The sequence below is a fragment of the Argopecten irradians genome, chromosome 2, assembly GCF_041381155.1.
Source record: "Argopecten irradians isolate NY chromosome 2, Ai_NY, whole genome shotgun sequence".
In the NCBI taxonomy this organism is placed as follows: Eukaryota; Metazoa; Mollusca; class Bivalvia; order Pectinida; family Pectinidae; genus Argopecten; species Argopecten irradians.
In genome coordinates this window covers 68,112,050-68,169,301 of record NC_091135.1, presented here as the reverse complement: position 1 = coordinate 68,169,301, position 57,252 = coordinate 68,112,050, and the positions used below count along the sequence as shown (strand labels likewise).

The 57,252-nt window shown below is 34.8% G+C and overlaps 3 protein-coding genes across 7 annotated transcripts; all 3 read left to right on the top strand.

The window, feature by feature from the left end:
- Positions 1-515: 515 nt before the first annotated feature.
- Positions 516-3,064, top strand: LOC138316308 (uncharacterized). Of its 2 annotated transcripts, none has more exons than XM_069257959.1 (2): positions 516-616; positions 1,595-3,064. In XM_069257959.1, the coding sequence occupies exon 2, from the start codon at positions 1,608-1,610 to the stop codon at positions 2,496-2,498; it is 891 nt and encodes a 296-aa protein (XP_069114060.1). In that variant the 5' UTR covers positions 516-616; positions 1,595-1,607; the 3' UTR covers positions 2,499-3,064. The 2 variants fall into 2 exon arrangements, with proteins under 2 accessions (XP_069114060.1, XP_069114059.1); XM_069257958.1 differs by having other exon boundaries at positions 517-625.
- An 8,388-nt stretch (positions 3,065-11,452) lies between these two features.
- LOC138316305 (alpha-protein kinase vwkA-like) lies at positions 11,453-13,324 on the top strand. The gene is made up of 2 exons (XM_069257951.1): positions 11,453-11,732; positions 11,951-13,324. Exon 2 carries the CDS (start codon positions 11,968-11,970, stop codon positions 12,847-12,849), a length of 882 nt encoding a protein of 293 aa, XP_069114052.1. The 5' UTR covers positions 11,453-11,732; positions 11,951-11,967; the 3' UTR covers positions 12,850-13,324.
- A 21-nt stretch (positions 13,325-13,345) lies between these two features.
- On the top strand, positions 13,346-38,783 carry LOC138316304 (alpha-protein kinase vwkA-like). Of its 4 annotated transcripts, none has more exons than XM_069257950.1 (3): positions 13,346-13,958; positions 33,893-34,206; positions 36,619-38,783. In XM_069257950.1, the coding sequence occupies exon 3, from the start codon at positions 36,642-36,644 to the stop codon at positions 37,629-37,631; it is 990 nt and encodes a 329-aa protein (XP_069114051.1). In that variant the 5' UTR covers positions 13,346-13,958; positions 33,893-34,206; positions 36,619-36,641; the 3' UTR covers positions 37,632-38,783. The 4 variants fall into 4 exon arrangements, with proteins under 4 accessions (XP_069114051.1, XP_069114048.1, XP_069114049.1 ...); XM_069257947.1 differs by lacking the exon at positions 13,346-13,958 and adding an exon at positions 20,085-20,283; XM_069257948.1 differs by lacking the exon at positions 13,346-13,958 and adding an exon at positions 29,104-29,305.
- The last annotated feature ends 18,469 nt before the right edge of the window (positions 38,784-57,252 follow it).

The window sequence follows — 57,252 nt, the reverse complement described above, 5'->3', positions numbered from 1 at the left end:
AGCATAAACCTACGTAAACTTACTCTCTTAGAATGTAAATCTATGTTTTGTTGATATTTTATCTTTGTTTAATGGAATCTTACTTTCGAGCATTGCATTAAAATTAAAGATATGTACTGGTAATGAAAACCAAAAAAAAAACTTTGACAAAGAAGTGTCACGTATAGATCAATGGTTAAGTGTGTGGTAGTGTATATGTGTTTATTAATACAAACACATCAGTCACAAAGAAAACGAAAGTAAACCACCACACTTTTATATCATACCGGGTATTACTGAGAAGTTATTTATATGATCACGAAGTTAAATTGATTACCAACACTTCCTAGTGAATAAAAAACCTTGTGACAATAACACTTACAAGTAAGAGAAATCTAAATATAGAATATAGCTCAGACCAGCATCTTTATTACGTTATCGTAATTTTATTCATAATTTCACGGCTACCAAAATAACGCGGGGATTTGTAGTCTAAGATTTTTAACAGATTTGAACTCATTTGTCTGTATATAAATATTACTTGTTACGTAAACATTCATTGTTGTCCTCCTGTCCTGAGACGCTGCCACGTAAGTTTGGTAAGAATTGTTGTCCTCCTGTCCTGAGACGCTGCCACGTAAGTTTGGTAAGAATTATGGATGTGTATAGTAGTTACACTTATGTTTTAAGCAATACTATAATATATATTTCTATTATGAATAATTCTTGACATTTCATATATTTGGAAGTTCGGTCATAATTAATCATGGATATTCTTTTAGCGAAGCATAGAATTCGTTTTTTAATTTCGATTGTATATTTTGCTAGAATCAATGCAGATTTGTTGCAATTTTCATTCATCCGTCAAATAAAAAAGAAGATTAATTTAATGCTGATGATATTATTTAAGAATTCGTTTGAAATAAAATATATATGCAATGTTCTAATCAAAAAATAAATAAGACATTTAATTCCTAATTTCATTTCTTAATTGTGACGTCATATTTTCGCGTCATTTACATTTTTTCGACAGGATATGAGAATCAGTTTCTTCTTTAGTTTTTGTACTTCATTATATGAATTCTTCATCTTGTATATATAATAGAATATAGTCCCTACAACTTTATCATTTCGATAACTAAAACCAGGATTTAAGTGCATGCAAAGATATTTCAGTTGTTAGAAAGATAATCTTCTAGAGATATAGAATGACTAGTTACTTGACGTCTGCTATGACAAGCAGCTATCTGATTCGTTATTATATATAGGTGAGATGTGCGATCACCGATTACCATAAAACTTATACCGATATATCAGCATATTGCGGGTTTAATTTGTAAAAACTAAGATAAACGCCATATGGTTGAACCCGTTATAAATAATCATTTCGCACAATTTTATTTAGGGAGGAAATATACATACATGTATTCATACGTCTTTTGTACTTTCCACGAACAGTTGGACGTAGCAGCTCCTGGATAGCAGTTTAACCACTTAATAGATAAGCCATAAATGTTACTCCAACACAAACACATATTTGATAATCTGAATGCCATAATTTGTCTCTGTAATTTCATTTTATTTAAGAGTAAAGCAAGTTTGTTATTTTTTTCAGATATTGGATCACTATGGGAAGTCGAATAATAGCGATACTTTTTCAAAACGAAACATTAAATTCGGAATCCGGATCTTGGGCAGTCTTTGACTTCAGACCTACTGCATCTGGCAAGCGACTGGTAGCTTTTCGGGGCATTGCACCGGAACATCGGGCTGGTGATCAGTTGATCAAGGCATTTAGACAGACAACAGAGAATGACCGGAAATCAGCCCGTCTCCGAAGTTTATGCTACATTGAGAACACAAACGTAGCAGAGAAATACTTGAAGAAATACGGAGGGAAGGCAATAACTTTCATAGAAATTCGTTCAGCTGAAATGGACCGGGTTGCAAAATGTTCGAGTAAAATACGTTCGAGCGACGGACGTTATAAGCGCCATCTCAGTAAAGATGATGTTGTAGTTTTTGAACGGGATCTCGGAGAAAATTTCCAAACCTTTATTGAGCGTGACGGTACCGTCAATAGCAACTGTTGTGGTAAACTACAAGAATTTGTTCATTTCGTTTACAACGAATCTAAAGGACATGAAATTGTGACGGGGTTAAAGGGTGTAGTGACGAAACAGGGTCAAAAGTTCAAACTCACGTCACCATCAATGAACTCGATTGTCAAGAAATATGGACCAGACGACATTGGCGAAAAAGCAATTCTTAACTTTTTCTCTTCACACGTGTGCACGCCCGTTTGTTCGCAATGGCCGAAACCTGTTCTGATGAACCCGTTCAACCGTTTAGAAACAGACAATAAACCCCAGAACTCAAAGACATCTACAGATACGATACGGTGCCAAGATGGCATTCGACCACCTGCCTACGATTCAAAATGGCGCGTTGATTTTGAAAAATTGGGGACATTACCTCTTTTACCAACAGCTCCACCACCGTACGATCAAATCACATGAACTGTAGCACACTCTCTCTCCAACATACAGTGAGCCGCGTGTAATGAGCAGCCTCGCTTTAAATCGTTCTCGGAAAGATGACATCACGTAAACTACTCAGAAGACTTATCTAACCGACTGTTACAGCGTGTAACCTGTGTCATTACATCCAGTGATACCATGTTAAGTTCTGACAGACTGTTGGGTATGAGGACACCTACCCTAGTGGATGCAACTTCTAAAGGAAAGTCGGGAAATGCACTTTCATATATTTTTGGTATAACTTGATTTATTCTAAATATATTACAATACAATTCCTGATTGCATTTACATCAGATGAAACTTATGGAATACAAATATCTATTTTTAGACGCCATCGACTTTATAATAACAATAAAACACCGTGTGTTATATATTTAAAGATTTGACAACTTTCGTTTTCGAATATTAGATTCACTTTGTCAACAGAATAAGCTTTAGCTCGGCCATACTTGAACGTATACACACTGCCTGCGATACAATGAGCTTCAATCCAGTGATACCTGCATGTCGATTGTTATAGACGAAATAAAAAGGCAAAAGTTTGATCAATGTGTTTGTTGTTATTTTACTAATCACACGCACACAGTTACTTTCGATGAAAATGTTAAGTCTCATATAGTAAGAAATGTGTGGCGCGGTAGGCGTGTGGTTCCCGATATATCACAACAAGCCCTCCACATCTGGGTTGCGAGTTTGAATCCCATGTGGGGCAGTTGCCAGATACTGAACGCTGATCTGTGGTTTTCACCGGGTGCTGCGGATTTCCTCCACCAACCTGATACGCCCTTACCTGACCATGAATAAACTGATAGAGAGCCGACGTGAAATAGTCATTTATCTAACATTTATTTACTTTAAAAATATATGAACATTACATATAGATGGAATTTAAATGATAACTGGTTTGTCTGTCTCGCACAATTTGTATTTTTAGGTCACCTGAGACGAAGTCTCAAGTGACCTATTCTAATCGCCTTTTGTCCGTCGTCGTCCGTCGTCTGTCGTCCGTCGTGCGTCGTATGTCCGTAAACAATTTACATTTTCGACTTCTTCTCCAAAACTGCTGAAACAATTTCAATGAAATTTTGCACAAACCTTCTAAGGCATAAGGCCAATCAAAATTGTGAATTATGGGGTACCCACCACCCAGGGGGCTGTGGGAGGGGCCAAAAGGGGGTAAAATTTAGTAAAATTTCAAAAATCTTCTTCTCTACTCACAGATGTGGTAGAATCAAATACTCTTCATAGATAGAAAGGTCTCAAGGCCCTCTACAAAAATTGTGAATTTTATGACCCTGGGGTCTCAGGTTTCCCCCTGGGGAGGGGTTAAAATTACTATAGTGTATATTGGGAAAACACATTTTTGAGCATTATTTGGTCATTTGTAATAGGAAATGAGTCAAATGTTGTCAGAATTATCAGTATGAGATGGCCATTTAATCCTATTAACAAATTTTCTATGACTGACCCCTAGGGGCCTTAGGGGCGGGGTCAAATAGGCTAAAATCTTCTTCTGAAATTCTGGAAATGGTAGAATAAAATACTTTTCATAAATAGAAATGTCTTAAGGTCCTTTACAAAAATTGTGAATAATATGACCCTGGGGTCTCAAGTTTCCCCCTGGGGAGGGGGTCAAGTTTACTATAGTTTAGTAGGGAAACACATTTATGAGCATTTTTTGCTCAATTTTCATTGGAAACGAGACAAACTTGGTTAGAATTATTGGCCTGAGATAGCATTTTAACATCATATCTATATTGGTCCAGGCCGACCCCCTGGGGGCAGAGGGGCGGGACCAAAAATGTCAAATAGGCTACATTTTATAGATGAAAAGGTCTTAAAGTTTGTTTTATAAAAATTGTAAATTAGATGACCCTGGGGTCTCATATTTCCCCTTGGGGGGGTGGGGGGGGGGGGTCAAGTTTACTATAGTTTATATAGGAAAAACACATTAATGAGTATTTGTTGTTAGTGACGTAGAGGGCACCTTCCTTTCCCGGGCACATTGAACGCTGTTTTACAGCTTAGGCCAAGTATATATATTTCTGATGTATATTCTTTTTAATCATCCTTGAAAAATATATTGTGATGTATGCAACCAAAGTTTATGCACAGAATAAAAGTATTTTTGTATTGGATAACTATATTGATGATATGTTTGATAGTTCCATGTAAAATTGCCCCCAATTTGAAAAGTAAAGGATCTTATTGTGATCTACTTGACAATGACACTAGTTATTCCCCCTTGTTTAGCACCAAGATCGTTTTATTTAATATCACATAGACCTGCTGAAGAATAAAGCATCTTTTAACACAGAAAACAAAAGGTTTGAAAACATTCCCAGGTTTAACTTCGGTTATAAAACAAAAGTTATTGACGTCTTTCTATAATATATATTATTATACCTCAAGTGAGAATCCTGCATTCTTATTGGTCGAGAGATATTTGGTATTTTACACTATCACACGGCAGATAACATTAGAACAATAGGAAACAATAGACACGTTCGTAGCAACCCCCTAGCAACGGGCGATAGTGTATTTTTGACAGTGTAAAATATTAACCGCCCGGAAAAGATGCGCACTCGTTTCTTTTTTCGACGCCATCTTTGTTTTTTTACTATTTAGTAATAGTTTTGCATAACTAGTCTGTTTATTGATTTTTTTTTCAAATTAAGGACGGAGCTTTCCGTTTACGCCTTTTCGCTTACCGTCCAAGCGCTATATGTTGGATTTTATGAACCCGTCGGTGATTATTTGAACGGAAGACATGCGATTTTAAGCGTCTTCTTGACGTTGCTAATGTTGTAAATAGACGACGGGACGAAACCAAAATCCATTGAGATTCAATTAAACGTTAAGATTATAACAAACACAGGAGACATGACCACAAGAATTTTCACTACATGCTTATTGTGAGTATTCTTTTTCATAATGCAGTGATAGTTAGTGCTACTGAGTAGAAGCTGGTATGCTATTCTACTGCCGACGGTGACTGTTCGACTTTTGATAAAATCAGTAAAAATGTTTCAATAGATTGCAAACACTTGAAAACTAGTTTTGTTTCTAGACTTTCGGTATAATAAAATAAATACTACCTGCATTAGAGGGTGACAGTGCCTAGTGTCACCCTCTAATACAGGTAGTATTTATATAATATTAAATAAACGTCCCTTACACTGTACCTTTTTTTCTAATCAAACTGGCCAATTTGTTTTCTGTCGATTTGATCCTCACAGACCCAAATCGGCCCCGCTTTGTCTTTCAGTACCTTGAAATGATTATATAAGCCCTGTATTTAGGAAAAAGACAATGGAAAATTGATCTTCCCTAAATTAGCCAACATAATATATCAGCTATTATCTTTGGTTCACATTACACAATAGCTTCGTCAGATTTGATATGGGGTGTGCAATGAATACGTAATGCTGTAGACCCCTGCCAATGTTATACCGTAGGATATATTTGGAATAATGCCTTAGAAAAAAGCTCGAGAGATTCTTCACTGACTCTGTCATTTTTATTTTTTAACTGAAAATCTTATGACTTAACAGTTGTATATCTTTTAACATCAACTAATTATTTTATTCGTTAAATAACGTCATACATATATAAACTTTTCTTCATATCTCCCCCTTTTGAGGCCCTATTATTTGATCAGTATCACGATAACAACACATGGTGTAGGGCGTTAGTTACACACCGGCATCATACCACTGGTAAGCGGTGAACAGGCCAGTAAAGATGGAAAACATTCCACGTAAGTTGATATCTATGAATCAATAAAGGACCTTAAATGAGTGTTCATTTCACATAAACTTTTACAAAACGAGTCTTAAAAAGTTTCTATTTTTGCGAGCCATGGGGAGCAACAGTATAAACTTCCAGACGAATTTAATAAAATATCATCTGAAATGAGCACAATTTTAAGATAGTTTTATTAAATAACTACAACAACCTACATTTCAAAGAATTTCACGCCAAAATGGTCTGAACAATCTAGTGGTGGCGATCATTTTGTCAGTTATATTACACTAGTAACTTATGCAAAATATCAAACTGACAACATCACTGGATATCGGGCGAATTATGTGATAAAAATATGTTCTTATTTTTAATTTAATTCATTTTTAAATAAGTGTATAAAATTACCGACACATTGGTTAGGTATCAAGCATTAAGTATCAGGCATGTAAATTAGACACATATTGATCAAACATTGATAACGTTTAAGCGAAATTAAAGAAATGGTAAGAAACAAAATAAATTTGCATAAACGTCTCTTGTTGGTACAGTGTGTATGTATGTCTGAAGACACGGAGAATCTGGCTAAATTCATTTGAATTTGAAAGGCACATGTCCATTAAAACAATACTTATCAACTTTATTTTTTTAAAACAAATCTGTGTTGTGAAGAAATGTCACTTAAGTCGAATTTTTAACTATATTTTGTTTGATCATGCTGGCTTGATCGATTTGTAAAACATGAACTACTTAATCATGATCACGACATACGGCCAAACTTGTTCATGACTGTTTAACAAGCATTTCAGTTATATTTTCCATTTCTTTTTTGATAGTGTGGCTTTTGTTCATATATAGTGAATGTCTTATATTGAACGATCAGAAAACTTGATCAGAGAACAGTGAATAGTCGGGCAAGGATGGCTAAAGTCGGTAAAAATGGTGTGAATGTATCCAGTATAATTTCTTATGAAATGGAAAAATAAAATCTCTCGTCAAAATCTGTCTGCGTACGAAGAAATTAATTTAAAGTATGAAATTCTAAAACGTCCTCCCGGCATTTCCACGCAGCCTCGCTTTCAATGCTTTCAACTTTTCTTTACTTTAATGGTCAGAACTGGGAAACTAAGCAGAACTTGACCGTCGTATTAATATGTGAGAACTTTTGGAAGGCCAATGAACGCATTTAGACTGGTTTTCTTTGCCCGACTATTCACTTTAAGCCAGAGTAGCACCTGTTTGTACTATTGCTATGGCGCGTTTGACAATTTCACGTTTTACTGTTATCTGTTGTTTTAATGTTTTGAATAATTAAGATCGCATGTACACAACCTTTCGCTGACATAACCTCATCCTCGATATTCCAGGGGTTCCGATCACTTACGATCTCTACACCCCTGGACTATCTCATAGTGAAATTGAAGGCAGTTCAGCGGAAAACATTTGACCAATCACAGGCCAGCAAAGATTTCCTTTGAAGACTACGGAGAGAGCGACGCCTAACATCAAAGTCACAAAGTCGACCACAGTGTACCGTTATACGGCTCTTTTGATGTACATCAAATGACTGAATTATCTGTTCTGTTCTGTTGCCCCCAGTTTTACTATGAGATAGTCCAGGGGTGTAGAGATCGTAAGTGATCGGAAGCCCTGGAATATCGAGGATGACATAACCTTTGCAGTCAACGTTGCAAGTACATTTGAACCAGAAATTAAATATACGAACTGTATATAGAGGTAAAGTGTTCTAATTACTGGTTTAAGTTAATTTGTTATTGATCAGGCCTGAACTTGACATATTTGATATGAACACAGATGAATATTTTGATTGTTATCAATGTTAATTGCACATTGTTACAAAACTAGTGTAACACCGACGTAACAAGTTAAATGTTTTGTTAAAGATTTTATTATATTAGGATACATGCCAATTAATCAGAAATTATTAAAATTTATTCATTGGAAATCAAACAAAAGATTGATTGTAACTGTGAAAAAAAAAATCGTGTCACCTCATTGTATCATTGTACCAACTAATTCGGTTACTAAAATGAGTTTTTTTTTGGGGATTGATTATGTCATTATATCCGTTCTTTATAGTCGTCTAACGAAAATAAACAATAGCAGTTTGAAAATCTGATATTAAATTTTATTTTTGCTTAGTAATTTGGATAGAGATAATACACTATTGAATTTGCTTTTTCCAGTTGGCATTTATTATTTAAATAGTTGAATGAACCCAAAACAAAGATCAAATTATGATTATTATCATCAAAACATTTTTGTTACGTGAACAAATGCATCTAGTATTAATATAATATTCATTACTATGTAATCACACACTTTTGGGGTGTTAACATAATCTTCGTTACCATGTAATCACACACTTTTGGGGTGTTAACATAACGTTCATGACCATGTAATCACACCCTTTTGGGGAGAAATTAATCAATTTCACAGGATTTATTTATTCATGAGGTAATGCGCCCCCTTTCTCTTGGTGAAGATCACAATTTTTTACCAAAATAATGAAAATTTACATCAATTCTCTACCTTGAAACAGTCGCCTTTGTCACTGACCTTATTTCGAAGGTTAATTTAATACCTTCATATATTCATATTAACTATAATTAATAACAAAAGCACTTGTGCATTAATAAATATTTAATTCCAGATTCCCTAATCTGATTTCAAGAGGAATTCAAGAGACGAACAAGGAATCGAGAGTTCTACCCTTTTTATACCTTGGTTGCTATTTTCTACATTATCTACTTCCCCTTTAACACATTTCCTACTGAATCTGCTGTACCTGCAGTATTTTTCAAGGCGTTTCCAATTTGAAGTCTCGCTTACTTCACTTGGCAAAATATCCACGAGGCTGAAAAATATACCACGATTTCAACTCACCTCCGTTCAAAATTTGTGACACTGGGGTTGATAATGTCAAGTATTGGGGACGTTTTCTTGGTGATAAGTGACATTTGTTTTTCATTCCTGGAATGATATCATTAATGATAGCACATGTGCTTTATTTTCACGCCTTTTGAGTCGATGATGTGCCAGAGAGTAAGACAAAAACAGTGTACGCCTTAGCAGGAGTATCTTTATTTTTCCTTCTCTCTGTTTCTATAAATAGCTTGGTGACGACGTCGTTGATTTGTGTTTACCTTTCACAGATCTGCACCGTGGATGAAGAGCGCAGGCGCGGTATGAACAGGATATGACGTTTGCATCACTGTTTGGCTGCGTCGGCTATATTTTCTTCATGTTCTCCGACGCCATGCTTGCGATCTCTAGATGGAAGCTTCACGTTCCATTGCACGAGTTTATTGTGATGACGTCATATTATATAGCTCAGTTTTGCATTGCCTGTAGCACACATTCAGATTTGCAGCCAGACAAATACCAATATGTGTAGGTAACACATTGAGTACTTTACACGACCTCTGAGATATGTGATTGACACATAAGTAGACAATTAAAAGGAGTGAAATAGTGTTTCAGGTACTAGTATTAGAGGGACAACCTACCAAATCAAAATATAGCTAGGAAAAAAGGCTCCTGTGTATAGAAGATTGAGCCCAAGATATACTTTGGTCCAGGTCACTGGTTGGCCATTCCCAATATCCACCCCAAGTATGTGAAAGACAGATACGAAATGTAGTTTGATGATTTGTGCGCATTAAAAAGAATAACGGTACACTAAGTGGCTTTGAAGTTGGGTTTCGGTATTTATCAATCCTCAAATGATGTAGGCCTGTATAGGTCAGTTTTATATGACTGGGTTCTAATATAGTAAGACCGATAATAACCCCTGGACTATTGAAGATGCTGTTTTGGCTGGTTAGTAATTATAAATGTAAAACAGATTTCTGACATGTAATCATCCCTAAGTAGTAACGATATACATTTGGAAAGTCATATTTAAAATACCAATATCATTAGTTAATGAATATGTAAAAAAAAATAGATTTTCAGAATATTTGCAATGCAGAATGCGTCTTACTTCAGCAAGGCTACCCTGTTAGGAGCTTGAGCTGAAGAACTCTTTTTATCTAGTGTTATATGATAACCTAGACATTGTGGTATATTTACTTTGATGATACCGTCGGGACTGGTTAATGCTTAGCCCATTTTAAGACATTATTATTATGTTATGTAAATACTTTCATTATTACTGAAATGTAATAGGTTGTATTAGTAAACAGGTATCCTCGTATGAGTTTGTATACATAAAATAAGAAAAAAAACCAAGACGCTGAATAATGATTTTGCCACTGTTGTTTTTGCGAATTGTGAGGATTTTCCATTAGTTTTATGAAAATATTTTATTTTTATGATAGCAAAGCATGAAATGATTATATGTGTTTGTTATGATATATTTTATTATTAATGAATTAATTTTGTGCGGTTAATTGCTCTTTTTTAATAAACAAAAGAAAAGTGAACAAAATATTGAATAAATGTTGCATTGCTGGTATTCTGTCGTGATTATTACATGTAAGTGCTCCATATCAAATGTATTTTAGTGGTGAATAAGTTACGTATTGCGTACTGATACCTAGTTGTCTCCCTTTTACCTCATGATACACTACATGGTGTTATTTTAAGGTACATGTAGTTACTGACAACAGGATGCATTCGAATTTCTACTCTACCAATATTTTCTTCTCAATATTTGAAGGTATCAGATTATGAAATAGGCTATTTTTGTATCTAAATCATGTATCTTTAAATTATCTCGGACCATAGATCTTTAAAGTTATACGTGCCGTATTTTTCATACTCACGAATCAAGCTAAGCTTTATAGAATTTCTGAAGCATCTGAAGCCATTTAAATGATTTTCATGATTTAATTCATCAAAACTTACGGTTTTCACTTGATTAACAAAGAAAAAATAACAAGTCAAATGTTCGTCAAGTTTCGGCACATACAACTTTAAACATCCCATGCATGCGTCTAACCATCATCGATATTCCAGGAGTTACTATCACTGTCGTTATGTCCACCATGATAGTTACCTCTGGAATAAAATTTCACATTTACTCGCCTTCGATTGTCAGTACTTTTTGAACTGATGAGTGCTAGGCAGACGTGTCAGAAATGTTAGCCTCTATTTCTCAAAGGTGCTCCTTCCCCTGAAGGTGTTTTTTACGGTGGAGTAAATGACTATTAATAGAATTTAAAATCCCAATAGTATTCAATGAACTTGATTTTCTTACATTCATGTTATTTAAAGATTGGTGTCACAAACACTTTAATGCTTCCGCATACACAGTTCAGTACTTTTCCACTTAGAACTCAAATTTACACAACAAAACAACCGAAAACATTTTGAACAGTCATGATACCAGTAACGATAGCAGGGCTGCAGCAGTCATATGCTTAGACACATGTGATTTTGTTAATCCACCTGCACAGTAGTTTGACTGTCACGGCTGATTGAATGGTTTATTGTTATAACCAGGTAAGTATTTGGGACTTAATGCTATGGTTTTACTGGTGTACTTGTATATTTCAGTGTAATGCACACAGCGCTATCTGTTATATGTATGTTAAATGATATCATGTTCTCTGTTATATGGATATTTGTATGTCAAAATGATACATTGTAAAACACATTTGTTAATCTATATTGCGTACCTCAAACGGCATTATGAAATATATAGTATATTTTGATTTCAGAAATAAAGCGCTCCTAAATGGGGGACTCTCTCGGTACCTTATTTGAAAATGAAACCTTGAGCTCAGAGCATGGTCCATACGCTGTATTTGATATATTACCCTTTAGTTCCGGCGACAGAGTCGTGGCATTCAAAGGAATCATTACACAACCATTGGCGAAAGATCACGTTATTAAAATATTCCGAGCGAAAACTGCTAGAGATTTGGAATCATCATATCGCCGATGCTCGCATTACGTGAAGAGTAGAGACATTGCCTGTGAATATATACAGAGGTATGGGAAATCAAAAATGCAATTTGTCAGTGTTCATTCGGCAGAAATGGACAGGGTGTCAGTGTTTTCAAGAAACATCCGGTCCAGCGACAGACGACATAAACGCCGTGTAAGTGAAAAAGACGTCGTCGTTTTTGAGGAATATCTCGGAGAAAATTTCCAAACCTTTATTGAGCGTGACGGTACCGTCAATAACAACTGTTGTGATACACTACAAGAATTTGTTCATTTCGTTTACAACGAATCTAAAGGCCAGGAAATTGTGACGGGGTTAAAGGGTGTAGTGACGAAACAGGGTCAAAAGTTTAAACTGACGTCACCTTCAATGAACTCTGTTGGCAATAAATATGGACCGGATGATTTAGGAGAAAAAGCAATGTTTAATTTTTTCTGCTCTCATGTGTGCACTGCTGTTTGTTGTCAGTTGCCGAAACCTTCTCTGTTACATCCATTTGATGGCCTTGAGCTACTCAGCAAACAACAGAATAACACCTCGACTATGCAACTCAGAAAGGACATGCCACCTAAGTACGATTCGAAATGGCGGATTGATTTTGAAAATTCCTACTCCTTTCCGCCACGATTGGAGCCCTCTGCACCACCTTCATATGAGTGTGTTACCTGACAGTTGGTAGAATGAGGTTCCCCATAAACGTATTCTTCTAGTCACAAGTCATTTACAAGATATTCCATTATGTGCTTTGTTAGTATAACAAGAAACATACTGCCTTATTTTAATAAGACAGAGGTGATGTGTATTCGTATCGATCACGTTAACTGTCATAAGAATGGTATCTGATTTCTAAAAACCCAACGATAGTGACTTAATGTAACACAAATGATATTGCTACAGTTAACAAAACGTAATAGGCGATATGCCAAACATCTGAATACGCTGTGCTAGTAACATAATCCAAAAAATTGTCGTCGAGTCTTGTCTGACATACCAGGAATATTCCAAAACTTTCCTGTTATACAAATAGACACATGTGTAATATTTTGTAACACCACTATATGCAATAAATTTCTACTAAATGTATGTAAATTATTGTACACCGTTTGATTAATCTTTTTTAATTATATATAAAAAGCAGACAGAACTCTTATGTGTTTGATTTCATTTAACATCGGTATTATAGAAAACATACCTTTTCTAACTCACTTCATATGTCAGTAGGACATGGATGATGTGATGGGATTGTCGTCGGGCTTTTTCTTTATTACCCAGTAAATCTCATCTTTGCTGCTTAAATCTTACGGCTGTTGTTAGAATTCTCCTTTCTCGACACGAAAGGAACGGACTAGACTTTTTTTTTTATTAATATCCCCCTGAGTAACGAGAAACTATATGATGTTTTGTGCTGTCTAAACAACAGTATGAGATCGCGGCAACATTATATATAATCATGACAACAATGCCGTGACGTCATGATAAAAAAATTGACGACAATTTATCCAGGTCACGTTATCCTTGCCTTACAATGCTGATGTTAATACAAAATGGTAAACATGCCTTTTGTTTAAAACATGAGATATTATATTTCTCGGGACCAAAGTTCTAAAGCTTTTAAATCGTACCCCTCGTGTTTAGATTCTCCTGTCTCAACTCATGAAAGAATATTTAATCTACTTGTCAGACCTATGGAAGGTTCTCTTGATCAATACATGTATGTACCATTTGCCCTCATCAGCCTGTGGGCAGTAAGCCTGACACCAATGTCAGTTTGTTTTAAGGTAATATTTAGTATTTTACTTTAATAACCTCACACGTCCATACTCACATATAGGATTATATATACAATTGTACAACTACATGTGAAACATAATCGGTTCGCTTAACTGAGTAATGTTATGCAATAACTTATTGGCATATCAACCATATGTTACCATTGAAATTACAACTGCATAATCGAATGATACAAAATAAGTGAAATTGAATGAAACTTTTATTTGTGTTTTCTAACATATATATTTTCATATAATTGTACAATGTTGTTCACATATAATCGACCTACATGTAGCATTGTAAAGATACTTCTACGTCAAAATGTGCTGCATAATGGCGTCCATCTCTGGATGATCCTTCGTGGGTTGTACAATGCTCTGTAGTTATATGATAAAAAGTATCTTAAAGTGCTCATTTTTATGTGATTGTATGAAATTCGTGTTGAAATGATTGCTCGCCAAGACTCGTGTTGAAATTAAATTTTAGTCGCCAAGATGTCAATAAACATATACTTTATTAAAGGAATTGAATTGTTCCACAGTTAGTATGTTTGATGATACACATTCTGATATTTACCGAAAGGCGGTGAGATCACTTACTATACTATTCACCAGGCCATTTATAGATCAAATGAAACAAGTCATAAGTGAAAAACGCTAATTTTAGAACGATACAATTCCACTGGAAATCCTCAAACCTGATATATTTATCGGGCGTGGAAAAATACCCTAGCCTGTTAGCATGTAGGGGACAATAAACAAAAGACTAGGTGACCACCCTCCCGGCTGGGAAACTAATTAGTGTCAGTGCTAATTGTTTGTGACATGGTGACATGTGTATCACAAATGATACTGATACAATTCTACCTACAACATTATAACTATTATTTTAGAAGATCAACTTGCAATTGACTTATAGGCATATGCGTAAATATATATATAATTATGGATATGACATTGTATTGTAATACAGTGTTTTTCCAAGTGAACTTGAAGAAAATAAACTTCCTGGTTCAAAAGGAAATTTACGAAATTAGCTTTCATATTCAAACATTTAAATACCTTGTTGCTCATAAGAATGATTTTGTAGATATATATCCCTACAGTGCTGAACCTATCGTTAAGCTCTGGACAAGGTAAATGGGATTCCTTGATGTAATAATGAACTCATGCATGACATATCTAAACAAAGTAAGTAATAATGAACTCATGCATGGCATATCTAAACAAAGTAAGTAATAATGAACTCATGCATGACATATCTAAACAAAGTAAGTAATAATGAACTCATGCATGGCATATCTAAACAAAGAAAGTAATAATGAACTCATGCATGGCATATCTAAACAAAGTAAGTAATAATGAACTCATGCATGACATATCTAAACAAAGTAAGTAATAATGAACTCATGCATGGCATATCTAAACAAAGTAAGTAATAATAAACTCATGCATGGCATATCTAAACAAAGTAAGTAATAATGAACTCATGCATGGCATATCTAAACAAAGTAAGTAATAATGAACTCATGCATGACATATCTAAACAAAGAAAGTAATAATGAACTCATGCATGGCATATCTAAACAAAGAAAGTAATAATGAACTCATGCATGGCATATCTAAACAAAGTAAGTAATAATAAACTCATGCATGGCATATCTAAACAAAGTAAGTAATAATAAACTCATGCATGACATATCTAAACAAAGTAAGTAATAATAAACTCATGCATGACATATCTAAACAAAGAAAGTAATAATGAACTCATGCATGGCATATCTAAACAAAGAAAGTAATAATAAACTCATGCATGACATATCTAAACAAAGAAAGTAATAATGAACTCATGCATGGCATATCTAAACAAAGAAAGTAATAATGAACTCATGCATGGCATATCTAAACAAAGTAAGTAATAATGAACTCATGCATGACATATCTAAACAAAGTAAGTAATAATAAACTCATGCATGACATATCTAAACAAAGTAAGTAATAATAAACTCATGCATGGCATATCTAAACAAAGTAAGTAATAATAAACTCATGCATGGCATATCTAAACAAAGAAAGTAATAATAAACTCATGCATGACATATCTAAACAAAGTAAGTAATAATGAACTCATGCATGGCATATCTAAACAAAGTAAGTAATAATGAACTCATGCATGACATATCTAAACAAAGTAAGTAATAATAAACTCATGCATGACATATCTAAACAAAGAAAGTAATAATGAACTCATGCATGACATATCTAAACAAAGTAAGTAATAATAAACTCATGCATGGCATATCTAAACAAAATAAACAGAAAAATTATTAAAACAAAATAAACTTTCAATCAAGTCTGTACACCTCAATCGCTTGACATGAAAACTATTATGGTATAGTGCCGTGTGATATCGTGTCTGATGAGAAACTATGTAGAAAGAGAGATAACTCCGTACACAGAACTAAGTATCTTTAAATTGTAATATTTCTATAAACGAATACAGTAAATAATACACATTACTTCTTAGCTGTGTATTTCAAGCACCGTTTAAGAGTTTACATGCAATAATGTTATAACATGCGCAATCATATCTGGACTTTTCCCTAATTAAAGGGATGTCCCCAAATATTACCACTAACCCTGCATCTCCGGAATGCAGGTTCGAATCCCAAGTGGGGCAGTTGCCAGATACTGATCGCTAGTCAGTGGTTTTTCTCCTGGTACTCCGGCTTTCCTCCACCAACAAACCTGGCACGTCCTTACATGACCTCGGCTGTACATAGAACGTTAACTAATACAACTAAACGGATGATAGAGTTTGACTATACAGTCCAATATGTTGTAAGTATGCTAACGGATGATAGAAATTGACTATACAGTCCCATATGTTGTAAGTATGTTCTGTCAAATTCACTTTTCAGGAAGATGTTTGTAAAAGTAAAAAGAACATGTTTTCCAACCGAACAAAATCGTATTTATTTTTTTCGAATTAAAAGCGAACAATGAATGTATAAATACTGGTAATTATCATAATTCAGCTGATTCAGGCAAAATGGAAAACACTGATAATGCTTATAGATTTAAATCAAGATGGTCAAAGAGCTTTGATCTTACATACATCCAAGAATATTATATAAATGGATAATCAACATACAGGTGGAGCATTTGCTAGTAATAACCATATATATTTATATGACCTAATTGGAACAATAAAAAATCTTCAAATAAAAAAATGATTGATACCTTTTTAATTATCTACGTATTCAAACGTTGAATAGATCACTTCGTGTATTTATTCTTTTTAAGTATGATTATATTATAAACTGATTTCGTGATACTAATACAATGTAGACTGTGTATCTGGATTATGTGGCTGTTTTCAATGGCGACGGTTATTCTAAACTGAAAGATAATTATCAAAATTGTGTAAATTACGTAGCATTCTTAAAGGAAGACAGGCAACTTCTGCATTCAGCATCTAAGGAGTTTTTATAAATGTGCATAAATTCTCTACGGTGCATTCGCATCGAATTGAAGTCTTCATTTCAGGTTAGAGCACTTGACAGTAATTAAAGTTCTCATCGTCTGATTGTGACATCGGTGAGGTAAACACAAGAATAATGATACAATGATTCAAACATCGAATTTCAATATTTCAGATTTACACCACGATTTTACATAATAGTAAACAATTTAATAGCATACTAGTATTTAACACAGACCCTTTTATGAGTATCTGTTACAGCTGTGGGCGTTTCTCATTGGACTTGCAAATCTCTTCTGTGATTATATGTCATACACATGTAAGCAGAAAACATACAGTTTGACTTTAAAATAGGGATTTATCAAGTAATTCGGATATACAGAAAATCGGAATTCCCTTATAAGCTGAACAAAACTCTTGGTATTCATATCAATCCGTCAATTTTACATAATACATTTGATTTATTTCCAAAAGAGCAAATCCATATTCATATGACATTTTAATTTGAAACAGATGTTCCACAAGATATCTTTCTCTAGGGAAAAAGTAGCATGTTTTACTATAAAGATAATTATCAACTACTGATCCTTAAAACATAAAAACGTTACATACTAAGTGGGGTACCGGTCATATCACTTTCAGGAATGTTTCTCTACTGGCGTATGGAAATTTTAATATTTGTTTCCTTGAAGTTGAAAAAATTCCAAGTAATCAGAAATAAAGTCTTCGGGGGTTTATTACGATATGAAAAAATATTTCATTTTGGAATAAAATTTTAATCACTACGGCTTGAGGTCTAGGTGTCTAGAGATTTGATACAGTCAGCCGTTTCCTACAGACACCTGTATAATGTTTGATCTGTTCTTGATTTTCAAAGGCATTTTGCACTCACTATGCTATTCTATACGCTGGCTGACAGTAAATATATGTTCCATAAGATTTTGGGAAGTGCCAGAGTTGGTCAGTCTACGATTATGAAAGGTTTCATACAAACTTTCCCTTAGACCCGTTATTACACAAAGCCTCTCGGCAGATTTATTGATTTCATACAGCAAAGAGCAGGTAAACAACACTTAACTCGGGACGAAATTCTTAAGGATACACAAGTTGACGTCTTGATTTCGGGTGCAAAATATGACGTTCCGAAATTTCGACACACAATGTGTATATTCCAGAGCTCCAGTCGAACATCATTAAGCCAGAGAAATTCGGAAAGTGGAGTTTGGCTTTAAAACTAGAAGTTGCATAATCGGGCCAGGCAAGTAAGTATTACGGGATATGGCTATTTGTTGACTTTTTTGAAATTGGATGTTTCTATATCGAGTCCTAGACGGCCAGCAATAGTTGTATTATACAATCAGACTGTTTTATATAATTGTGGATAGTAAGGATACGGATATTCTACCCGAGGGTCGCAAAATGTAGTTTTTCGATCTCTCGAGTAGACTATCCCTATCATTCCCTTCCACATATAAAAGGATAATTTTCTATCATATCGTGACGTTATTATTACAGATATCCCCCACTTTGATTGTTTCCGTTATAATTTATATATTTGTCAAAATGTCCATGTCTGATATCAGGGATAGAACGACTAGCATGCTGATTTCAAAGTAATATTTAAACTCCTTAATTAACTACTGGAGAGCTACCAAGAGCACTAATCCCGCTGACATAGCAAACTGATTGTAAAACAACCCAAGAAAAACACTTCAGAACAAATATAGGAGATGAAGGCATTAATAAAGTACACGGAAACGTCAATCATGTATAACGGCTTCTAATGTACTAATGCGACGACACTCGATATTCCATGGATATCATCTTGAAGTATACTATATTATTATTTATAGACACAGTTTGGCTGAATTCTCATTCCTTGGTTGAACTAAAAAAGATCGAGTTTAATCCTTCTACATACATTTAAAATACATTAATTACTTGTGGCATTCATTTCACCTCGAGTTTAATAGCTGTACTTTTAGTTAAAAAACTCAAACGTACGACTTCCATCCTGCGTCTTTTCATTTCGAAAACTACTTTTGTATCCGATATTTAACCTAGGTAGTTGGTAAGGTTTATGATTGCATTTTGAACCGCTATCAAAGGTATGTGAATGCCACATGATGTATAGAGGTACCATACGGCTGACAAATTAATCGGTATCATTACTCATTCGTCTGTACTTTGTGTATGTTTTATATACCTGGTTCATAGTTTGGTCAGTGCTTCTCAAGTATGGCGAAACAAACAATGTCAGACAATTGCTATCGATCTCACAATAGCATGACGTCACTACAGGAAACCTTTAAACGATTCATTCATTGACCTGACCAGTATTGTTAGGCTTAGGGAAAATGTCCTTAGAGAATACAACAATCATAGTCGGATACGTCTACACGGTATGTTCAAAGCAAAAAGGAAATGATCAAATTTTCACAACTCTTTATCATGTGAATTTCATAAATAAAATCATGAAGTATTTTCCTCCAGACGTTTCATTTCTATTGAGAAGTCTTTCCGTTGACAGGTTAGTCAACGGACATGTTTAAATGGTAAATGTCTATTTGTTTAAATTATAATCATGTAGTTATGTGTCCTAGATTTTTTAAGACCGACAAGGTCAACTATTCTCCACTGTGTTCAATGTTTTCACATAGGTAATTACCTACGAAGTGTACGTCGACATAGATAGGTCCGAACACAATGGTGCAACGATATCGACTACACCAGATCTGTTGTACACACTCGGAATGTATGTAAGCCTTATGTAGCTGTTATAACAAAATCTACAAAACTTTTCAAAGCTACATGCTATAAGAAGTACTGCGTCGGTAAAACTGGAACAAGGTAAGATATACCAAAAGAAAAAAACCCAAATAATAACACTAGGTAGTTGTAAAAGACATAATAATGTGTTTATATTCACTTTTGTTAAAAAGATATAAGGTTTGCGGAATGTATTATAAAATACCTCGGCTAATTTATATTTATGAAACAGATCTTTTCCTTAAAAATGTCGTAAATATCTCTCAATACCTTAAATGAAATATTTAAGTACACGTGTTCTTCGACATTGAAATCCTTAACTTCAGAATTATATTTTGAATTAATATTTGTACTTTCTTTAAAAATTAAGTTATTTATTTCAATGGTAGATTTATCTCTAAAAATACCTCAATCAGGGTACATCATGTGATTACACACTAAAGTTTCAGTGTATATTTCTCCATGTAGGATGTCGGCTTCATCGTCATACTGCAATGGATTTGTAGGAGCATATTTGTTTCGTTTTGGTGTAGTTGTTTTTTTTAAATTTATTATTGGAACGTTCCCTTAATTGGTTGTTTTTATTTTCTTCTGAATATTGAAACCTTCCCATTTTATCAGTCATATCTTCGCCATTTTATATTCCGGCTTTAGTAGGCTGTGGGTCTAGTAAACTATTTATATAAATCATATATAGCAAAACTTGCCTGCCTTTATTCGATGAACTATTTATATATGTAATATAGAGCAAAGTTTGTCTTTATTTAATTAACTATTTAGATAAATAATTTGATGAAATACTGAGCAAGTGTTGTCATTCAATTGATCTACCATCCATTATAAATTGCTTTTAGGTGTATGCATTATCAAAGATGTCCTAGTCCGAGATAGATGCAGCAATTATAAATATGTATATTTAAGTATGTTTTATATAATTTTATATTATATATATAGAAATAAAAACAATAACGACTGACTAGTGAGCGCTTTCTTCAATAAACAGTCTGAAGAGCTCCCTTGAATGGGGCGAAAGCGCTCACTAGTCAGTCGTTATTGTTTTTATTTCTTATAGATTTCGTCCGTAAGGATTTTTCTTTAAATTTATATATATATATATATTAAACATTTTGTACATTCGTTTTCCCTGCGACAGATTATGTTTTTTTTAGCTTACCAAATTCTACATTTTTTAATATTGATTTAGTTTAAATTTTGATAACAATGTAGGAACAAATTCTTCAAACCTATTTTAAAAACTAAATTAAAATAGGTTAGAAAAAGGGGAATGCCATTACGTTGTCTCCGTGATTGACTATATCTCTGAGTTAACAACACTTAGTATATATAACACAAGTGATTGACTATGTCTCCGAGTTAACAACACTTGGTATATATAACACAAGTGTTTGACTATGTCTCTGAGTTAACAACACTTAGTATATATAACACAAGTGATTGACTTTGTCTCTGAGTTAACAACACTTAGTATATATAACACAAGTGATTGACTTTGTCTCCGAGTTAACAACACTTGGTATATATAACACAAGTGATTGACTTTGTCTCTGAGTTAACAACACTTAGTATATATAACACAAGTGATTGACTTTGTCTCTGAGTTAACAACACTTAGTATATATAACACAAGTAATTGACTTTGTCTCCGAGTTAACAACACTTAGTATATATAACACACAAGTGATTGACTATGTCTCCGAGTTAACAACACTTAGTATATATAACACAAGTGATTGACTATGTCTCCGAATTAACAACACTTAGTATATATAACACAAGTGATTGACTATGTCTCCGAGTTAACAACACTTAGTATATATAACACAAGTGATTGACTACGTCTCCGAGTTAACAACACTTAGTATATATAACACAAGTGTTTGACTATGTCTCCGAATTAACAACACTTAGTATATTATATATAACACAAGTGATTGACTATGTCTCCGAGTTAACAACACTTGGTATATATAACACAAGTGATTGACTATGTCTCCGAGTTAACAACACTTGGTATATATAACACAAGTGATTGACTATGCCTCTGAGTTAACAACACTTAGTATATATAACACAAGTGATTGACTTTGTCTCTGAGTTAACAACACTTAGTATATATAACACAAGTGATTGACTATGTCTCCGAGTTAACAACACTTAGTATATATAACACAAGTGATTGACTATGTCTCCGAGTTAACAACACTTAGTATATATAACACAAGTGATTGACTATGTCTCTGAGTTAACAACACTTAGTATATATAACACAAGTGATTGACTTTGTCTCTGAGTTAACAACACTTAGTATAAATAACACAAGTGATTGACTATGTCTCCGAGTTAACAACACTTAGTATATATAACACAAGTGATTGACTATATTACGATATAAAAGTCAGTTTCAGTATAAAAACAGAAAAATACAAAATATGAAATGTAGAAGACATCTTGTTTAAGAAGTAACAAAATATCAACTATATAAATGTAGGGATATAGTTTTTGTTTGTTAACAGTATCATATTATCTAGTTTGATCACATCTGCCATGAAGGGAATACCATCATCCATAGGATCAAGACCTAAAAAGTCCTTATTGGGTATTCACCCATCGGTCATCCATCTAAGAATGCATGTTTATGGTAGAAGGAAAACATATTTTTGTTGCAAATTAATATAGATTTTCATCTAAATCTAAACTTGTCATTTATTTAGTGTATGCATATCATGAGAATTCAAATTAGATTAAACATGGAAGATAAGAAAGTACTTAAAAAGATAAGGATATATTGTTAAATAGCATAATACATATATCAATGTAATTAATTTTACAATTGATCGAATTGAAAAAAAATCATATTTATGAAAAATATTATGGGGTAGTAGAATAAAAAGAAAGAATAAATGGAACCCATCGTAGTAAACGATGAACGTTATGTATGTCCTGCATATTTAGTTTATTTTTTTTATCACAGTTTCTAAACTATGGAATCTTAAGCTATTATAATTGGTTATTATATTTATCTATGTATTAGTGGCAATGTCAGAATACTTAAAATGAAAAGAAATAGTATAAAGATATTGATGTTTGACAGTTTGCGATTTAACAAATAATCCTGTTGTTATCTGATATTACTTTTTGTGCATGTCAATATTGTGATGCATTTATAAAAGACACACTACCTTTCCAGAACGTCTTTTGATTTAAACGAGATTGATAATTTGCGGAGTCGGAAAAGGTAATGGCCTACCGTTAATTCTACACTTACCATCATCTTCTGAGCAATTGAATTACAATAAATTGAATGACAGTTTTCATAACGCGGGTCGTCTTATGTTTCCCGGCGTCGTCCTTATTACCGCGCCTTAGTTGATTATAACTGTGACCAGACGACAAAACAGCGAAATGAATCTTTACTGATATAACAAAGATAACGGAGAAAACCCTGCATTTGTTTGGTGTTGTAATCTCATCTTAGGCCATCGATATAATTTTGTTTTTGTTTTTAAGAAACTTTAAATTTTGTTTCGAAAAGGTACTTGGTCTTTAGTTAAGACGTCATTTGTTAACAAATAACATGATCTCCCTAGGGGCATTTGTTTAGGTTTGTGATAATGAGAATATTAAATGAGCAAATTTATTTGAGATGTTATTATACGCACTTCAAATATAAACTTTGCAAAATGAAAACTAATACGGATGGTGGTTGTATGTTTTATTGTGACATTGGTTGATGATGTTTCAGTATTAAATATTGGTGCCTTGTACTATCTTCTAAACTGTGCTGATACTTTTAAAAGCAAACAAATTACGTAAACAAATTTTGTTACATTCATGGCAAAGTAAAACTATTTACAGTCTATTCCATAGTTAGGTGGATGTCAACAAAATTTTTTTCGACTTTGTTTGTCAATGGAATATAAAGGTTGTTCCAGTTTTCACAAGACGACAACGGCTGATGCCAAAACGAAACCATACACAAGTACATATTCACCAGGCGTGAAATACTTGGGTAATACAAATAGATTAGATAAATATGTAGTTAACATATATATGCGTGCACCATACCGCCAGTGTCAGATCCGTCTGTCAATACATTTAATAGCTTTGAAAATCGATCTGAACCTTATATCAATATGTTGTTTAGGCCACGGTATTTTAAATTGTTAACATGGTTTGAAGTGGTTCAATTGGGCACGTTTAGTAATGTTAAAAACCCCATGTCGATCAGGTATTAAAAACTGGAGTGGGTCAAATACCAGGATATAGGTGTATAAAAAGGTAATGTTTAGTTTACTAGAAAACATGGCATAGGGATCTTTGATCTTGATTTGCATTTTGTTGCCAATTTTGACAACAAGCTTTTCGACTTAGAACGAAACATCTTTATCGATAAAATGACTAGAGATGTTATGGGAAAGTTGTAAAATCTTAAAAAAAATGGGAAGAAGTCGTTTTTCACCAAGAATCGGGTCGTCGCGGCTCTTTTAAACTGATATACATATGTATTACACTAACTGTAAAAATGGCGAAATGCCGCTAAGCCTTTAAAGTTTACCGTTTAAAGGACTATATCGAGTTCCAGGTTGATATTCAAGGTGACATTAATGTGTAAAGTGTTCAGCATCCGGGCCTTTAACCAGTTGTCATGTGACTTACCAAAAAGCATATACAGGTACCATTTAATCATAATGAAATGATCGTTATCTTGCTGTGTGCTTTGAACTCAGTCGGCGACCGTATCAATTTAAATGTCGTAAATTTTTACGGTCTCCATAGAATATGTACGCCTGCTTGTCTCAAGTGCATGTTTCTGATGTTTGAGTACAAATAGAACGATTACGCCAAGTGTTCACATTGCTTTGAAATCCACGGAAACGCTGCCTCTTTATACAAATCTCTATATAATTCTGCAATACCGATCAGGGAGCATGTAGGGTTGCCAATGTTTGAACTCTTTAGAATATCGACCAGACTTGAGAGCACCGCGATAAGCTTTATGTAAATGCCATAAGACCGTTCCGTAGAATACCAACCAATTCCTTTATTACTATTTTCCACTTTCCTTTTAATTGTTGTTCAGTACCAGTGGTAGCAGTGTCTCGTTTGAGCACCACCTACAACGTCAGTGATTAAACAAGTCCGTAATGAATGTCAAACAAATGAATAAACACCCTGATACCGGGCCGATACACACAGCAACACGGTATTGGTGGGAAGTCTTTGATAAAACCCAGCGTTTCCGTCCCTGCTGTCGCCGGTTCTTACTTACTAATACTATTAAAACATAAAGTTGTGGTTTGCGGAATTGATATGACATTAAAAACAAGTTTCCATAGTAATCAAGTTAGCGTTTGTGCTCTGATATTTAACCTGTTGATTTATTCGCTTGCAATCGCAAGAAAAGCATACGATGCATATGAAATTCTTTTTACAAAAGACATATCGTATATGATAATAACAGTCAAAACCTTGAGTGAATCACGCTACTGTCCCCTGCCTTTAAGAATTGTTGATGAGAGATAACTATGGATACCCAAAATGTTATCAGCCATAAAAATAGTAAGAATAGTATTGTTAATTAGCATTGTTCTTTACTAGAGGAAATATTTGGATTATATGACCCAAAACAATATAAAAATATCACAGTTAATAATCGAACACCAACAACTAATTCATATTAACATTCTACGTGATACTTAACGTATTGAACAGAATTCCGATTCTTCCTATAACAACGCATTAACATAATATATATCGGTGAGTCGGTGAGTAATTTGTGATTTTGTTCGCAACAACAACAAAAAAAGAAAGACAAGAAAATAATAATAATAATAAATCGTATAGCCTCTGAATTCAATGAGTTGATCATGCTTGAAGTAACTAGACTATATCTTCAGTCCTTGTTGTGACCCATAACAAGTTAACACGTATCGTCTGCAAGCTGATTCATATCATTATTTACGATTTCTTTATTATCATTTACGATTTTAATATTCTGAGCGCCGATGAAAACGCAACACTGTTATAATATGCAAAATTTAATGGTAACAAAAATTTTACAGAAATTTTTTTTCTTTATTTCATTACAAAGGTATACATTTTCGAGAGTCGTTTCCTACCCCCAAATTCATTTTCACGCTTTCAATATCTGATGTGGCCACTATTTGCCTCCACACAAGCACGACACCTACGTAGCATGGACCGAACCAGACGCTGAATTCTAACTGGCTGAAAGTTCCTCCACTCCTCCTGTAGGGCAATTTCAAGTTCACGTCGATTTTGCGGTTGTGTCTGACTTCGTTTCACAGCTTGACCTAACTGGTCCCACAAGTGTTCAATCGGACTGAGGTCAGGGGAGAAGGCGAGCCAGGGCAGAAGGCAGGCCAGGGCAGTGTTTGAATGTTCTGTTGATTAAGTCTGTGGTCAACCTTGTTGAGTGCGCACGAGCATTGTCTTGCTGTAGAATGTCGACGTCGGGATGATTACGAAAGAACGGTACAACGGAAGTTTGTAGGACTTCGCCGATGTAACGCCGTGCCGTCAGATTACCGTCCACGATAACAAGGGGCGTCCTTCGATCGAAGGATATCCCTCCCCACACCATGACACTGCCATCACCCCAACGGTCACATTCGCGGACGCACGGATCGACGTAACGCTCTCCCCGTCGTCTCCATATGCGAATTCTACCGTCACTATTACGGAGATGGAAGCAGGATTCATCCGTAAACAGTACGCGTCTCCATTGGCGCATGAGCCAACGTCGATGCCTCCGGGTCCACGTCAGTCGATTTTGACGTCGATATTGTGTCAACACGTTCCCACGGAAGGGTCTACAGAATTTCAAACCGGCACTACGCAAACGTCGGCGGCGGACAGTAGAAACCGAAATTCCCCTTTCATTGATACCTATCGTTGTTCTGGCCGTTTAGGAGGCATTTTTGAAGCGGTCACGGAGATGGGTGACCCGGATGTAACGGTCCTGTCGATCCGACATCACTCGTTGCCTCCCAGGGCGCGGTCTATCATTCAGAGAACCCGTTTGAACGTACCGCTGATGAAGTCTCACAATAGTAGAAGGCAAACATCCCATTCTACGCGCAATTTCACGCCGCGGAAGTCCGCCTGCCAACATACCCCTAACTTCGGGACGCTGGGTATCCGTAAGTCCTGGCATCGTTCCAAACTAAACGGCGTTTTCAAAATCTGAATGTGGAAAACAGTCTTCCTATCCACAAGGACTGTACACGTGTAATGGGTAAACCAAGCGCGCATTGATACCGGGTGCACATGCAGATAGGTACTTTTTCAACAATCGACCGCTTCACGGCCCGAGAGCAAGTTCAGTCATGCGAATCATTATTGTATACATAGGTAAGGTGCTCAAAGTTTTGCATTATTAATTTGTTTGATATGAACAAAAAAAAGTGTTGCGTTTTCATCGGCGCTCAGTATATTTTACAACATAAGTTTCATCTTATCATATCATTGCAATCCTGACATGGACTTATCAACCCAGTCTATCATTCCAGGGCCGTTCTCGGTTATAGTGTTTACTGTATGTATGCAGTTCCTATATGATATTACAAGCCAAAGATGCTTACACTCTTGTAACGTGTATCATCCTCATTGTGTGTAAGATTCATGGAAAAGCTGGGGTGGTTGAATCAACAATACTATTTGAAGTGTGTTATATTGACTGTTTATATATAATAATGGACTAGACTGAAACTAGATATTATCGTACTTATATTTCTAAATAAAGCATGATTATGACGTCAGAGATTATTGATTAACGGCTGTGCCATTGATCGCATTATATCAATACATGTTCGGCGGAGTTGGTGATTGTAGTATCTGATGTATTCACACATCAATCAGTGCCACATTTATTGGCTATAGATGAGTATCATACCGTGCCAGGAAGTCCAAAAATACCTCAAAGGTCTCAAATATTAATGGCACTGTGATCATGTCCTCTGATGTTGTGTACACAGCGTCTGAGGGGATGGGTCGGGCAATAGGGAGGGGATGTCGCTTGGACCAGTGTGAATGTAAGAGAGGGCGTAAGTCTTCAATAGAGGAATAGTTGAGGAATTTATGCATATATTTTTTGGCCATCTTAATTTTTTTGTTACAATTATCGTGTTATGTGGTTTTGAAGGTCGATGATTTAATATAAAACAAAAATATGCTATCCACGTATCAAAAACGTAAAACGTCTGGTGGTAGGTGATACTTATAAGACGAGAAAGCTGTATAGCTAATTTCAAAGTGAATCCTAAAACATAAAAAGACAGTGTCATACTTATGCTCCACAAAGCACACGTTTTGCATTAGAGGAAATATATCTACAGCATAGAGTCCATAACCCAAACTTCTACCGTCTTCATTTTTCTTGAATCAATTAGAAGGAAATATGACAGCTCCTTGCATCATCAATCAATGTTATCCTGACGTTTAGATCACTTCGTGCGGCATCAATAAAACGATGAAATGCAAGAAAACCCGGATAATTCAATTATCCAGAGAATTTTACGATAAGCATTTCCCTATAAGTACAAATTATGTATCACTCGCTATTCGAAAAACCAGAACATATAACTATATCACCGGGACAAGTTTTTTGGTACCATATGGAATATGAATTTAATATATGACGTCATTTGGAAGCCTTTTAAAACTGCAATGGAATGCATGTATAGGCGTACTTATATATTTCTTATTTTGTCGTTATCTATAAATACATAGCTTGAATGTATACAATTAGATATGAACTCAAAATAGATACTATGAGATTAGCACGATAGCTATTGTGGTATTCCAGCAGCACAATGAACATTTGTATACACTTTACATATTGGAATTGGCACTAGACTACAACTCGGATCAGGCGTCCATTCATATATAGACCTGGGACGCTCCAGATTTAATTAATGACTTTATAGGGAAGGAATAAGGCGATAGCGCTTGTTTTCTGTCGATACATAGTGTGTGGAATTCATAAAAGTTTGATAAGTATTGGGTAGACGGCATATCTACTGATCCTAGGTGATGGTACTACACGTGTAAAGGTCTACAGGTTAGTTTTATGTCTCCTTATTGTTTATAGTCTGTATGTGTTTGTTATGAAATAAGCAGGTGTTCATCTAAAATTTTTATCAAAGAGGAATTTAACGATATTTTGTAAATATCATTATTACAATAGACAGTTTAATGAAAGCATATTCATATCTTATCAATGGGGTAAATATCTGCAAAGTTAGCGAGCTAATGCAAAGTTAATATTACCCCGGAATATATTTGTTATAATGAAAGTGTTTGACTGGTATTTTCTGTCGATATTTTGAATTGGAACCACATATATCAACATAAAACGGTTTTAAATAACAATTTAAATGTATAAAAAAAGTCGAGTACATTAGAGTAGTTTTTTTAAACATTGCCTTTTCGCACAACTGATGAGATGACACGTGGGAGAGACTGTAGGTATCTATGTTTACCATAACACTATACATATCTGTCAAATTTCGATACAGTTCGGTTGATATACGTAAACTTAAGTCTCTTTCGAAATTCTATATCTTAAATAATAGAATTTAAAAAAAAAACTCGTGATTTACTAACAACAGGTCTATTTCACATCTTCCAAATTTTGTTTGCTTCTTGGATTTTGCTGCATTCAGTTTATATTAATTCGCTAATCAATACTTACATACTTACTATATCACTAACAATACTTGAGGACGAAATAGTAAATATATATGTTTTAGCTGTAGGCCTAATCATACTTAAACGATTCTCGCTAAAATATAATCGTTTTAATTATATTTCTGCAAGACGCTGATTTATCAAGTTATCACAAATGTGCAAATCAACGCAGCGCTAATCTGTTCAAAATCAATTGTACAATTGGTTGATTACGCCAAAATATAAAAGTTTACTGTAAGTGGAATTCAACAATGTCCCGAGTATGTGTATATATTATTGCGATCACATAGTTCCCATTCAATATTATGAAACATCAATTATTCAAATATTCTACAAAGGCGAACTATGGCAGACTACTAATCGATATAAATAATATTTTTTTTAAAATTATAACATGCAAATGCAGCCGAATTAAAAAGCGAACAAATGCGGATGAATATTGCAAAAACGACTCGGATGACATGGAAATAATTTCCATTTATTTCCATGATCACATGGTAATCTATGAATCTATGGGTACTAGGTACTGCCAACTCTGAGTATTCAATGAGTAGGCTGTACCATCATGTAAGGATTTTGCGTTAAATAAGTGTTATACGAAAACATTTAATTGTATCTTAGATTTCTAACCATCCATCACTTTACGTACATGTATTTGAATAATTTATTGCCAGAATGTATTTCATTTGAAAGTATTTAATCATATCAAATATATACATGGGGTCTTGACAAAAGTGTGCAACTATAACCCATTCCATTTACGAATCAGTTTATTTGGAAAGTATTGTATTTTTTAATAATACCCTTCTTTCGAATCGATTATTTTTTATCGAACTAATAATAAATAGTATATAATGAGATTTAAGATAATAAGATAACCCCAATTTAAATATATCGCCCAGTCAGTCAGTAAAAATGGGATGATTGAAACAATGGTCACATAGAAACAAATTTTCGTTGGTTCTATTGTTTCAAACCTTGCGAAGTGAGCATTAACGACAAGCCGTCTGGTTTATATCTATAGAACAGTCAGCTGCTTTGTTTACTTTCTACTTGGAGTCAGATTCAAGTCACCAGGTTACAAATGATTATATAATCATCTCTCGTTAATGATCTCCAGTCTCCTCGTTACGTATTTTCCATCATGTCAATTATTTCCTTTATATCAGCCCCCTGATATACAGCCTAATAAGGCAGTGACATTACCTTTGGAGATTTGATTTAAAATGTCTATACTATTACGCTCTCAATGACTTAATGTCCTATACATTTCAATGTTGTTATGGTGACATCCTATCATTACTTGATAATGACTTGTATTGTTTTCATTTTGACCTGTTACTTGGGAACTGGTTGGCTAGGGGTATGGAGGTAAAGAGGAATTGAAATGATTTACTGAGAAAGAAAGAGATGCGTTATGTGACTGGGTAATCAAATATTCATCTAATAAAATGTTGTTTTTTTTAAATTATTTTTATATTACTTATGCATGTATTTAGGTATGGATAATAATGTCAATAAAATCTAACAAAGACTTTATAAAAGAACCATAATCATTATCAGTGATAACTTAGCAACAGGAAATTATTGTAATTATTACATTTTGCATATGTATTGTATACTTTAATTAAAATAAGATTTTTAAAGAAGTTGACTTGTATATCATAATGATCACCATGTTATTAATACATATAAACGACCCGAACTGTTAAAAGGCCAACACACGTACCCAAGCCAAATCTAACAAGTCTTTACACACATACATATATATGTATATTGTAATTTCAGCTAGTCTTAAATCACGACATTTTACATACAGATAGGTAAATGTAACGTGAGGATTTATCCTTCTGATTTCTTTGGCGACAGACAGATAAATCTTTAGATTATGATTTTCCGTTATTTACCACTTGCATGCTATCCTTGCCTGTTATAAGACATCAGACTTACGTAAGGGGTATCTAATTCATCAAGAGACACGAGTCTTTTCGTTTATAGCTGTCAGAACACCAAAATAAGACTCCATCACGACATCGGAGTAGCGACCGCATACATATGCTCTCAATATGGTACTATCTGAGCGAGTTCGTCAACTCTGATTTCCCTACGGTCTAACTACAGGGATTCAGCGAAACTCCTGAAAATGAATGTGTCATTTCCGTTCTAATGACCGCCATATCTTCATTAGGCGTGTTATCATTCTCTTAATGGCCTGTCGTCAAGAAATTCATGGTCTACACGAGTCTTATCAGAATTATCAATAATAATTCTGGCTCAAACAGGCGCTTGATGACTTGGTTATTGTTAATCATCGACATATTCCGTTTTACTTTGAAGTCTTCGATATATACGGCCGAGATAACAAGCCAGTAATTACTCAGGTACATCAAGATAAACAAAAGATCAATGCAGGTCAGACAACGAAATTATCCACCGGAAGTTATTTTGCTTCCACATGTTGAAATGTATCGTAGTGTTTCACCCTTGCCTTGTTGCAATACACACCAGGCAGTAGTAGATAGGAGCCTAAATAAGGGTATCGTTAACACCCCTTATGCTCAAAAGATCATGTCTGTACCTATCTGAACACTTGTCTTTGTTTCCTTCTATATCAGGACAACACTTATCCTCTAATCAGGAAATCTGTTATTGTACATAATATATAATTGAATTTTGAATTGGTATACGTAGGGATGTTCTTGCTAATTTCTCTAAAAATATTCTTGGCTTCAACCCCATTCTCATTCTGTTCACAATATAAAACGGAAATGAGTCCGGTCTTCCAGAAAATTTTATTTCATGCTAAGATATGGTCATTGAAAGCGATGTGGTGTTTCAGTTATACATTTAAACTCTTAATCCATTTGAAAAAGTGAACTTTACAGCTTACAAGTGTTCGGTCGAAATATATATAAGGTACGTCTTTGACGAGGTAGTGTAAGAGAGTCATTTGAGAGAAATATGTAATATACTCCAATATTTCGTATTTCCTGTGCATTGTCAGTTTGTTACACACGGAAGAAAGGAATAAAGATAGGAGGACATATTCTTTTGCCTAGTAAACACAGATGGTAATGACGTCACCTCATTATCTAATTGGTCGAAAACCTTTCCTTAAATTGATTATGCAAACATGTTCGTGCTGATAAAGTAATTTGAATTCAAGCAAAGTTCACCTATTGATGATTCGGAAAGCGATATATTTGAGTATTTTAAGGTTGCTTTTATAAGGGAATATTTTGAGTCTCACTCCGATAACAGGACATGTATTACCAGCCGGCATTCGACTTTAACATAATCAACAATTGTAAGTTGGGAATCATTTATATTAATATTTGTCCTTGCTGTCGCTTGATTTAAATATTGTTTCAATTTTCTGTATTGTTTTATACATTGAATACATTTATACATTGATTTCTCAATATACACAATAATTATTTTGACGTGCTTTGATCCCATCGTATACAGAATGCTAATATTCTTTCTCATTAAAGATAATGTTATTGTTTTTTGACCTTGAAGGGCCTTTTCTTTGACCTTCGTCATAGCCATGACCGTCTTTAATCGCTGTTCTCTAAATTCTCCGATTCACCACGACATCCTAGATGACTTTTCCAATGGGATCGCTGATAGCAACAGCTAGTGGCATGCCGATCATTTCCAATGGAACTCCCCGGGGAAAGAAAATGTAGTCGGGGAATAATTGGATCCGATTTCAACATTGCAGGATATTTACGAATTTGTCGAGCTGTTAATTTCACAGACCATTGCCCATACGCATGCGCGTATAACTAACGACGGAGAGACATCATCGATTTGGGCGATAAAATCACCAATATCCTTCTGTAAATCATTGGAACAATGAAAATGGAAGATATTTTGTGCTGTTCCTAAAAAAACGTTTAAATACTGCGGGACGTTTTATAGCTTCATGGTCGATTTTCTTTTCAATCTGTAGATATGACGCCAACGGTGGGAGCAGACAGACACACATAGGAGCAGTAGGAGCAGGCAGACACACATAGGAGCGGTAGGAGCAGGCAGACACAACACACATAGGAGCGGTAGGAGCAGGCAGACACACATAGGAGCGGTAGGAGCAGGCAGACACAACACACATAGGAGCGGTAGGAGCAGGCAGACACAACACACATAGGAGCGGTAGGAGCAGGCAGACACAACACACATAGGAGCGGTAGGAGCAGGCAGACACACATAGGAACGGTGGTGTGCACGGAACGATTAACTGAGAGGAAAGTTAGAGCCAGGATGGTGAGTCGACATAATAGCGTTTATCTATCATTGATATGATGTTACATGTATTCATTTTTACTTGTTTGACAGATGTTTCCATTATCTCTCTGACCTTATGTTAAATAAACTATCCGATATTCATGTTAACATGATATTCATGTTAATACAACATGCTTGTTGGATTATTACAAATATATATCTGTACAGATAATTAAAAGGCCATTTCGTCATTTAGAGGTTTATTATGATATTGATAAAAACTGAATGGGAAATATTTTCCGATCAGTTAAAAAGTACTTTAGAATCTTCATTTAAATACTACAATGATACGTTTAGATTAAGTAAAAGTTCTTTAAGCTATAATTCATCAATAAACATAGCTTTTGTTGATGTCAGATTTACGCCCAGCACTACTAAGTATTCCATAATGACTATAACACATGTTATCATACCTGACTTGGAATATTTTTATATGTCAACATAACGGTGCACCTCAATCATATTAGCTTTTGTAAAAATGTTTGTAAAAAGACTTAATGCTGGAAACAACTTTATAACCGTTACTATATACGTGTACGTGTACTAAATTTCAAAGCTTTAAACATTTGGATGACAATAATATTACCGGAAATTATAACAAAACTAATGTATCATATATCTAGCTACATACTATCGATAATGCAGTACCTATTATTAAGGCATGTCTTCCCTGCATTGTACAACACTACCATCTAAACAACACAATTACACAAAACACATAACTGAACAACACTACCATCTAAACAACACAATAACACAAAACACATAACTGAACAACACTACCATCTAAACAACACAATAACACAAAACACATAACTGAACAACACTACCATCTGAACAACACAATTACACAAAACACATAACTGAACAACACTACCATCTAAACAACACAATTACACAAAACTGAACAACACTACCATCTAAACAACACAATTACACAAAACTGAACAACACTACCATCTAAACAACACAATTACACAAAACACATAACTGAACAACACTACCATCTAAACAACACAATAACACAAAACACATAACTGAACAACACTACCATCTAAACAACACAATTACACAAAAGTGAACAACACTACCATTTAAACAACACAATTACACAAAAGTGAACAACACTACCATCTGAACAACACAATTACACAAAACACATAACTGAACAACACTACCATCTGAACAACACAATAACACAAAATTGAACAACACTACCATCTAAACAACACAATAACACAAAAGTGAACAACACTACCATCTAAACAACACAATTACACAAAAGTGAACAACACTACCATCTAAACAACACAATAACACAAAACTGATCAACACTACCATCTAAACAACGAAATTACACAAAAGTGAACAACTACCATCTAAACAACACAATTACACAAAAGTGAACAACACTACCATCTAAATAACACAATTACACAAAACTGAACATTATTACCATCCCAACAACACAATTACACAAAACTGCAATATGTTAACATAGGAGTAGACAGCCTTTCGATCCGTAATGAGTGACACAGTACCGTCAATGGTGGTTCATCATTGGACAAACGATCATTTAATAGATATACATCGTATCAAGTATGCTTAATGATTGATTGTTTCTTACATTAATTGTATGTTTGTTTTACAAAAGATTTTATTTCAGGATGTTAACCAATCATATTATTTCAAAACTAAATCGATTCAGAGTATTATTGTAAATGTATCACCATGGCTATATCATACCAGTAATAGGATATTACTTTGCTTTAAATGAGTCAAATAAAATTACATAAACATGATGGTATTGTTTCGATTGTGTTGTCACTGAGAACATGCTTAAGTATATGACTAATGACAATAACTATTTAACCTCTTTGGCACAATTGTCCGCCCGGTATTTAAAAAAAAAACTTTTATAAGGAAACTACTGATTTGAATGATCGTTTTATATAACCAGTTATTGGTAGAGTTGAAAAATTTCAATTACAAGAAAAAATATTGGTAGAGTTCTATCATTCATTTTAATGTTTGACAAGCCAAGCATATAATCATAATTCTTTGTGGAGTCTATGGATACTGTTGCAAGTTGAAACGATATTTATGACATGTTGTAGATGCCACCGTCAACATTCAATACAAGATCTTTTAAATAAACTTAGACGTGAACATATGTAGTAGCGAGACGTTTATGTATTTGATAGTAGGTATATTGTATCAGAAATATTAATAAACAACCACCCCTTTTAAAATTAAAAAAATGTCTGTCTTGAACTTCAATAAGCGTTTGTTTATTTCTATATCGTAGATTACATCTTTAAGTGAATACCTGAGAAATGTAATTTCGTTACGTCGGACTTTATCTCGTTGTGTTGTTTTCTGTGTTAACAGGAAGTCTAAGCTGAGAGACAACTATGGGCCAACAATACAGTGTTGAGACTCTCACGGCGTCAGATGAAAGTGATGGAGGTAAATACTGGTCTAGCTTTGAGCCTTATCCCAGCAAAGTCGGTGGACGCAAGTTAGCTTACCTGGGTCTGTTAAATGGAGGTGGACCCAAAGCAGGAGAGAAGTGTATAGTGAAGGTGTTGAAGAATGGAATCGGCACTTACGCAGACTGGAACTGTGACGTGAAAAAAGCTCGAGCGGCCAGGGATATGGCAAAAGCATTCGGATTGGAAATGAAAGATCGTAATATTGATGTAAATTTTAATTTCATCATGCCTATTTTAGCCGAGATTGACGAAGTTTCGATGTTCACGTGTATGAACGTGGTCATGAGGAAACCCAGAAAGAAGTTCCACGAGTTTGAACTAGTGTCGATTGAACCCTATCTAGATGGGAAATTCGAGCTGTTTGAATTCGGTTCATCGAATCATTACAATGCTGTGATTGCGCAAGCGTTTTCGCATTATACATGGTTGAAATCGCATGGTGAGTTTGTCATAACTGGACTTAAAGGCGTGCAACAGTTGAATAAATACAACCTTACAATTCCCACGATTCATTCCCGTTCCCAGAAGTTTGTGCATACTGACAAAGGATATAGGGGAATCGAGGACTTCTTTTCTACACATCGTTGTAATGACTTATGTCGGGTATGGCCGAGACCGGATAATGTGCTTCAGAGACCGAAACTCAGCAACAGTGAAATAGACATGATGTCACTTCAGTTACAAAACATGGCAGAAATGCAACCAAAGGGGGCAGCACCGGCGGCCATGCGTTTGTCTGTAAGTGATATGTATCTGATGCGAAACTATCCAATAAGAACCGGAAGTCATCCGGGTGGTCAGTTCTGCGCATGTTCTTACTTTGGATTACAGTGTTCACATACTCAACATCCTGTTTCCATGGTGATGTGTACCAACAAGTCCGCGACAGACGACGACGTTTTTGTGTGATTCCAGTACAACACAAGGCGATCTTTTTTATGTTTTCCCTTATAAGACCAAAAAAGGACTTGGATACGCAACAAACATAATGTAGACAGTGTATTGAACATTAGACGTTTAGTATGAGTAAATAACACAGTATAAATATTCTATTGCATTAAAAAATAATGCAAAAATGATAGTGTTCAATTGTACCAGATTACATGTCATGTGAACAATAGAAACACATAAGTTGTCAATCATTGTATCAGAACGAGCTTTGAATCAAAATCATCTCGGCTATATAGGCATTTAACATTCAATCTTTCGCTGTCGGATTAACATATTGTACCGTTCACTATATTAAAAAAAAATTGTTATATTTTGATTCTGTTTCAATTTCATATGGTTTCATCAGTTTCATTTGAGTTTGTACCGATTTGACTTTTAATTCTTCAATACTTTAGATAGGAATTAAAATTGGTTTATTAAAGAAAGTAAGGCATCATCATTGCTTTAGAAATTTACTATTTATTGATTTATTGCATTGATAGTAATTTCATACTAATGTGTATGATAAAAACATCACTTTACTCATAATATAATATCGAGATGTTACAGACCAAATTGTTAGTCAATGTGCATATTATCGTGTCTTAATGAGTTAATTGTATCCGTATCCCTGATAATAGAAATCAAGAGTTTGACTTATTGCTCTATGATCACAACAAACCTATCTTAATATGGTTCTTAATCATAATAGTTCATACTTTAATACTAGAGGTCATTGATATTTTTACCACCAGCCACTTTTTTAACTCTCTGGTATCATATCGTCGCAGCTGCCGTTTCGGTGATTACATCTCCCCCTGACAGGCCTGACATTATCCAATGACATACTCGTATAAAGCTGAGTAAACCTAATATAGACTTTGGTTCAGAGGTGCAATGCAACGCAATCTTCGTTCATGGATTCGAACCAGTGATCCTTTCGGTACAAGTCACATTTACTTAAGACTCTAAATATTTTATTTATGTTTTCTTGTTGTACAAATCAGTTTCATCATACGGCCTAGTTTGTTATTGTAGTAACTGTAATTATTCAGAGGGTCAATGTTTACAGTTTTTGTTTCCGTTGGATATTTTGTAAACGTTTGAAAATAAAGTACAATTTTAGCAATATTCAATTTGTTATGATTCGGTTTAATTTCGTACAGGTTCATGTTATGAAAAATGAAGATGTATCTATTTATTTTACATAAAATCAAAGAAAATGCAAGAGAGCATTTTAAGATATTATTGTAAACCAGGCATCATATAACATCCAAGGTGCTATTTGTCACATAAATAAGAAAAACTATAAAATTGTTGTTTCTATATACACGTTATACTGCATCAAAGTATATTCCAAAAGGGATAGTGATAAGCTTTACCACAAATTGTGTGCACGGTACCACTACATAGTAGATAACAGATAGTAATACATAAACAAAAGATCTTTGAAAAAAAAACTTCCCTTAAAAATCTTTATCCCCTTTCGCTATCAAATGACTAAAATCTCTTTGAAGAAAACAACTGTTTTCTATAAAACTATAGATACCTGATGTGTTTTGAAGACCTAACGTTACAGACACAACAGCAGTGTTTCCGGAGTAGACTGTCGGGTTTGGTATATACCAGTGCCGATGTCAGTAGACAATCTATTGGACGGATAGCTTGGTAACTACTCCACTGAGACTTGTCACAAAAATCTCATCATCGTTACAGAATTTGTGAACTAATCTACCTGTTGAAACCACACTATACCATCATGAATCAATCGATTGGCTAATCCTGATCTAGGTTTTATTTAGGAACATATTTTGTGGAGGATGTTTGTCCTTCAAATCTAAATAGAACTCGCATGTCACGTAAACAAGTTCTAGTGCTGAATGCAAATCAGATTTACCGGAGAAAAAACCCCACCGACATTTATACATAAAGATATAATCATCCAAATCATGGTGCTGCTTACCAACTTATTTTTGCGCTTTGTGAATGTCATGGCGGAGTAACATGCTTGTAATATTAATCGTCATGTAATTGCAAAAAGTGAGATTATGTTACTGTGAAAAAGCCGTTAATCAGAAGAATGCGAAAATGCGTTGTTCTACCGCAAACATTTTTGAAATTGAACTTAAATGAAAATAAGATGACGATGTAAAATTAATAAGTTTATAGGTAGGTATGTTATCAAATCGAAAATATTTTGGTTTGTTGATAAAAAAAGGCATAAAGATAATTGTTTTTGGAGAAGATGCCTGGCACACTGGCAGGCTGTATGTCAATGGAGAACTACTCTTATCTCAAATATATTGAAAATTAACCAAAATGACATAATTGATAGAAAAGATCTTTTTCGAAATGATACTTTCTGACCTTCTGCTTTAATTCTACCAATAGGAGATTTCAGCAAAGATGGCGTGAAGTCACAGAAAGTTTACATCCGGGTCCTCAAAGGTACAAACACATTACCCCTGCTCGATTCGTCAAGAGCGGACGCCCGCCGGCGACCCGACAAGACGGCTAATTAAAAGTGCGCCGGTTGCGCGACCGGTGTACGCCGGATCAGCCGGTTTTAATTTACCGGCTAATACCGGCACAATATGGCGGAATAAAGGTTAGATATTTGTTGACGAAATTCTTTTTAAGCAAATCTCATTCCGCTCAGATATACATTGTCCAAATATTATGATTTTCTTGTTGTATTCATTAACTGACAGGAATTGAAACCTCTTTTGATATACATGTACACCGGTAGGAAGATGTTTATTTATGAAGCGAATACATCGAAACGTGCGGTGAAGTATAGACTTAAGATATACGTGTACATTTTGTACTCCGGGCGTTTGTCTCTATAGATATTTGTCTCTCTATTTATATGTAATACGTACTGTATCACAGTACTATATAGAATCAAATGCCTGTGCATGTACATTCTATTAGATTCCAAGTATATGAAAATTCAATTACTGCTCTTGGACTCTTTGTCAATAACAATAAAAACAGATTTTTAAGGTTTATTCTGAGGTTTTCTCTTTTGAAAGTTACACATTAAAAGGTCTATATGGATCGTTTTTACGCGTGACTTTACGTCAAACACATGTAAATCCGTACGGACATTCGTAAAGCGTGGAATTATCCCTCGCGCTCCGCAGTTGGAATAAAACCCAAATTCAATATAACTTTAAATGTATGCGAGTATTGTAAAACTGGGAAAAAACCCAGCAGGTATCGGAAAATATTCCAAAAGTGGTAGGTCCGCAATAGCAAAAGGCACAACTACAGCATTTGTCTGATGTTTACAGAAAGTTTCATAGAGCTGCGTTGAACGGTTTTGGAGTTATAGTCCAGAAACGAAAGGAAACTGTAATTTGGTATTTTTGACTAAGTTTCCATGGTAACAGTCAAAATTTCCTAAATGGAAGGTCCGAAATAGCAAAAGTCACAACAAGGGCACTTGTCTGATATATTCAGAAAGTTTCATGGAGCTGAGTTGAACGGTTCTTGAGTTATAGCCCGGAAAAGGATTTCGGACGGACGGACGGAGCCCAAACGCGTTTCGCGGGGGATAAAAATAGTTTATATGGCATAGCCACACAAAGGTATGGGACAGTATCGGGACAACTGCAGCATTTCAACGGGCAGATTGTGATTATAATGGTTTGACTGCGGAAAAAACACATATATATATCATACACAAAGTTTCATTGACAACAATCTAATCATATGCCCTAAGAACACGACATACTATTATAAGGAACTGCATTAGCTAACTGAGATTTAAAGCCAGTTTTTACTCAGTGCTTCAGCGATCTCTTGAGTTTTAGTAAGAAAAAATATCGGAGCGACCAAAAATACCCTACAAAAATATCACGCGAATGTGCGATAAAACAATAGTATCGCTCTGTAGCCAATAAAAATTAACGAGATTTCTGTTGCACCGACAGTGTATTTTTGTTGCATTGTCACTCTGCGCATTATCGCACTGTTGCTCCGCGTATTGTCTTGTGATGTGTAATTCCAAGTTATAATGCTAAAAATTATCACATATGTATATACATTCTACAATACAAATTATAAATGCAGCATACCTTACATCAAATATGCATTACAAATGGAATGCGCGGAGCGATTTTATGAGGAGCGACAATGCGACATGGTCGAAATAACCCACCGTATAAGAACATTCAACACAAGAAATTAATGCAGTATGATGCAATTTCTTATAAAAATTGTTCTTATGGAATAAAACAGTTTAAAACATGGCTGTGATGTCATCTATTGTTATAGCTTGAGGTATAGTCGGAGCAAAGTCTACTATTATCTACTACTGTTGAATAGTTACCTTTTCCTGTGGAATAGTTTGTGAACTATTCCATGGGAAAAGGTAACTATTTCACAGTTGAAGGTAAATGTAAAGACTGGTGAACATAGCTTAGTATGTAGTCAAAAATACATCCTCATTCATTAAATCCAAGGAGAGACGGACTAAAGATTAACCCAGACACTTATCAATGTTGTCGTGATGTATTTGTAAACTTATTTTCATAATACCGATACACAATTTTTATCACTTCATTCCAAAATAAATTTCATAATTTCTTTCACAGCCACTGTATCCAAAAACCAAAAAATAATTCACTTTGAAAATAAATCCAGAAGAATGAAGATTAAAATCAAATTCCATAAGACAAATGCTGAATTTTCTGCCAAAATGAAATTACAGATGCTTAAGTCATGATTTTTCCATATTTCGTTATCCAAATCACTTCATATACAATAAAAATGGCATCTATCAAACAAATTTACACCCCAACACTTCTTATGAGGATAATAGTTCCCAAGGAACACTTTCAAAAACACACTCTTTTGTCACATGATTTCACTTTTTTGTGTGTATATGTACCGGTAGTATTATTTAAGGATTAACTTGAATAGATTTTTTATGTTATGGAGATATAACACAAAAATCTGAGTGTACTCTAAATAAACCGCAAAGCGGTTTATGATGAGAGTACACTCAGATTTTTGTGTTATATCTCCATAACATAAAAAATATATTCAAATTAATCCTTATAATTCAATTTACTAAAGATAATCTCTTCAATATTCAAAATTCATTATGGGACTCTTTTGTCTATGAAATCATTACGCCGTCATCTCAGCCAATCAGAAGCAACGTTATAAACAGCAACGCCATTTTTTCCTTTATGGGCTGATAAAGTAAATTTCTAAGCCAATGAAAATGCTCGTAACAAGCAAAATTGAATTATGATCGAAATAATCCGGGAATATTTTGTTTTTCCTTCTTCTATATTTTCACTAGCTCCATCTACGGCCTGTGCAGCATGGGGAAAGATTTTTGCCCAATTCATTTCAAATTTATATCCAGAAATCATCACTACTGCGTTCAAATCTGCATACAGAGCTACATATCTATGGTCCTCCATGTTGAACAGTGAAAACTAAACTGAACATATACTGTAGTAACTATGTATGGATCTTTTAGAGAAATTATGCAAATCCTGATTCTTGTTCTCGAGTGAGGTAAATGCAATGAATCACTAATAGGTATCAATGTTTAAATAGGTAGTAAGGGTTTACCTGGAGCTGTGGAATAGTTAAACAATAACCAGTGTAATAGTGGAGAGCACCAGTGACATTCAGTGCCATGTTTTAAGTATGAGAAACACCTCAAACTGTGGAATAGTCAAGATAATGAATTGTTCGAGGCCCGTGAGGTGTTTCTCCTATACATAAAACAATCTTTGTGGAAGGTTTAGTTTCTTACTTTCTCTTCCGGGGAAATTGGAGGTATTGGTTTCCATGAAAAATCAACCGAGGTTGTTGACAGAATTTCATACTGCATGCTAACAGGAGCAATAACTACATAGGCACAAAATAAAACTTCCAACAACTGAATAAGAGGCTTAAAGAGCCTGTATATCGGACCTGGTCCTAATTTCTCATAACAAACTGACTTTAGTCAGTAATGTTAAGTTTATCTCAACCAAGAAAGAGTTTCAAGAGCTTACGTCACAGTGGCGAACGATCAACGCAAGGCCCCAGTGATGTGGTACAAAGGAAGACAAAATCAGTACGGGAAACGAAAAAAAAAAAAAAAAAGGGAAACGAGAAAAGAAATTATCCCAAATTTAGTCGCTTTTGATGATTGATACAGATGGGGAAAACAATGGGCACATTTTAATTACGAACGCAATACGAAAAAAAAAGTTATCCGACGGTCTTATGAAGACAACACGACTACGTGAAGCCCTCGTAAGACCATCGTAAAAACATCGTATTATAGAACGATGACATCACGATATTACTACATTGCTGACGAGGACAAAGTAATTTTAATCGCTCACATGAACACATGTATAAAATTCACTATTTCGAGGTTTTTTTTATATATTTCCTTTTAAAATCCTACACTGATTCCAGATTAACATACATTGAAGTTATAACACTTAAAATGTCAAAATATTTCTTTCGCAAATTCTGCAACATTCATATTTAGTTGTCATTTTAATTCAATTGTCGTCGTCCGCCGTGCGTTAACTTTTCACATTTTAAACTTCTTCTCAAGTTCAATCGTGCGATTTGGCTGAAACTTACATGAAATGATCCTGACATGGTCCCGACAAAGAGCCGCCACATCCACCATCTTGAAAACACATTTTGAACTTCTTCTCAAGTTCTACCGGTGCGATTTGGCTAAAACTTGCATGAAATGATACTGACATGGTACCGACAAAGTTTTGTTATTTTTCGGCTAGATCTGAAATCCAAGATGGCCACCACAGTCGCCATCTTCTCAAGTTCTCCTGTTGCGATTTGGCTGAATCTTGCATGAAATGATACTGACATGGTCCGACAAAGTGTTGTAATTTTTCGGATCGATCTGAAATCCAAGATGGCCGCCACAACCGCCATCTTGGAAACACATTTTGAACTTCTTCTCAAGTTCTACCAGTGCGATTTGGCTGAAACTTGCATGAAATGATCCTGACATGGTCCCGACAAAGTGTTGTTACATCTCTGGTTGATCCCAAATCGAAGATGGCTACCATGACACTATATCTAATTAATTTCCTATATGATTATTACCAAGGTAGTCAGATAACCGTTAAGGCCCTTGGGCCTCTTGTTAAACATAACTTTGATCATTTACATCAATCTCTTAAAGATGCTCCACCGCCGACAGAGCATAAATGATATTCATCATTTGAACAATAATTAGTGTTTAATCATATATATATAGATCTATGTCTATTTAACACAAAAAATAATACAAAATAATTTATTTTGTCTTTGGTGCATGCGCAATCAGTACTTCATTCAATATAGGATATAGTGCCACGGATTTTTTTCGGGATGCAATTAACAATATTTCATATTTTAACTTAGAGTAAAATTAGAAGCTCAAACTTTTGAATGGTGGTAATGGTGATAGTAAGTAACTATTGTAACTGATGAAAAATACTGAATCGTCTGCTCCAGTTTTTGATAGTGAAAAAATACCATTTGTCAGCGGTGCATCATCTTTAATATTTTTATATTCGTAGAGGTCATAAGCTGTGAAAATTTAATTCTAGCTCTATTATTTTGTGCAGATTATGGAAATAAAATGCAAATTTGCGTGATTAAAAAACAAATTACAGTAAAACCCCTTTATATCGCCACCTTCTGTTTTACTTGATTTTGGCGATATATCGAGTTTGGCGGTATATCGGATTTGTCGTTGAAATCTTGATTAGGCCTAAATATAGGTAGTCCCCCGGTGCCGTACTGAAACAGACTTTCTAGTCAGTCTGTGTACTGTACGGCCACTTTGTATTTTGTAATATGAATAGTTCCAAAATTAAAGTAATTTCGATAGTAGTCTTTCAATAAATATGTCAGTTTTATGTGTGTAAAATACGAAAACCGAACTCGTTTGTGCTACCACGTATCGTGCCGTAATTGCCTGCTAGCTGGTATTTTCTCGGTTACATGATATTTTTAACACGGGAAATCCCGCCCGGAAACAAAGAATAGAAGTTCTGAACAAGCGCAGTGCGGTCGTGACCTCATTTCCGCGCACATGTCTGCAAATTTTAAAACAGGTACTCCGGTAATAAACGCCACTCAGACGACGATTTGATCTTACTAATAAACGGCGGACTCTTCTGCACGTACGTAATATTTCTATCGCTCTTGAAATTGCTAGTTGCATTTTATGGTCCAATATAAACGAACGGCGATATCGAGAAACAGACTTGTGGGTTCCTTTTTGTCAATAAATAACTAAGCTTAACGTTAATAGTACGTAAAACACATGTACAGAAGTGAGTTTTATTCACCACAACTTGCGACACCTACCTGTTAAACAATAATAATAAAGGTGTATACTTAATATTAATTGATTTCACTGTGTACACGCGGTCGTACACGCGGCCATAGTGTGTCAGTCGGCAGTTGATCATGAGCACCTTACGAAAACATGTGTCCCTATCAACAGAATTTGGCGATATGAACGAGGTCATTATAGTGTTGTTTTAATCATTTGTTCCGTGTGATGGCGGATGGCGGTAGGCGGGTTTGTATAAGTAATTAACGAGTCTTCTGTAGATTTTATAGAGGAGAATAGAATTTACATGAATGTCATTCGTTGATGCAAAGAAACTCCCGAATATGGCATGAAAACATAAATAAAGACATGTTCAGTAAAACCACTAAAAAGTTAGAACCGAAAAGTTTTATATCTATTAACCGAAAAATCTCGTGTATGTACCGAAACGACCGCAAGACTTTTCGGTACTCCTGAAATGACTTGTTACATAAACGACTAATTACCGAAACGTCTAGAATTCCACCATCTGATGATGGTGGACTTATAAAATAGAGCAAATTAATAACTCAATAAAATACGATTAAGAATGAAGAAGATGGTTTGAAAAAAAAAACCAAAAAATATTTCATCGCGAATGTATTAAGAAATGAGTATTTTATAGCAAGAATACTAAATTCGAATGAAAACTATACCAATACTAATACCGATAAGTCAATAATCTTACAAAAAAACAGTTTATTTAAAATGATAGTAATACTTACATAACCCAATACATATCAGTATATTTTTGCAGACTTCTCCTTTTTCAAAATCTATGGCTGGCTTTAGTGAAATTTTATACAATGTCTTGAGTTTGTGTCGCTAAATATTATTTCATTACAGTTGTTACATTTTCACAAATATGCCCACAATAAAAATGTACCTGTACAGCATGAGGTTTTCACATGGCCGTGGCTGCTATTTTCAGTGAAATATTGAAGACTTTTATCACCGGTGACCGCAGCGGGTAAATTATTTCATTATGGTGTGAGTTAGTTCAATTTCAAAGTCAAATGCTGATATGATCGCCTTTTCTCTGTTATTATGTTCTTTGCACGACTTTTTTCCTGCTATGATCGCCTTTTCTCTGTTATTATGTTCTTTGCACGACTTTTTTCCTGATATGATCGCCTTTTCTCTGTTATTATGTTCTTTGCACGACTTTTTTCCTGATATGATCGCCTTTTCTCTGTTATTATGTTCTTTGCACGACTTTTTTCCTGATATGATCGCCTTTTCTCTGTTATTATGTTCTTTGTACGACTTTTTCCCTGATATGATCGCCTTTTCTCTGTTATTATGTTCTTTGCACGACTTTTTTTCCTGCTATGATCACCTTTTCTCTGTAATTATGTTCTTTGCACGACTTTTTTCCTGCTATGATCGCCTTTTCTCTGTTATTATGTTCTTTGCACGACTTTTTTCCTGATATGATCGCCTTTTCTCTGTTATTATGTTCTTTGCACGACTTTTTTCCTGCTATGATCGCCTTTTCTCTGTTATTATGTTCTTTGCACGACTTTTTTCCTGCTATGATCGCCTTTTCTCTGTTATTATGTTCTTTGCACGACTTTTTTCCTGATATGATCGCCTTTTCTCTGTAATTATGTTCTTTGCGCGACTTTTTTCCTGATATGATCGCCTTTTCTCTGTTATTATGTTCTTTGCACGACTTTTTTCCTGATATGATCGCCTTTTCTCTGTTATGATGTTCTTTGCACGACTTTTTTCCTGATATGATCGCCTTTTCTCTGTTATTATGTTCTTTGCACGACTTTTTTCCTGCTATGATCGCCTTTTCTCTGTTATTATGTTCTTTGCACGACTTTTTTCCTGCTATGATCGCCTTTTCTCTGTTATTATGTTCTTTGCGCGACTTTTTTCCTGATATGATCGCCTTTTCTCTGTTATTATGTTCTTTGCACGACTTTTCTCCTGATATGATCGCCTTTTCTCTGTAATTATGTTCTTTGCGCGACTTTTTTCCTGATATGATCGCCTTTTCTCTGTTATTATGTTCTTTGCACGACTTTTTTCCTGATATGATCGCCTTTTCTCTGTTATTATGTTCTTTGCGCGACTTTTTTCCTGATATGATCGCCTTTTCTCTGTTATGATGTTCTTTGCACGACTTTTTTCCTGATATGATCGCCCTTTCTCTGTTATTATGTTCTTTGCACGACTTTTTCCCTGATATGATCGCCTTTGCTCTGTTATTATGTTCTTTGCACGACTTTTTTCCTGCTATGATCGCCTTTTCTCTGTTATGATGTTCTTTGCACGACTTTTTTCCTGATATGATCGCCCTTTCTCTGTTATTATGTTCTTTGCACGACTTTTTTCCCTGATATGATCGCCTTTTCTCTGTTATTATGTTCTTTGCACGACTTTTTTCCTGATATGATCGCCTTTTCTCTGTTATTATGTTCTTTGCACGACTTTTTTCCTGATATGATCGCCTTTTCTCTGTTATTATGTTCTTTGCACGACTTTTTTCCTGATATGATCGCCTTTTCTCTGTTATTATGTTCTTTGCACGACGTTTTTTCCTGCTATGATCACCTTTTCTCTGTTATTATGTTCTTTGCACGACTTTTTTCCTGATATGATCGCCTTTTCTCTGTTATTATGTTCTTTGCACGACGTTTTTCCTGATATGATCACCTTTTCTCTGTTATTATGTTCTTTGCACGACTTTTTCCCTGATATGATCGCCTTTTCTCTGTTATTATGTTCTTTGCACGACTTTTTTCCTGCTATGATCGCCTTTTCTCTGTTATTATGTTCTTTGCACGACTTTTTTCCTGATATGATCGCCTTTTCTCTGTTATTATGTTCTTTGCACGACTTTTTTCCTGATATGATCGCCTTTTCTCTGTTATTATGTTCTTTGCACGACTTTTTTCCTGATATGATCGCCTTTTCTCTGTTATTATGTTCTTTGCACGACTTTTTTTCCTGATATGATCGCCTTTTCTCTGTTATTATGTTCTTTGCACGACTTTTTTTCCTGATATGATCACCTTTTCTCTGTTATTATGTTCTTTGCACGACTTTTTTCCTGATATGATCACCTTTTCTCTGTTATTATGTTCTTTGCACGACTTTTTTCCTGATATGATCGCCTTTTCTCTGTTATTATGTTCTTTGCACGACTTTTTTCCTGATATGATCGCCTTTTCTCTGTTATTATGTTCTTTGCACGACTTTTTTCCTGATATGATCGCCTTTTCTCTGTTATTATGTTCTTTGCACGACTTTTTTCCTGATATGATCGCCTTTTCTCTGTTATTATGTTCTTTGCACGACTTTTTTCCTGATATGATCACCTTTTCTCTGTTATTATGTTCTTTGCACGACTTTTTTCCTGATATGATCGCCTTTTCTCTGTTATTATGTTCTTTGCACGACTTTTTTCCTGATATGATCGCCTTTTCTCTGTTATTATGTTCTTTGCACGACTTTTTTCCTGATATGATCGCCTTTTCTCTGTTATTATGTTCTTTGCACGACTTTTTTCCTGATATGATCACCTTTTCTCTGTTATTATGTTCTTTGCACGACTTTTTTCCTGATATCATAATGATCGCCTTTTCTCTGTTATTACGTTCTTTGCACGACTTTTTTCCTGGTTATGTCTTGCTAGAGAGTTCCGATATCTGATTCCGTTTATATAATTTCTATCTTATCTGAACTCTCATAATATTAATATTATATGATATTTGCTTTCGCCTTGTATTTTGATTCTCATTCAATACACGGTACTCAATCCTTCCAGCATCTGAGCTAGAATTTCCCTTTTGGCTTCCTTAATCCACATGCAGTGTAATAAGTGTTTCAAAGATTTCAGAAGAAAAAATAATTTGTCAAAAATTTCACCTAGTTGTGGCACATACATGATACCTAACTTTAAAAGGTTAGATACTATTGTTATGTATGACACTTGTTACATGAACGAATAACAGAAATGAGAAACCAGCAGCTAAATTCAAAACACAATTTAATTATATAAACAATATTATACAGAGTTGGTTTACAATGTCTAAAGTAATTGGTGGTGGTACAAGAGTAGTACGATGATTTAAAGTGTTACTTATCTGTATGCGAATATCCTGGTATAATCCTTGATCCTTCCAGGTTTCAAATTAACAATAATCACAAATCCACAAGGAAATTGAATGTCCACCGATGATTTGTAAAGTTCCAGGCAATATGAATAAATCCACACAAAGTGTTGTAATAATCCACAGATAAAGTCACAATAGCTCTCCCAATAGAATCTTATATAGCGCTGTAGAATTCTTGATATGTCTAATTACAGGTCTCATTACAGTTCTGATTAGCTTTGGACAGTTGGAGTATATCTAGCTAAACCCTAATTCAAGAATATTGGAGAACCTTCTACTTCTAGAAATATCTAACTAAAAGCAGTAAACAAATAAACACACATAACTTTCTGGAAATAGATCATTCTAGATCTCTACTTAAAATCAACATGTTTACAAACATATTTGTTTATACATGATTATATTCTAGAAAGTTCTATAACCTAAATCAATGATATGACCTTTATAGGATGTACTGATAATAAAAGCTATAGGAGTTATCTCCCTTATCTCATAACTACATGTATTTAGTGTCATACATAACACACTAAATACATGTTGTTATTAGATAAGGGAGATAACTCCTATAGCTTTATTATCAATACATCCTATAAAGGTCATATCATTGATTTAGGTTATAGAACTTTCTAGAATATTATCATGTATAAACAAATATGTTTATTTGTTTATTCTTTTTAGTTAGATATTCCTAGAAGTAGAAGGTTCTCCAATATTCTTGAATTAGGGTTTAGCTACATATACTTCAACTGTCCAAAACTGTCTGTAATGAGAACTGCAATGAGAACTGTAATGAGACCTGTAATGAGACATATCAAGAATTGTACAGTGCCATATTAGATTCTATTGGGAGAGCTATTGTGACTTTATCTGTGGATTATTACAACACTTTGAGTGGATTTATTCATACTGCCTGGAATTTTACAAATCATCTGTGGATATTCATTTTCCTCGTGGATTTGTGATTATTGTTAATTTGAAACCTGGAAGGATCAAGGATTATACCAGGACATTCGCATACAGATAAGTAACACTTTAAATCATCGTATTACTCTTGTACCAACACCAATTACTTTAGATATTGTAAACCATCTCTGTATAATATTGTATATATAATTAAATTGTGTTTTGAATTTAACTGCTGGTTTCTCATTTCTGTTATTCTGGGTCATAACAGAATTGGGGGCTCGTGTCCGAGATCGATATTTTATTTGTGAAATCTAACTTTGAAAAATTGATTAAGAAATTTTCAAAATTTGTGTACAAATTTTGAGTTTACATTTGAAACCAACAGCTAGATAGACATGACTTCTATGCAGGTAGAACAGTTTGTTAAAGCGCCATCCCCTAGAATATTATCATGTATAAACAAATATGTTTATTTGTTTACTCTTTTTAGTTAGATATTCCTAGAAGTAGAAGGTTCTCCAATATTCTTGAATTAGGGTTTAGCTATATATACTTCAACTGTCCAAAGCTAATCAGAACTGTAATGAGAACTGCAATGAGAACTGTAATGAGACATGTAATGAGACATATCAAGAATTGTACAGTGCCATATTAGATTCTATTGGGAGAGCTATTGTGACTTTATCTGTGGATTATTACAACACTTTGTGTGGATTTATTCATACTGCCTGGAATTTTACAAATCATCTGTGGATATTCATTTTCCTCGTGGATTTGTGATTATTGTTAATTAATTAAGAAATTTTCAAAATTTGTGTACAAATTTTGAGTTTACATTTGAAACCAACAGCTCGATAGACATGACTTCTATGCAGGTAGAACAGTTTGTTAAAGCGCCATCCCTGGATGTTCTTTTGCAAGTTAGTAAGAAGGATTTATTGTTATTGAGTAAACATTTAGGCCTAGCTATCAAAACTAATTTGAAGAAAGCTGAAATTCGGAACGTAATTATAAGATATTTTGTTGACAATGGCAAATTTGACTCTAGTGCATTAGATAATATAGAGGAAACAGTCACTTCAGAAATCCAAATTAGACAAATGGAACTTGCACATGAAATGAAAATGAAACAAATAGAGAAAGAAATGAGAGAAAGAGAAAATAGAAAAGGGGTTAAGAGAAAAAGAGGTATTAGACCAGAACTTCCCATAGAGGGCGTGTCGCTCATTTTAGGCAATTACTTGGCTGGAGAGAAAGTTAGGGTAGATCCCTTAGTGTGCAGTATCTCTGATAAAACAGGTGATGCTGAGACTATTCAACAGGAATTTCCTGGTATTTTCCCTTCTTGTGCTGTAACTCGTTCAATGAGTAAGAAGGTTTCTGATGTTGCAGTAGTTGAGGATCATCATAGTCCAGGGTTAGGTGACACTTTCTTGGCTCATGATATAGATGATGTCGGGGGTAAGTGTGATATTTTGAGCAATCCTGTAGACTTTGATAGTGATAGAGTTGTTCCTAACAAAGGTACTTCTTTGTCTGACATGATGAGTAAATCATCTTTGTCTAGAGAGGAGCTTATAGCAGAACAGGAAAAAGATCCTGAAATCTCCTTATTGTGTAATCGGGCTTTGAGTGAGAAAGAGGCTGAGAAAGTCCCGGTTTGTTACTCCCGTCGATCAGGTGTGTTGATGCGCATTTGGCGCCCCCTGATGTGTCTCCCGAGGAAGACTGGAAGGTTGTCAATCAAATAGTTGTCCTACCGAGGTATAGGCAAGATATTCTGAGTTTGTCTCATGACGTACCTATGGCAGGGCATTTAGGTGTGACCAAGACTTATAACAGGATCTTAGATCACTTCTTTTGGCCCAAGTTGAAACGGGATGTGGCTGATTTTTGTAGGTCTTGTCATACTTGTCAGGTGGTAGGGAAACCTAATCAGAAAATCCCTGTGGCACCTCTGCACCCCATTCCAGCATTTGAGGAACCATTAAGTAGAGTCATTATAGACTGTGTAGGTCCTCTACCCAAAACTAAGTCTGGGAATGAGTATCTTTTAACTATTATGTGTGCTTCCACACGCTTTCCTGAAGCTATTCCACTCAGATATATTAAGGCCCCTAACATAGTCAAGGCTTTGGTTAAATTCTTTACACTGGTTGGTCTTCCAAAAGCTGTCCAATCGGACCAAGGTTCGAATTTCATGTCTGGTATTTTTCAACAAGTCATGTACCAGCCTCAGATCAAGGAGTGTAAGTCTAGTGCTTATCATCCAGAGTCTCAGGGTGCTTTAGAACGTTTTCATCAGACATTGAAGAATATGATGAGATCTTATTGTTTTGAAAACAAAAGAGATTGGGACGAAGGTATACACATGTTGTTGTTTGGCGTTAGAGAATCTGTACAAGAATCTCTTGGCTTCAGTCCCTTTGAACTTGTGTTTGGACACAGTGTACGTGGTCCTTTGAAAATTTTGAAAGACAAAATTTTGGACGAAGATTCTAAAGTGAATCTCTTAGAGTATGTGTCTAACTTTAAGCAAAGATTGACAAGGGCATGTGAACTGGCAAAAGAAAATTTGGCCGTTACTCAAAACAAAATGAAAACATGGTATGATAAAGATGCCCGTGCAAGAAGTTTTGATCCAGGTGACAAAATTTTGGCTCTATTACCAATACCGAGTCAGCCTTTGCAAGCTAGATATTTTGGACCTTATGTTGTTGAGAAAAAGGTCGATGATAATAACTACATTGTACAAACTCCAGGGAGGCACAAGAAAACTCAATTATGTCATGTTAATATGCTTAAGAAATATGTAGATAGAGAAGAGAGCAAGACCTCTCAACATATTGCTACTTTGGCCTCTGTACCATCACAAAGTGAAAGTACAGCTGTTATTTGTAAATTAGACTTAGATGGTTTTGTACAAGATGTAGGTTTAGACTGTGGTGTTAAGTTACGGAACTCAGATGTGCTCGCGAACTTGGACAAGAAACTATGTCATCTATCGGAAAAGGAACGAAATGAACTGAAAGATCTGATACTTGAATATAAACATTTGTTTTCGGATACACCAGGCAAAACAGATGCTATCTATCACGACGTGGATGTAGGGGATGCGACACCTGTCAAGCAAAATCCTTACCGTGTCAATCCTTTGAAAGAAGAACATTTAAAGAAAGAAATTCAATACATGTTGGACAATGATATTATTGAACCAAGCAAAAGTGAATGGAGCTCTCCATGTGTTCTGGTACCAAAGCCAGACAAGACATACCGGTTCTGTACTGACTTCAGAAAAGTAAACTCTTTCAGTAAAACAGACTCTTATCCAATTCCAAGGATTGACTCGTGTATTGACAAAGTTGGCAAAGCCAAGTACGTAAGCAAGTTTGACCTGTTGAAAGGATATTGGCAGGTGCCATTAACAGAAAGAACTAAAGAAGTGTCGGCATTTGTAACCTCACAAGGTTTGTACCAGTACAAAGTTATGCCGTTTGGAATGAAGAATGCCCCGGCAACATTTCAACGTCTTCTTAACAGCGTGATATCAGACCTGGAAGGTTGTGATGGATACATTGATGACGTCATCAACTACCACGACACGTGGGAAGACCATCTACGCGGGATTCGTGAATTCTTCGAGAGACTCACTACCATGAAATTGACTGTAAACTTATTGAAATGTGAATTTTGTCATGCAACTGTTGAATTTTTAGGCAATGTTGTAAGACAGGTGCAGGTTAAACCTGTTCAGGCCAAAGTAGAATCAATTATAGATTCTCCATCTCCTGGAAGCAAGAAAGAGCTGATGAGGTTTCTTGGTATGGCTGGATATTACAGAAAATTTTGTCGAAATTTCTCTGTTATAGCAGCTCCACTTACTGCTTTGTTAAAGAAAAATGTCAAATTTGTCTGGTCAGACGAATGTAAGTCTGCCTTTGAGAAATTGAAAGCCATACTATCAAACTCACCAGTTCTGACTGCTCCAGATTTTAATAAACAGTTTAAACTGTTTGTTGACGCCAGCGATGTAGGTGTTGGTGCTGTTTTGATGCAAGAAGGTTCTGAACAAATTGACCATCCAATTTGTTATTTCTCGAAAAAGTTTGACAAACACCAGAGAAATTATTCCACCATTGAGAAAGAATGTTTAGCATTGATTTTGGCCTTGAACCAATTTGATGTGTATCTCTGCACTACAGTTGTGCCTGTGTTGGTCTTCACCGACCACAACCCTTTGACATTCATTGGGAAAAAAGAAAAAACTAAAATCAAAGAATTCTCAGGTGGAGTTTGACTTTGCAAGAGTACAATCTTGACATCAAACATATCAAAGAGAAAGACAATATTCTGGCTGATGCTTTATCAAGGATTTAAATGTAACTTGATATTTTAAGAAAGTTTCCTTTCCAAGAAAACTTTCTTTTCTTTAAGGAGGGGTGTGTTATGTATGACACTAAATACATGTTGTTATTAGATAAGGGAGATAACTCCTATAGCTTTATAATCAATACATCCTATAAAGGTCATATCATTGATTTAGGTTATAGAACTTTCTAGAATATTATCATGTATAAACAAATATGTTTGTAAACATGTTGATTATAAGTAGAGATCTAGAATGATCTATTTCCAGAAAGTTCTGTGTCTTTATTTGTTTACTGTTTTTAGTTAGATATTCCTAGAAGTAGAAGGTTCTCCAATATTCCTGAATTAGAGTTTAGCTATATATACTCCAACTGTCCAAAGCTAATCAGAACTGTAATGAGAACTGCAATGAGAACTGTAATGAGACCTGTAATGAGACATATCAAGAATTGTACAGTGCCATATTAGATTCTATTGGGAGAGCTATTGTGACTTTATCTGTGGATTATTACAACACGTTGTGTGGATTTATTCATACTGCCTGGAATTTTACAAATCATCTGTGGATATTCATTTTCCTCGTGGATTTGTGATTATTGTTAATTTGAAACCTGGAAGGATCAAGGATTATACCAGGACATTCGCATACAGATAAGTAACACTTTAAATCATCGTATTACTCTTGTACCACCACCAATTACTTTAGACATTGTAAACCAACTCTGTATAATATTGTATATATAATTAAATTGTGTTTTGAATTTAGCTGCTGGTTTCCCATTTCTGTTATTCTTGGTCATAACATTATGCAGTAAGATTTTTACCTATGTACATTTACAAATGTACATTTACAAAATAAACAGAACATGCACATGGTGAATGGTCTTATATTTAAAGGCCCACTACCTTTCCGAATAGGGGGCCGCGGTGGCCGAGTGGTTAAGATGTCCCGACATATTACCACAAGCCCTCCACCTCTGGGATGCGGGTTCGAATCCCATGTGGGGCAGTTGCCAGGTACTGACCGTTGTCGGTGTTTTTTCTCGGGGTACTCCGACTTTCCTCCACCAACAAACCTGGCACGTCCTTACATGACCCTGGCTGTTAATAAGACGTAAAAATAAACAAACCAAACCTTTCCGAAACGGTTTTAAATTTTTTAAATGGGAATGTAAAACAAGATCGATAATTTTGTAGAGTCGCAAAAATTATTAACTTACCGTTAATACTACATTTATCATAACCTTCTGAACGATTTGATTAAAATAAATAAAATGTTTATTTTCATAACGCGGGTCGTATTATGTTTCCCGCCGTCGTCCTAAATACCGGGCGGTAGTTGACTATCACTGCGCCAGACGGCAAAACAGCGAATTGACTCTCCACTGTTTTCATATATTACGCAGGAAATCTTGCATATGCTTGGTGTCGTAACCTTATTTTAGGTCATCGGTACGCATTTTCTGATGCTATTAATGTTTTTTTAAGAAACCTTTATATTTTGCTCCGGAAAGGTAATGGGCCTTTAAATAAATGGCAAACACTCTGTATATATAGTTTATCGCGACTTTAATAATAAAAAAATATATATATATACTGATCTCATTTATGGATGGTCTTTAAGCAAATTTCGCAGGAATGCAGAAAATTGGCAGCCAGCCCTTCTGATAACAATAATATTATCAAAACCATATAGCCGTGGCCGGACTGCTGAAATAGTAAATTTCTGCTGTGAAATTAAAACCCGTGCATTGTATGTTTTGTAATTCTCATAATGCTGATATTTTGGTGATTAACAAATATAAAGCTCAAATTCGTAGCATCCTTTATA

Bases quoted from the DNA above. Each gene is read 5' to 3' on its own strand.
- LOC138316308 (XM_069257959.1), top strand. From the start codon at position 1,608: ATGGGAAGTCGAATAATAGCGATACTTTTTCAAAACGAAACATTAAAT.
- LOC138316304 (XM_069257950.1), top strand. From the start codon at position 36,642: ATGGGCCAACAATACAGTGTTGAGACTCTCACGGCGTCAGATGAAAGT.
- LOC138316305 (XM_069257951.1), top strand. From the start codon at position 11,968: ATGGGGGACTCTCTCGGTACCTTATTTGAAAATGAAACCTTGAGCTCA.